We start from the raw sequence: 72,089 nt of genomic DNA on the forward strand, positions 1-72,089 counted from the left end.
GAGGCTGAGTCCCACGTGTTAGCACATGTTCATTCTAATGAGATGGCCAGGTGGGAAGGGCTCCATGGCAAAACTCAGGTCATACACAGACTTGAGGGATGGTGAATGAGGGGGTTTTATCGAGTGGTGGAGGTGACTCTCACTGGGATGGATGGGGAGCTGGATGGGAGATGGAATGGGAAGATGATCTTTTCCTGGAGTTTGGCTGTCCAGTGGCTGATCTCTCCAACTGTCCCCAGTCGAACTCCCCTCGACGTTCAGATGCTCCTTCTCTTCTCTCCTCCTCTGCCGCTCTTCTGCTCTTCTGTTTATCAGCTCATGGAGCCTGGGGTTTGGAGTTTACATGGGTATGGGACAGGGGTACATGGTGGGCCAAAATGCAACTTTTGGGTGCAAAAATCGGAATGCCTGTTCCCATTTAGGACCGCAGGTTTCCAGCCTTGAGGGTGGGACCTTTGCTAGGGCACCGCCTTCTTCTACCCAGTATTTCCCTGTCTCCTGTCTGTATCAACATGTTACTCTACTGCTTAAGTCTATTCCTGCTCCATATTCTGAAGGCTCCAATAGCTCCTAGCATTTCTCCTTCACAGTGATTATCATCATTATAGTTTAAAAATCACTCCTTCACAAGCCTATAAACTTCCTGAGGGTAAGGACTGGATTGTCTTAACACATCCCTGTATCTGCAATGCCTAGAACAGGGCCTGCCGTGCTCCACTTGCTGAATTAATATTTGTGAAATAAATACATAAATTTTGACACTGTTCTGCCCCCCTCTGGATAGAGCAGATTGCTGTTTCAGGGCAGCCTCATCTGCAAATTCCTAAAAATAAAAATGAAATGCAAACAGAATGTTCCTTGTCAGAATGAAGCTGCTGAGAAAGAGCAGTTTAAAAAGCTGCTCCTGAGCAAAAGAACATGGAAACCTAATACTCCTTAAATAGCTTCTTAAATACAGTCATCAATCAAAAGTCATGTCTTCGTGGATCTTCATTACATGGGAAACCACAGGAAAATGCACAGCCCCTCATTGCAAAACACACAGAGCAGTCCCTTGTAAAGAATTTCCAGAAATTGATGATTTAAACAGACACAACTGAGCTCAAGAAGTTACAATCCTGTTGTCAATGAGAGGCAATCATCGAAGCCACCCAACTAAATACCATTTTCGATAACATCTTGGCAATCTAAAAATATTAGCAGAAAGCCATGGTGGAAAAGCTGCTAAGCCAGCAATTTGCAGCACAAGGAGAAGCAACAATCTACCTCCTGGGCAGCCAGTCAGTGACGTGTGTAGAAAAGCCATTAGTCACTGAGGCTATGCAATGTCCTGTAGGGAACTCTAAAAGAAAAGAAGACCCAGGTCATGACCACAAAATCCCCAAACTGAGACCAAAAATTAAATATTAATTTAGATCAAGCCACCTCACTGTTTTAAATGCTGAATTTAAATGAGTTTACTGTTTGTTTTTTTGAGGTTGTCTAACCAGACGGGATTTTGTCAAAGCAGATGTGTCTAAGATGCTAGAAATGAATGTATACCAAAGGACACAACTGATTAATACTGGACAGAGAATTCTGCAAGACAATCTGCCTAGCCAGAGTAGCAAGGGAAGGCACTGAGTCAGCTACTGAGACTGAATTTTGAAAAAGAGACTTGTCAAAAACATCGAAAACTTGCAAAGGTGGCAACAACATTTATGGTAATTACATAGGATCCACAGAGCACTTTCACATCTGCTATCTCATTTAACCCTCAAGGTGCCTCAGATATGAGAGGAAGCATGGACATGCATTGAGTCACTTGACTTGGCCAAGATGTATTGGCAAGTTGAAGTATATTTTGAGCTGGGAATGACCATTCTCCTCCATTCATATGGACATCTTAAAATCCTTTCTTAATACACCTTTACTGTAGAGCCTTCACTGCATCCCCACTTCTCAAAATTTCTGTGTCTTGACTTCAAAGTAATTCATTACTGCCCACACACCATCTGGCTGAGCTTCTTTCCCACTGTTTCTTGGTACTTCCCCACCACTTTTCTAGGCACCATACCAAAGTGCCACAGGCACGCCACAGTCATTCACACATGCGTCGTCACCACTCCAACTCCCTAGCCTACCACTCTCTCACCTCTGTTCACCCAAGACTTCGCTCAAATACCATTTCTTCCAGAAAGGTTGTCTGACTGCTTCATCCTTACCAGTCATCTTTGTTTTCTGAACAAGTAGAACACTAACATTTTAAGCATATAACCAGAACACATTCCTAGATATTGTTTTAAATGGCTTGATATATTCCTGTGTGTTTGCTTTTGCTTTTTAAACTAGACAACTGCAGGGCAGAGATCGCACCCTACCTCTCCTCATGATCCCCCAGGGTGCTTCATTCTGTGTCAAGCTCACAATAGTGCTGAACACACTTGTTCTTTGATTAACCCCCCTTCTTTGTATCATGGGTGTGTGTTGAGAGAAGACCTTAGGGGGACAGATTAAAATCTGCAGGGTTTGATACAATAGAATTTCAGGACTAAGTTCCAATCATTCCCTTGACAGCTGCCTGCATAATATCCCCTTCATTATTTTTTAAAGTCAGTTTATATTTTAATGCAGCAATAGAATATTGGACAGCTCCCAAAAGTAAAATTGTCATCAAAGAGAAACTCCCCACTTTAAGACTAAAAAATGTCCAAATTATGTGAGGTAGGTAAGGGGCCAGAAAATAATGAGTGATGGTTGCTCTCAAAACAGCTCTCACTGGAAAAGCCATTCACAGATTGGAAGACCTGGCCCTTGTTCTTGCTTTTCCAAATTGTCCTATGACCCTGAGAAAATCAATCGGCAGTTTTCTGAGTGTCTAATGAAATATAATATCTTGCCATCTGCATGCATACAATTGTAACTTGTTCACTCTATAGTATAATTCTCAGACACATCCTTCTATGTGGTCTCCTGACTCCAACCTTGCCCCTTTAATCCATTTTCCTTCCCAAAACCAGTATCATTTCTCTAAAAGGACCACATGACACATCATCTGCCTGTTGAAATCCCTCAATGACTTGTCATCACTTTAAAGTCCATACTCATTAGCATAGTTTAAAAGGTTTGTTATGATCTGTTCCCTACTTACTTCTTCCACCTCTTCCTTCTTCTGTCCCCCCAATCTCAACATCTTTTATTTATTGCAACTTACATTGCACTGTCTCTTCTCCAAGCTTCCACACATGATATCTCTAGCAAGAACACTCCACTCATCTCCAAATCTTCAGCGTAACTTCTTATTTTTTGGACCTCAACTTAGACATTCTTTCCTCCCTGAAGCTGTCCTGACTCCAGTTTCATGTTAGCTTCCCAGTTTTTGTTCTCCAATATGCACTCTTTATTTCCCCTACTGTGGCACAGATCACACTGGATTATAATTTCCCAGTTACTTTTCTGTGACCCTTCAAGACTAAACTTCTTTGGGTTAGAGTCTGTGTGTGTCTTTTTAATGGTGTTATTTCCAGAATCTATCAGAGTTCTTAGCCCATGGCATAGATAATTAGTAAGTCGTTGTGAAGGAAAGCAAGGGAGAAAGAGAGGAGAGAAGGAAAGGGGGAGTCAGAAAAAAAAGTTAAAAAAAAAAAAAGAAGGAAAGGAGGGAAGAGAGAAAGGGAAATTATCATTTCTGGGGCAAACACATCAATGCCATTGCTTTTCCAAAAGATAAAAGGAGCCATTTCCTGGGTGACAAGAGAGTGAACTCACCAGATCCTCTTGCTGAAAACTCTAAAATTTCCTCCATGAATGAAGTACAGCTATGAAGTTAGTGGATTTAAAGCAGATGTTATTTTTAGCAAAGGATATACAAATGGATAATATGTTAGTAATAAGCTCTGTAGGTGTGAACATGGAATACTAATGCTGTCCAAAAATGGGGGGGGGGGTTATTTTGATATCTGAAACCCCTGAGCTATAGGCATGTGACTTATTTACTTCCCAAGCATGAAATGTTGTTTGTATTAGAAAGACAGAACCTCAAAATCATATGGCAAATATTTTGCCACATAAAAAAATTATGTTGCAGTATGGCCTCAAGAGATTCATGACATATGTTAATTAGAAGTCCAGGAGGAAGCTGTTGGCAGAATGGGTAGGCAAGCCCTGATTAGATGAGACTATTGAGTCAAAACTCACATTCATCAGACTTTATAAAATGTTTTCAAGTGCATTAGAGCATCTGTTTCTCTCAAAAGCAGTTCACTCTACTCTCCTGCTTAGAACCACCAATGGTTTCCCATTGCCCATTTTTATTTTATTTCATTTATTTATATTTTTATTCTACTTTGAGTTCTGGGATACATGTGCAGAACGTGCAGGTTTGTTACACAGGTATACAGTGCCATGGTGGTTTGCCGCACCCATCAACCCATCATCTACATTAAATATTTCTCCTAATGCTATCCCACCCCTAGACCCCCACCTGTGACAGGCCCCAGTGTGTGATATTCCCCTCCCTGTGACCATATGTTCTCATTGTTCCACTCCCACTTATGAGTGAGAACATGTGGTGTTTGGTTTTCTGTTCCTGTGTTAGTTTGCTGAGAATGGTTTCCAGCTTCATCCATGCCCCCGCAAAAGACATGAACTCATCCGTTTTATGGCTGCATAGTATTCCATGTTGTATATATGCCACATTTTCTTTATCCAGCGTATCATTGATGGGCATTTGGGTTGGTTCCAAGTCTTTGCTATTGTGAATCGTGCTTCAATAAACATACTTGTGCATGTGTCTTTACAGTAGAATGATTTATAATCCTTTGGGTATATACCCAGTAATGGGATTCCTGGGTCAAATGATATTTCTCATTCTAGATCCTTGAGGAACCACCACATTATTTTCCACAATGGTTGAACTAATGTACACTCCAACCAACAGTGTAAAGGCATTCCTATTTCTCCACATCCTCTCCAGCATCTGTTGTTTCCTGACTTTTCAATGATCCCCATTCTAACTGGTGTGAGATGGTATCTCACTATGGTTTGGATTTGCATTTCTCTAATGACCAGTGATTATGAGCTTTTTTTTTCATGTTTGTTGGTCACATAAATGTCTTCTTTTGAGAAGTGTCTGTTCATATCCTTTTCCCACTTTTTGATGGGATTGGTTTATTTCTTGTAAATTTGTTTAAGTTCCTTGTAGATTCTGGATATTAGCCCTTTGTCAGATGGACAGATTGCAAAACTTTTCTCCCATTTTGTAGGTTGCCTGTTCACTCTGATGATAGTTTCTTTTGCTGTGCAGAAGCTCTTTAGTTTAATTAGATCCCATTTGTCAATTTTGGCTTTTGTTGCCATTGCTCTTGCTATTTTAGTCATGAGGACTTTGCCCATGACTATGTCCTGAATGGTATTGCCTAGGTTTTCTTCTAGGGTTTTTATGGTTTTAGGTCTTATGTTTAAGTCTTTAATCCATCTTGAGGTAATTTTTGTATAAGGTGTAAGAAAGGGGTCCAGTTTCAGTTTTCCAACACTATTTATTAAATAGGGAATCCTTTCCCCATTGCATGTTTTTGTCGGGTTTGTCAAAGATCAGATGGTTGTAGATGTGTGGTATTATTTCTGAGACCTCTGTTCTGTTCCATTGGTCTACGTATCTGTTTTGGTACTGGTACCATGCTGTTTTGGTTACTGTAGCCTCATAGTATAGTCTGAAGTCAGGTAGCATGATGTCTCCAGCTTTGTTCTTTTTGCTTAGGATTGTCTTGGCTATATGAGCTCTTTCTTTGTTCCATATGAAATTTAAAATAGTTATTTCTAACTCTGTGAAGAAAGTCAATGGTAGGTTGGTGTGGATAGCATTAAATCTATAAATTACTTTGGGCAGTATGGCCATTTTCATGATACTGATTCTTCCTGTCCATGAGCATGAAATGTTTCTCCATTTGTTTGTGTTCTCTCTTATTTCATTGAGCAGTGGTTTGTAGTTCTTTGAAAAGGTCCTTCACATCCCTTTTAAGTTGTATTCCTAGGTATTTTATTCTGTTTGTAGCAATTGTGAACGGGAGTTCACTCATGATTTGGTTCTCTGTCTGTTATTATTATATAGGAATGCTTGTGATTTTGGCTAGGGGAGGGAACTCCCTGAACCCTTGCACTTCCTGGGCAAGGTGACACCCCTCCCTGCTTTGGCTCACCCTCCGTGGGCTGCACCCACTGTCTAACCAGTCCCAGTGAGATGAACCAGGTACCTCAGTTGGAAATGCAGAAATTACTCACCTTCTGTGTTGATCTCACTGGGAGCTGCAGACTGAAGTCACTCCTATTCGGCCATCTTGCCGGCCACCTCTCTTATTGCACTTAAGATAAAACTCAGACAGCTTACTTGGTCTCAAGGTTCTTCAGGGCCTGACCCCTGCGTTCTCTAACTTTGGCTTACAAATGCTACTAAAGGTGGCTAGTCTGCAAGTTGTTACTGAGATATAAGGAGTTACGGACATCAGACTGAACACCAACTATATAACTAGGCATACTGCTTAATTCAGCTGACTTTTGTTTTTCTAGCAAGACTTTCTTAATGACAGGGGCATTGCATTGATTTACATTTCTGTTCAGGCTTCTAGTATTGTCGCAGACCGGTAACAAAGAATGTGAAGATGACCACTGGTCTGCAGACTGTATTTTGGGTAGCGACCCTTATAGTCTTCTTGCTCTTTTTCATTATCTTTTAGTAACCCTGGTTTTCACACCCTAGATCCTCTAGATAGCACTTGCCCACCCATTTTTGGTGCCTTCTCATCCTTTAGCTTTCAAGTCTCCATCATGTCCTTAGAGAGGCTTCCCCTGACTGCCCTTGCACCCTTAATCTCCAATCCTTGTACCCTCAACCTGCTACCCAAAATGCTTGTTTATTTTTTTCACAGTACTTATCACAATGGGCAACTATCAAATTTGCTTTTTCTACTTGTTTATCACATGTCTACCACCACCACCTCTCCCCTAATAAGTGTATAATGCTAATAGATACACAGTAAATATTTGTTGAATGAACAATTTAACAACCCTGTGAAACAGGAGCTATAATTTCAAATTTATAAATGTGGAAATTAAAGCTGAGGGAATTTAAATGTCTTTTAAAGTAACAATCTTTTACAGTTTTCTTTTACTTCGAGTTATGAGCTCTTAATATTATGCATCAAGTAGTGTAGCAGCTGTGGTGAGAAGAAAACTGACATTCAAAGAGAATTACTGACTTGCCCATCATCAATCAAAAGCAAATGATAAAGGGCTAGAAAACAAAGTTGAGTCTTCTAAATGCAAGATTAGTGTCTAATAAAGTAGATAATATAATAACCTAAGAATGCCTCAGAAGGCCTTCCAAAAAGTGTCATACTTTGTTTTTAAGGGGATAGAGTGTGCCAGGGCAAAGATTTATTGGAGATGGCGGTAGTGGTGTGCTGAGGGAAGGTGGGGGAAAATCTTGATTCTGTTCCTCTTGAGTAACACAGTGTAATAAAAAGAGCATGAGCTTACTCCAGGTTTACATGTGACTTACTCTCCACGTGACACTAAGGCACTGGCTTAACCCATCTGAATTATTTTCCGTAAAATGATCATATCAGTCATCTCACAGAGTCGTCGTGAGGACTAAACAAAAGTATGGAAGCAAAGATCCTTAAACCGTCTTTGGCAAGGTAGTAGTTGCTTCATCTTGGTAAATGCTATTCAACTTCCCTCTTTCTCCCCCACGCTCTATGTTGGAAAGTAATGATTGCGGCCATAGTCATTGCATTATAATTCATTCCAGGGAACATTTTTCAAAGACATAATTATGTATCAGTCTACACGGGGGAGTAAATTATACTCAGCCTCGTGATGAGGACAGGTAAGTGCTTTCTGAAGCCTAGTGCTTGGTATTGTTTTTATCTTCATGAGATACTGCTGGTGACCTGATAGGCCAGTCAAATTCAGGAAACCAGGACCCCACTAGACTAATACTGCCACAGGTCTAAAGGACCAGAAGAGTGTCTCACATTTCTACCTCCAAAGCTTTTCTGTAATATGATTCATATTGGACATTTGTAAATTCATAAAGGCTCAGTGGACACCAGGCTTCTAGTTCTGTCATGGACATGCCCCTTAACTTTGGTTTGCTTAGCTCTCTATTGGGGTTACATATTTGTAAAAGTTGCAATAGAAACCAGAGGTCTTTATAGCAGGTCTCCTTAAGGCCTATGGCTCTTAACAGATCCACAAACCTCAACCTTCCAAAACTGTATATGGAATTGTGTGTGTGTGTAATAGTGTTATTCAGTCCTTAGCTTTCATTAGATTCTCAGCCCTTTGAAACATTATTCAAAAGAGGTTCAGAGCATATTTAGAGATTTTAGCCACCAGCTTGTTTTGGGTGAAAGACGTCTATCACTCTACTAACATCCCCAAAGTTCTGAACAATTATACACTAGTTCAAAGACACTTTGCTACTTTGAAAATAAGTTTATGACTTTAGGAAGACACAAAAAATTTCTAATCAGCGATAGGGTCAAACGCTTATGTATAAGGATATTCCTTAAACTTTTATTTATTTAAAAATATATGAACAACGTAACTGGTCAACAATGAGAAAATAGTTAATTATATTTGATCTTTACATTGGAATTCAGCTAGTAAAAACCATCATTTCAATGCTGTTTAATAAAATGGGAAAATTTCCACTATGTAATGTTAGTTTAAGAAGCATATAAATAGCTTAAAAAGAATGTAAAATTGTACAGAGAGTAAAATTCCAATTCATTATAATACTTAGTAGTGGTTTTCAACTGGGTGCAATTTTGCTCACAAGGGAATATTTGGCAATGTCTGGAGACTTTTTTGTGACGATTGGGTGCTGAGGAAGGGAGGCTCTATTCTGCCAGTATCTAGTGAGTAGAAACCAGGGATGCTATATATGTTCTAGAATTCGTAGGACATCCTCCAGAAACAAAGAATTATTCTATCTAAAATGTCACTTGTGCTGAGGTTGAGTAGAAACCCTGATAGGTAGAGAAAATACTGGAAGAAATTATACTCCAATTATAACAGGGTTATCAATGATTTGATTTATTGATTTCATGCATTTGGGTACATATTTTACAAATGTTCTACAATGAGCATTTGTTTCTTTTATTATCTGAAAAAATTCAATTAAAGAAAAAAATTCGATTTTTTTTATTCCTTTTTGAAATAAGTCAATAATTAATGAGGTCAGCTTAGAAGCGGGTTGAGAAATTGGTCAGAGCATCAAAAGCAGAGGGAGGATCAACAGAGCATGAATATGAATTATCATTGGAGTTTTATTTCTGCTATGAAATTCCTTGGGGAATAAAAGGGGAAATGCCATCAGCCACCTAGGGTGCTGGGAATAAAAAGCAGCATGCTATTATGTGATTCTGACTGATCTTCATCTTGAGTCAAGCAGAGGCAATCACAAGTAAAAATAGGAACAAGGACTACTAGGTTGCTTTGAATGAATATCTAAAATATCCCCAGAAAATTCTGATGTCCCCTGGGAGCTGTATCCTGGATTCTTGTGTCCTGGAGTCACTACACACTCAACAATTTGAAGTACATATAATTTTCAAATTATATATTCTTTATTCATTTTTCTGTAGGTGCTGCATCATAACTGAAGCCTCTTGAGATACTAGAATTTCCCCCTTGTAACCTGAGAAATTGCCTTTTTTTAGTTTCAATTGGTTAGATTTCTTAAGCTGACCCAGAAAAACTTGCATATAGTGTACCTAGAAAAGTGAAAAAAAAGAAATGTATTATATCTTCTTTCCCCATAGAATCTAGTCTTCCACATAATCTACCATTTATATGTACATGAATTATGATTCCCAATAAACAATTTAAGGCTATTTAATTAACAATTTAAGTCACAGACACATATTATTTTAACACATTTACTTTATTTTTTAATATTATAAAACTTCCTCTACTACATATATTTCCAGATTTAAAATATCTTCATTCTGAAATGTACAATGATTGAAACAAAAAGAAAAGGCACAATCATGTCCCCCCCAAAATGCCTCAATTATATCTTCTTACTTTTTCTTTATTATCTATAATTTCCTAAATAGAATTTATAGAAAACATTTGAATCATTACAATTTAACTTTTTTTTTTTTTTTTGACAGAGTCTTGCTCTGTCACCCAGGCTGGAGTGCAGTGATGCGATCTTGGCTCACCACAACCTCCACCTCCCGGGTTTGAGCAATTCTCCTGCCTCAGCCTCCCAAGTAGCTAGGACTACAGGGGTGTGCCACCATACCCGGCTAGTTTTTGTATTTTTAGTAGAGACCAGGTTTCACCATATTGGCCAGGCTGGTCTCGAAACTCCTGACCTCATCATCCTCCTGCCTCAGCCTCCTAAAATGCTGGGATTACAGGCGTGAGCCACTGTGCCCGGCCTGTTAGTTCAGCAACATAAAAAATGACCAAGAGTCATCACAATTCATGTTGTTAACTAGTGAGACTGCTACAACCCAATTGCAACTATCTTTTATTTTTCATGCCACCTGGTCACATGTCTCAGGTTGGGCCAGTGATTTCAATAAAGAGTTCTTCATACACTGGCTAATCACACTACCACCATGCACACCATCTTATTACAACAGATTGCTTTTAGTTGCTAAAGTAGTAAGACATAGAACATGTAGTTTTAGTGGGTAGATTCCAAAATAAATTATCCTCTATTCTATTCGCATATAAGCCAAGGATACAAAAAAAAAAATTCATTTGGATTGAAACGCACTTAATAATTTCCATACTTGGCTTCACTTGCTGACTTTCCTTTCCTAACATACTCTACCCTGGTCCTAGATCCAACTTCACAATCATTTACTAACTTCTCTGTATCAAGACTTGCTTAGTGTATTCTGGACATCATTTATTCATTCACTTCACAAATACTTGGGGCACCTACACTGTGCTATAGTTCTTTAATCTTCACAAAAAATATAAGCTAGGCATTAAGTCATTTTACAGATGAGAAAACCAAGGTCACAGGAATTTAAATAAATTTCACACAGTCACATAGATACTAGAAGTATAACAAGGATTTAATTCACATCCTGAGCCCAAAGTCCATGTTTTCTATTGTGGTATCCTGCCTCCTAAGATCACACTGTTGGTAGCTCCATGATACAATTTTAGGGATAACAATAATAGTGTTTACTTAAATAAACTATTTCAAAGATGTTTCACATACAACTAGAAATGTATTCTTCTTAGTGGCAGGATGATCTAACTTTAATAAGTAAGTAACCCTTAAAATGGAAAACAGAAGAGATTTAGTCATTTGTACTTTAATATGAGTGACATTTTTTTGTGGGAGCAATTGATAACAGATGGAGATAATAAGAGCTTTGTGTGTATCAATACAAGAGAGAAAGTAGTATAAAGCGAAGCACAAGGAAAGAACTGCCGGGAAGGATGAAAAATCAATTTGTCCTATTTTCAATCTGGCCTTAGGTTTACCCTTTCTTTTATCCAATTTTTAGCTAAGAGATTAGATATATACATAATAAGGAGCAGTATGTATGTTTAGAATTGATTGGTTCAAATCTTTATTGCTTGTTGACTGTACACCCTTAGACAAGATATTTAACTTCTCTTCCTTTTTTTTTTTTTTTTTTTTTGAGATGGAGTCTTGCTCTGTGACCCAGACTGGAGTGCAGTAACATGATCTCTGCTCACTGCAAGCTCCACCTCCTGGGTTCATGCCATTCTCCTGCCTCAACCTCCCAAGTAGCTGGGACTACAGGCGCCCACCACCACGCCTGGCTAATTTTTTGTATATTTAGTAGAGACGGGGTTTAACCATGTTAGCCAGGATGGTCTCAATCTCCTGACCTCATGATCCGCCCCCTAGTCCTCCCAAAGTGCTGGGATTACAGGCGTGAGCCACCGCGCCTGCCTTAACTTCTAATCTTTAGTTTTCTCATCTATTTAAGGAAAATGATAATACCTATTCCATTGGATGGTCTTGGAGATTTAATTAGAGTGTATGTTTAATTATTGTTATTCTATAAAAGGCCTTCAATAAATAACAAGTCATTAAAAGACGGAGAAATATAGATAAGATTAGTATCAGGTAGATTCAAAACTGGTCAAAGGAATGCATGCAAATGATACTAAAATTTAATTATCATCAAATATTTATGTATCCTCCCACATTTTTAACTCCCTTATGGTTAGACTGAGGACATACGACTAGGTCCAGCCAGTGAACTGTGAGCAGAAATACATGGACTATGTATGCAGCATGAGTAAAAAATAAACTTTGGTATGGAAAGTCACTGAGATTTGGGAGGTTCATTTGTTACTGCAGCACAACATAGTCTAACTTGACTAATACATTATAATTTTTGCCATTGTGGAGTGTAGTCTATAATAGTATGCTTCAGGGATCTACCTATTGCCATGCCCAATGTAACACTGTTATCAAGGATTGGATGATCATTGCAGCTGATAGTATGTAAGCATGCCAAAAAGCTACGAAGAGCACTGATACAATAAAATATTAAACTCCAGAAAAATCTCAGGAGACTGAAACATAATCCAAATTGATTATCACAAAACTTAATTAATAAATGTCAAGTCTTATATACACAGCTCCAAAAAGAAAACTTCTCAAAAACAAAATTGGAGGACATGATATAGCAGCAGTGTGTATGGGGAATTCTGAAGGATATTACCTTGTCAATCATTGTTCAGTAAGGGTACTTATTGTGACTACAAAAGCTGATTTAACTTTACATTAAAATGTGTCTTAAATCAAGCAGTACAAGTCCTATTCTTTTAAGCTGTCCAAAAATTGCATGAATTCAGAAACATCTAAGTCATTTAAAGTTAATCTGTTTCAAATGGCATTCTGGAATTTGTCATTTTCTCTTACAGTTCTACTCTCCATCTTTCCCTACCCGCTCTGTGACCAAAGAAACTGATCTATTTATACTCTGGCTTCTGGTTGGCTTTGGCCACTGGGGCCACTGGCAGGAGATCAGGGGCTGAAAGAGAAGAAAGAAGAGCATTAATGCTCTGGTTTCCTCCCTGTGTAATCACTGAGAATTGGCTGTGCCCACTGTCTACCAAAGGCGACACTCTCCATACAGTTACTCTCTCTAAGTTCAAGTGACTGCTGTTTCTAGTTGGCTCCTTAATCCTAGGGGAGGTGATGGCTTTCCACTTCTACTAGCCCCAGGTTACTAGATGATCCTTTGGTAGTTCCTTAAAACTTGTCCAGGTCTTTGGAAATAGTAAACTCTCTTCAGTGACTGCTTTGACTGTACCTTCTGCTTCCTGCCAAACCCTTGAGTGATATAAATTGGACAAAATTTTATAGTAAATAGTGAAAAAGAAAAAGAAATAAATGAAAATAGTTTGATTTGAGATTTTATGTTGAAAAATGAAACTGAACATAAAATGATTGTTTAATTATGTGGAACTAAATTTATTTTATGATTTCAGCTTTGTGTCTTTTTTAAAATAAAGAATTATTTTTTATTTGCTTTGTTTAATTTTACTGACATAATTTTATGACCTTGCTACAGAAAATCCTTCATTTTTGTCTAACCTTTCTTCACAATTATAAATCTTCACAAAACATTTTTAATCTTTTTTAATTTTCAAAAGGATGTCTCCTAATCATTTTTTAACTCAAAGCATCCTTTTTGAAGCAATATTGTGCTTTAGTTTCTTTAGTTTTAATTGATATGATCCTGTCAAATCTCCTTACAATAGTTTACCATGTGATGGGAGAAGTTCTCCCCTTTCATTTTTAATTAATTTTATTGAATTCTATATCTTTTGCATAATTTTCAGTTTAACTTTGCAATTAATTTGGATTGAGCAAGTAGTCACATTAACAATACCTAATCATGTTATGACCATTGTGTTCCCCTATGCAACTTCATAACAGGAAGGACTCTGATATGGGTCCCGGACAAATGAAAATCACTGTCTACTGGTGACCCATTCTGAGCACGAAACTGTCATAGATACAATAACAAACAGAATACAGCCTGAAGCCCACAGGCAGCTGAAGGTATTGCCAGTATTAAGGCTCTACATCTTAGCAGTTAAGATCCCACAGAGACCCAAAGATAAACCAAAAGAAAACAGAGTCCAGCTAAGAGAACACTACTGCCACATGGCAGTAACTTAGTATGTATGGAAGTCCAGTGATTATGTAATACTCTAAGCCTGATTCAGAGATAAAAGTTACCAAAGGTTTTATACACACTAATATTACAACAGTTTCCCAAATTCCAACCCGTTCTGATCAACAGGACAACCTATATTACAAGAGGATTATGGGTAGAATTCTACCTTTTTGAGGGGCTTTACTTTAAGCTCTGTGGTCTAAAGAGGGTAAAGTCAAGTACCCCAATGACCTCCAAAGGCCTGTGTCAAATATTAAAGATATTAAATCCACAGGTCTCATAAATCAGATAGGAAACCACGCCCCTTCTGTACCTCTTCTAAAATACATGCTGAATTAAAGAGGGGCTTTAATTACCCCAAGCATGATGCTTCCAGATAGAGTTGAGAAAAGCCTAAGAGGCAATGTAGCAATTGAGCATCCCTTATGCAAATGTATAGTTATCTAAGGCCCTTGCACACTGAGGAAATAATATTAGAATAAGGGAAAAGTGGAACAACTATATACCTTTCTTAGTGCCAATTTTGTTATGACAATAGAAAATTAATTATTGATATTAGGACTCTGATACCACATTATTAGGCCTTGACAAGCTTAATGTTTAAATATTTCTCAACACCAGGAAACAGAGATATTTGCCTTAGAAAAAGGCAAGAAGTCTGTCTTCAAATATCTGCAGGTTTATCCTGTAGGAGGGAATTTGAATGAAACTCATTTCTTGTAGGGGATAGTTAGCAAATGGTCCTTAATACTGTGTATTCATCTTCTACAGACCTTTTAATATGTCATCTCTTTAAGACAGCGATATATGGATGTATTTGGACATGTGAAAGATGTAAGGAATATCTTTTTAGATGTTACTTATCTGTTTTTCTCATTCATTTTATTAAACACTGTCAATTGATGTATCAATTTGGCAATTGGTGCCATCTTGTTTGAGGTAATTAAAGCCTCTCTATGAATCAGCATGTGTATTAGAAGAGGTACAGAAGGTATGGTTTCCTATCTGATGTATGAAATCCATGGATTTAATATTTTTAATATTTGACACAGGCCATCGGGGGACACTGGGGTACCTGACTTTGCCCTCTTTGGACCAAAGAACCTAAAGTAAAGCCCCTCAAAAATGTAAAATTCTGCCCAAAATCCTTTTGTAATGTATGTTGTCCTATTGATCAGAATGGGTTAGAATTGGGGAAGCTATTGTAATAACAGTATATATAAATACATCACTGTATGTGCTTCTCATATTAATGCCTTCCACCTGTTCCCCCATAGTACTTTTCATGGCTTTCTAGAGTCTTGGTCTCAGTCTACTTTATACTGAAATTAATAGTGTGGTTTTCCACTTTCTGATATTAGATGGCTAGCAGCATGTACATCAGAATCAGCAGAGAAGCTACTTAAACCACAGATGCTCAGGCCCCACCCATCAAAGATTCTGATTTAGTTAGTCCAGACTGGAGACAAATTTTTATGTGTGTGGTCATTAGAGAGTAGTCACTCAGAAAGTCAATAATGATACAAATTAGGTATTCAAATTAAATGAGTAAGAGTTGAGAACCAGGCAATGAATTCCACTGTGTGATATTATCCTAGTAAACCCAGATCTTTCTCTCTGGTCATAGGCATGCTGAAGATGAGCAGCAGGAAGATACAGTAATTGAAAGCATGAACTCAGGAGTTAAGCTGCCTGGGTTAACTCTGACTCTACACTTACTACTGATGTGACCCCAGGGCTAGCTACTTAACTTCTCCGTGTCTCCATTTCTTCATTGGTAAAATAACCATCCTAACAGTGACTACCTCATAGACTTGTTGGAAGAACTCTATGAGTTAATGATAGATCTAAAGTGCATAGAACAGTGCCAAACAGTGAGTGAGTGCAGTGCTAGTTAGCATAATAGTAAATATTGTCTGAGGAAACTTTTGTTAGTGGCTGAATTAAATTTTAGCATTCAAAAGCTCCACAAGTGATTCTAACACAAAATTAGATCCCAGAGCCAGAGATGGAGGCAAACCCAGGCAGCCTTGAAGGTTTCAAACTTTTCCTTTTCCAAAGAAAGATAGATTCCCCTCCAGTATTATGATAGCATTCATAAATAAGATTTCTGACAATCTGACCATCATGAATTCAGCTTTAGTGACATCTATAATTATCCTTTGGAAATTTGCCCTGAGCTGAGACGTGTCAGAATGTGTGTGAGCAGATTCTGCCTCAGAGATTTTTCTTTCTGCTGCTGTTCCAAATAAGTTAGTCATTAAACATGGAGGGGAAAAAAAGTCCTTGGAAGCTGAACAGTTTAACAGTTGGCAATGATTAATAAAATGAATGAGAAAAACAGATAAGTAACATCTAAAAAGATACTCTCCATAGGAAATTCACTTTACTATAGAAACCAAAAGTATGAATACAAACATAAGCATACCAATTTGGCAAGATTAATACCTTGATGTAAATGATAATAATTAATACCATTTTTCATTATGATTAATAAAAGATTTTGAAAAATAGGCGGCTTTGTGACAATTTTAAATGAACAATTATGAATTTAGTTTACTACTTGGAAATAGTGATCAAACTAACATGAATTTAAATCATGTGCTGGTAATTAAAGTCAAATTAGAATATATATTACATGATATATAATGTATGTTTTTGTATGTATATCTATTTATCTACCTATCATATATCTATGACTATGTAAAACGCTTGGATAAGGCAATAGATAAATAGTTTATCCACTAAGAAAGAATGTAAAATTTCCATTTTATTTTGATATTGGCTGGTAATTAAACCACTGAGTAGAAAATCCAAGAACACATTGTCCCTTGACAAGCTGGGACAAACATTTTGGTAACAAACAGATATAGGGCTTTTTTCAGGAAATGACAGTTTTCTGGCTAAGCAGGCCACTAAAATAATGAAGCCCAATACTTATATCACGGTAGATATGTAAAATTGCCTACTAGGCCTTCTTAACCCCAACTCACTCCCATTTAGCAAGTCACACTCAACCTAGGGCAAGCATTTATGCCTCACCATTACAACTTCACTCCTACCACCCACCCTGAATACACCTGACTATAAAAATGAAAAAATTAGTCAGTACCAAATCTAAAGAAATATATGTTACTAGCACTAGATCAACATTCTCGTTAGTCTCAACCTCCCAGGGTCACTAGTAAATTTGAAAGTCTCCAATGACCCTTTGATGATCTTACAATGCCCACCAGCATCTCCCAGGAGTATCTTCCCAGAAGTTTGTAAAACCCAAAAAGACCCTTTCCATATTAAAACATACTTCACAGTCCTTCTGGTTCAGTCCACTACCCCAGTGGTTATCATGACAATCCATAACTTATAATAATCTGCAGAAGCACTGTTATAATCAAGTGTATTTGTCCTTAGGGACAGAACACAGCAGTAGCCCACCAGCACTGGAGGCCTCCATCAGCATCATGGAATTCCCAGTGCTCTGGCACCTGATACACCACACAGAGTTTTCTGGGCCCTTCACAAGTCCAGTCATAAAGTGACAACACTGAAGGATTTCACAGTGGCTCTCCAGGAAATAGGGATATGGCAAACCATTCCAAGTCTACATATATGCTAATCCTTAAAAAAGAATGAAAGGATTCTAGACCTAAAGTATATTTCATATTTTAAAAATAAAATGTAGGTCCATTTTACATTTTATGTTATATTAGCTTATATATATTTAGCACCTACCATGTATTAGGGACCGTGTAAAGTACTTTACATACATTTTCTCATTTAGTCCTCAAGAAGGAAACAGAAATTACCCTGCCGACAGGTCTGTCTGATGACAAAACCCTGTTTCTTAAGGGGAATTCCTAGTGACTCATGGCCTTAATTGTGAGCATCTCATCCTGAGCCATTTCTATTCTCAATCATTCTGCCTTCTGAATTTACAGTTTTTTTGGGGGGGCGGGGGCTTACAGGTGGTATCAAACCAGCAGATATATTTCAGCTTTCATGCCATGTATGCTTTTTTATTTTTAAGTTATTTATTTTTAAGCTAATTTTATTTTTAAGTTAAATTACTTTTAGTTGCAGACTTCTAAATCTTGGGACAGTTTTACCTACAGACGTGTATGTCCACCTTCTTTTAGAAAAGTAAGGTGTGGCAGCAATTGGCTGGGACTAAGTAGCAGCCCCTCTCTTCAAATGAAAAATGAGCTCTCAAGTTCACCATTAATATTATCTCCTTGGCCCCTTAGACTTTTGCGTTTTAGGTGCCCTGATTCAATAAAACAATTTGTTCTCTGAAAATACTATCTAGATATAGTCAGCTAATCTCCACAATCTACTAACCAATATATCATAATTTTGTATACTAGTAGTAAATCCTGAGCCATGTCTTTGCAGGTGCAACAATTTGAGGCATGTGAAAAGTAAAAAACAGAAGGGTCCTTTACCTAAGGATAAAATGTTTGTTTCCACCATCAGATCTTCTGATTGAGGCATGTTTCACAAAGGAGTGGTCTTAGAAATAATATCACCTTGTATGAAAGAATAATGTAACTGCTCCCTTACTCAGAGTGCAGAAACCTTTTTAAGGTTAACAGATGCCATGATCCAGATGGAGACTTCCATTAAGCTTGATGACTCTATCCACACAATCTATTCCAAAGCAAAAAGGCAGCGACTTCAAACTGATAGATGGAAGCAATGACCAGCTGTAAGATTACTTGTGATGGGTAGGAATCTTGATAGTTAACTTCATCTGACAAGTAGTCAATTTCTTGAGATTCAGTGTTGTGTTTTTTTCTTTAGGGACTGCAACCTCTGGCTCGATCAAAGAAGCTAATTACTGATAAACTCTGTTATAGGGAATTAGAACTGACAGCTTAATTCTGTACTCAGTTCTGACAACTTTGGTGTTGAGAAATTTCACAATGTCCCATCAGTAAATCTGCAAGCACATCAACTGAGGTGTCCCAAATAATTACTCCTAAGTATTTCACATGTAGGAATCTATTCTACAGATATATTCACATATATACTCTGTCATTTATTGTGGAATTATTTGTGAATGAAAAAAATGAAAACCTGCTAAATGTCTATTAATCATCTGAAGGGGAAAAGTTAAGTAAATTACAACACATCCAATCTATTACTAAGTGTAAATTACATGAAGGGTGGGACATTTGTCTGTTTTCTTGATGATCACCAAAGATTGGCTGACTTTTCCTATAAAGGGCCAGGTAGTATATATTTTAGGATCTCTGTTTTAACTACTTGACTCTCCTTCTGTAGCAAAAAAGAAGCCATAGACAATATATAAACAAGAGAGCATGGTTGTGGTCCAATAAGACTTTCTCTACAAAAATATGTGACAGGCTAGATTTGACTCAGGGCTGTAGTTTGTCAAACTCATGTTAACAGGAATCATAAAACATCTACATTGCACCCATCGACAAATATCTTGATGCCCATCTACTAAGTAATGGTAGCTAACATTTACTGAATACTTACTCTGTAACCTGCTAAGCCTGTCAGACACTAGTTAGAGTAATTTTTATAACAAAATGATGATGAGGCAGGTTATTATTATTTTCATTTTCCAAATGAGGAAATGAGACTTAAAGAGTTGCATAACTGTCTTTGCTTATGGAGCTAGAAAGTGATAGAGCAGGGATACGCCACCTCATTAAATCTACAGCCCATCTGTGATAAGCTGGGTCATGTGAAGATGCAGCCCTAAATCACTTAGCATGATACAAATGGTAGTCAAATTATGAATAATTGTTCTTGCTTTGTAGATAGGGAGACAGAAATACAAATGGAATTGCAAGATCTGCACAAGTCAGTTTTGAGTGACTAATAGACCCTCTCCTCTTGATCCTGCTGTATTTCATTATCACAACATCTTCCAATGAAGTCACTGCCACTGTCAAGTCAAAACAGCAGCTTGGAAAATTGTTTCTTGAGGGCATGTCTTTGTCTTCATTTAAACAGCCCAAATCCTCATACCTTCTGTGGCTGCTTGAGTGTCACCCTCACCTAATCCTAACCCCGGAAGTAAATTTATAGTTCTTCTAGGGACACAATGACAATTACATTGTAGGGAGCAGTGATCATTAATCTGTGAATCAAGGCTGCCAGCTCAGAATTACATGCCTTAGTAATAAATGGATGAAACACCTTAGAATTAACTGCTTAACAAAGGTGAGTTTGATAAGAAGCCAAATTGACAGGCTCCTCCCCCAACATCCAGGCTAATTTTTCACCAGCTATGTGGAGGAAGCTATAAAAATCTCTCTCAAAGATAACTGCCCATTAGCTGTACATTCAGAACAACTTCAGAGAGCTTCTCCTTACTGCTGCACTGCTATTTTCTTACAAACCTCCCACTCACAATAAACCATAACTGCCTTCGACTTCTGGAAATTAGCTGGCAGTCAAAACCAGATATTTCTTATACCAAAAAGGGAATAAACTGAGAAGTTCTCAGAGAAGCAATGAAGAAAATTTTAGAATCGACTCCTTTGGCCTACTTCCCTCACTCCTTGTGGGTTCTAGGTCCATAAAATACTCAGTTGTCATAACTATTATTCTAATATAATTTATTAATAATGATAATATGAGTACCATAATTCCTCAATTCTAACACACACTTTTTTTTATATACTCTACTTCTCATGTCTCACATTTCTCAAACCAGTATGCCTCTTGCCTATCGGTGTATATATTGAATATAGTGTGACTGCTTCTTCCTTTTTCCCTGAAAAACTTAATGATGCATATTAAATTTGTGGCATTTTAAAGTCAAGGAAATGCGTTAAAAACTTACATATGTAATACAGTTCTGTGATTGCAATCAACATAATTCAACTCAGGCTATCTGAAGAGAGAAATCACTGCGGAACGATTCCCGTAGAATTGCAGGGAAAGCTGGAGGAGCCAGCTCCACAATGGGACAACAAAGAAGGTAAAGGAACTGCTTCCCTGTCTCATGAAGGAGCTGATGTGGAATCAAAGGATCAATTCATTTGAGTCATCTTTGTTTAGTCTTTGTCATCCTGCTAAGGATTCAGTTCCAGAAGAAAGAGCCCGTCTGACTGGCTTAGATCCGGTGTCTGCCCTGTGACTATGCCAGAGGGTGAGGAGGGATCTGGAGGGAGAAGCTTGCAATGGCCTCCAGAATATTTTTTGACGACTGTAGTAGGAAGGCAGAATGACCCTGATTCACAGCCCCTCTGAGATCATACATAATGGAAGATAAGCAGTTCTTCAAAAGAAAATTACGGTATGCTTAAGAAAGAAGAGGGTATGCTGGGTGGCTAGAGCTTGTCCACGACTTGAATACTGAGACAACTTTCTTACCACCTATAGTCTCTGGTTAGATGCTCTCCACAGCCCCATAGGACAAGAATGATAAGCACTATTATATTCGTTTTTCACAAGAGGAAACACAGCCCCAGATAGGCTAAGTGACCTAGTTTATCAGTTGGTATGTGACAGAGCAGAACTGAAACCCAGCCTACTGACTCACAGTTTATACTCATTACATTAAAGATGAATACAGGGGGAGAAAGCTTTCCTATTATAATCCTAAGGCCTAGGAGAAAAATAAATCTTTATCCACAAATTAGCCTGAGGGATAGCCCCCAATCCTTTGTGCCTAGTACCTTAAGGTCACAGCAGAAAATTGTCTGGAGGTAGAAACAAGTTCCCTTGGTTATGTGATCTTCAGCAGAAAATATAACTCCTCTAGACTCAGTTTCCTCAGTGGTGAAATGGTACAGAACACTTTCCTTGTCTTCCTGCTAGATTTACAGAGGAGACACGATATAAGAACACAGGTATATAAATATTGCAAAAACACTCAAGGCTCTGTAGTTACAAGCCTGAATCATCGTTCTCTGGTCTGATATGTACAGAGTCACAATTCTGTGAGCCACAACTTAGATTTTCATTAAATTATTATTTTCTAGAACACAGTTTCTTTGGAAACTGACCCACCTTTCTTTAAGGAACCTAGGATAACACACATGAACTCATTAGCATAAAAAGAAACATTTTCATTCACAGCAACCAACCACCTGTGATAAATTGTGAAATACAAATTTCTTTTACTGTGTGTACCCCAAGTACACTAAACTATACCATGAGTATAACATGGACTTGGTATTCATGGGAGGTCAAAGGTTTGAAGAAATTAATTGATTTTGGATGAAGAAGGCTTCCATCTTTTTCAAAGAATGCTTTGCAACAACTTAACACAGTAAAGAACATGGGTTTTGGATCCATGCCAGATGTTAACACAGGCTCTTGATGACTTTGATGTTGACCAAATCACATACATTTTTCTAGTCTTTGTTTCCCCATTTATAAGCTGGGAATTAAAATGCATATTTTATAATAAGGCTTATAGGTAATACATATAAAATATCTAGCATTTAGTAAACACATAGGATTCCAAAACAGTAGTCATCATCATCATCATCTTATTATTCTATGGATGGCGTCATTAATCCTCACAATATTAAGAGATGCTTACTGTTTTCACAGACATGTAGAGTGAATCTTAGAGAGAATTTAACTCGCCGGGCGCGGTGGCTCAAGCCTGTAATCCCAGCACTTTGGGAGGCCAAGACGGGCGGATCACGAGGTCAGGAGATCGAGACCATCCTGGCTAACACGGTGAAACCCCGTCTCTACTAAAAAAATACAAAAAACTAGCCGGGCGAGGTGGCGGGCGCCTGTAGTCCCAGCTACTCGGGAGGCTGAGGCAGGAGAATGGCGTAAACCCGGGAGGCGGAGCTTGCAGTGAGCTGAGATCCGGCCACTGCACTCCAGCCTGGGCGACAGAGCGAGACTCCGTCTAAAAAAAAAAAAAAAAAAAGAGAGAGAGAGAATTTAACTCACTTATTAAGGTTAGAGCAACACTGTTAACACCAAATTATGCTATTATTATTACTATTACTATTGCATTTTACTCTCTTTATTATTATATGTCTTCAAAGACAGTGCAGAGTGAAATTTGGAGGGCACATGATACAACAGCCATCTCTGTGAATGGCATTCAGAGCCATGGGAAAGGAACAGGATCTTAAATTAAGAGGAACTAGTTCTTTAGTTCTATTTAGGTCAACATCTTCCAGGTCATGTGACCTTAAGTCTTCAGATGAGCTTTAATTTTCTTATCTGTAAAATAAGTTTAATAACAATCACCCCTTGGGATGGCTTCAAAGATTGAATATAAAAATATACATAACAACAGTTTACATAGTGTAAAATATTCAGTGAGCATATTTATGTTAATTTTGTTGATGCTATTGCAATTACCAGGAGCTAAGTTACTGTTAAGTATATGGAAGCCGCCTTAGTTTGTAACAGATGCAAGAACAGTGAAGAAAAGTGTCTTTGGCTCCACTAAAGGAAAAACCAATATCAACTTCAACCCAATGTTGATAGCAAAGAAAAGTACTCAATCCAAAGTGTTATGCCCACATGGGCAGGATGTGATTCCAATACCCATGAGAATACTAATAAGTGACAACAATAAACGACTGAATAAATCTATCTCCCAAGATCAGAGGATCCAGAAAGAACAATGTAGAATGTAGACGTGATCAGTTTTGTATTATTTTATTAAAACATTCGTTACATGCAACTCCTTACAGTGTTCTCTTGGCCTTAACATTACCATCAATTATCTCTTGCCATAATCATTTTATAAAACTAGAAAAGACAAAGAGAACTCTCCTAGGCACTAATCCCTGAAACTGCATCTTCTTTTCCATGGAAATCTTACTACATAGAAATCTGGGTATTAAGGGAGATTTATCAGGCCTTGGTTAGCCATGATGACAATCATTCTTTGCAAGTCATTGAAGAGTTGTGTGTTAGCACTCACACCTTCAGAACCCATGCTCTGGAGTGGCAGGCAATTACTCACACCTGTCTGGCCTGGTCCAATTCTCCTCCTAAGCAGTCCTGATCATAATTGCTACATTGGCTGACAGAACCCAACAAATGGGTTCAAGTCACAGCTGGCCCCTCAAGACAGATTTCTTGATTATATAGTTATTCGGGGGGTCAGTGTGAATGTTACACTTCTTTCTAAAGAAGTAAGTTGAGATGTGCATGCTACAGATTGTAGTAGTAACTTAGCAAAAATACAATCATCTTGTACTCTATCTGTGGCAGGATCATTGGCAAAAAAATAGTCTAGTGGTGATAATTAATAGATTCACTCATTGATTCCTCATGGAGTACATTGGACTGAGATGGGCAGGACTATAATGTATAAAACAATATATCACCATGCATATTAAATGAACTGTCTACTAAGCTAATAGGTCTGTTATTTACGGAAACTAAAACAAAGTTCTTCTGAAAATTATGAAAGACTATTCTCTGGGTTCCTCCACATAGGACAAGACACACAGATAAGTAGAGTCATCAGATGATAAGATACATGAGGGCAGGGTTATGTGCATGTTATTCCATCCCAAATGCTTAGGAGAGTGGCTGGTATATAGCAGGCACTTTACAAACACTTGTTGAATGAATGAATGAATGAATGAATGAATGAACTTAATAAAATTAAGTTAGCTAGACAGAATTAGAGGCCAACATTCAAGTGATCTAACATTTCTTGAAATAGAAACTCTTCCCAGTTCCTTTATTCAGTTTTAATATTTTATCCAAGTATAAACTATGTGGGAATGTTACCAGGGCCCAGAAAGTATTGTGGGCATGATAAGACTTCCACTTAGCTTATGAAACTGAAAAAATTAGTATCCTAAACATCCACTGTGATCTGAGCTTCTCTTTCAGTCTCCTCTCTCAATCTCAATTTCAGGCGGCTATTTCTAATTTGCAAGATCTCATTCTCATACCCAGTTCTTACTACATTCATGCATTGTACCAACCATTTTTGCAAGGCAATACAAAATTTAAAATAAACGTCCAAACTCACAACACAGGCTAATTTAAAAAAAAATGACCAAGACGTTTTAAGAGTTTGTATAAAATATATAAGAATAGAGTTTAGGAACAAGATTTATTTCTTGTTTGAAAAGAATAGTATTAGCCCAGCTTTTCCAGCTTAAGTTAATACTGGTCAGTTAAACCCTCATTAGAGAGAGTTCACATGCTTTAACTAAATTTAATAAATAGTCTCTATCATCTATAGTATTTACCTGTGACTAATAAAATTCTGTTCATATGTTAATAGGTGAATAATATTTATAAAATATTTTCTCATGTGAAATGTTTATAATCATTAAAAATAATTATTTGCTGTCAGGTGGACTAAAGTAGATAAATAATATTTAATGCTAATGATCTAAGTCTCAAAGCCAATCCATGCCTTCACTCTATCCTGCAGTGCTTCACTCTATGCTGATTGTTTTCCTAAGCAACTAAGTAATTCTAAAACTTAACTGTGCATGTGATTCTCTAAAGCATCTGGTTAAAATATAAATTAAGGACTCTACCAAAAAGACTCCAATTTAGTATCTCTGAACAAAAGGAGCCCAGGAATTTTCATTTCAAATAATCATCCCAAGTGATTCTGATGCACTGGGGGTAAGGTCTAGATGTGGATTTATTTTTGAACTGCCCATTTATTCTAGTCACAATTTTGGGAGACAATCAATTCTAAAGTTCTCCAAAATTATAGTTAGAAAATTATGCAGAAAATTATGTGACATATGTAAAGTAGAAGGAGATAAATTTGAAAGAATTAATTGTTCCTGGCCAGGAGTGGTGGCTCACACCTGTAATCCCAGCACCTTGGGAGGCCGAGGCTAGTGGATCACCTGAGTTCAGGAGCTCAAGACCAGCCCGGCCAACAGGGTGAAACTCTGTCTCTACTAAACGTACAAAAATTAGCCAGGCATGGTGGCATGCACCTGTAATCCCAGCTACTCAGGCGGCTGAGGCAGGAGAATCGCTTGAACCCAGGAAGTGGAGGTTATAGTGAGCTGAGATTGCGCCACTGCACTGCACTCCAGCCTGGGCAACAAGAGCAAAAAAAAAAAAAAAAAAAAAAGAATTAATTGTTCCTTCTCAAAGAGAATCAGACTTGCAATTTTAAAAAAGAATGAAACACCTTTCACATACGTAGATCTTACTTCTATTTTTATTTATAAATTATTCTTTTTATGTGGTGTTGGGCAGGAGTATTCCATCCCCAAAAGCTCACGGAGGAATGAGAAAAACAATCAGGTAAATAATTGGCACAATATAACACATAATGCAGAACACAGTGGCGGAAAAATCATATATTTGTAATAAATGTTGAATAAAATGAGCAAATTCCTTAATTAGTTAATAATTAATAGTAGCTCATAGAAAGAAATACATTTTTCAGGCATTAGAATTTTCTATTTAATGATGTTTTCCTATAATATAATTCTGTAGCCCATTCTGTAAAACTGTTTCAGTTGACAATAATCCTACTGAAGATTTATCCAGTAATCTTTTTGTGGCAAGTGGTAGAAACTCCAGCCCAAAGAGGCTTTATCCGAATAAGAGAGAGAGAGGATACAGAGATTTATAAAACTGGAAAGACCAAGATTGGATCTTTGGACTTCAGGTACAGCTGGATCCAGGAGCACAAAAGACTTTTTCTCAAAGCTCTGCTTCTCCCATCTCACTGCTCCACATTTCTCTGTGTTTGCTCATTCTCAAGCAAGCTCTCTCCTCATAGAGACAAGATGGCTGCCATCCACTCCAATCCACATTCTATCCTATCCTACCAATAATTTTACCAATAGAAAGAATGGAATATACTTATATCCCAATAGTTCAAGAAAAATTCCCCAAATGAGCTCTGGTTGGCCCTGATTCATATGATTTATGCAACAGGCCCATCAGTGACCAGTCGCTATGGCCAAGAATGCATGCGTAGGCCTTAGACACACCTCTCCCTGGACTTGGAGCATGGACAACACTGACTTAAAATGGAAGAATGAATCACAGTTCCCAAAGAAAACTGAAAGTGCTATCACCAGAAGGTAAAATCTACTATATAAAAGTCTGCTATACATACTGTCAAATGGAAGCCCTACCAAATGAACCAAGAGAAATTAGCTTTAAATAAAATTTTATGTGAGAACAAGTGTATGCATTGCAGCATTCCTGGGTCAGTGGCATGTATAAATACCTTTTTAGTCAGAAGAATAAAAAGAATAAGAAGGAGAAGGAGGAGGAGAAAGGGAAGGAGAAGAGGAGGAAGAGGAATAGGAGGGAAAGGGGGAAGAGGGGAGGAGGAGAAATTTGAGATGTTAAGGCGAGAACAATCAGTTTGGGCTATTTCTTCCCACTCCTACATTGAGATAGGCTAGTGGTTCACTGAATTTTAGGGCTAGAAGAACCTTAAAGATCACTTTGTCTAATTAAATGGGTTGCAAATAAAGAAATAAATTTCAAGATTTGGTTCCTTTCTACTTGTCCATTTCCGTCTCTCACCACTTGAGCCCTTGTTCTGCTGTCTAGGCCCTATATTGTCCAGTGCAGTAGCCATGTGGCTTTGGGCACTTGGATGTGGCTAGTTCAAATTGAGTTGTGCTCATGTGAAAAAAACACAGAATTTCAAAGACTTAGTATGAAAGATAATATAGGCCAAGTGCGGTGGCTCACACCTGTAATCCCAGTGATTTGGGAGGCCGAAGCGGGCAAATCACGAGGTCAGGAGTTCGAGACCAGCCTGGCCAACATGATGAAACCCCGTCTCTACTAAAAGTACAAAAAGTTAGCCAGGTGTGGTGGTGCGCACCTGTAATCCCAGCTACTGGGGGATTTTCCTGAAGCAGGAGAATCACTTGAAACCAGCAGGCAGAGGTTGCAGTGAGCCAAGATTGCGTCACTACTCTCCAGCCTGGGCAACAGAGCAAGACTCCATTTCAAAAAAATAAAGAAAAAGAAAAAAAATAATATAAAGTGTCTTCTTAATATTTTATACTGATTACACATTGAAATGACAGTTTCTGGGACATTTGCGACTGAATAAAATATATTATTGAAATTAATTTTCTCTGCCTCTTCTTACTTTTTTAATGTGACTGCTATAAAGTTTAGAATTACAAATGTCATATTTACTTGTATGACTCACATTTGTAGCTCATGTTAGGTTTCATTCAACAACTATTCTACCCACACTGTCTTTCGGTGGCTGGAACATGTGTAACTGCGGGACCAGCCCAAACTGGACCTACTCTGTTGATAACAAAATGTCAGGTTACCTTTTAGCTATAACAGAGCCAAAAACTGCAAGTCATATAGCCTGGGCATGTGCAACAGAAAAAGTTTTGACCTCTAACAATACCCAGAACTCACAATTCTTCCCCTCTGCCTTTGGAACCAAGAAGATTGAGATTTGACCAGAACCTGAATGTCAGAACTCTTTAAGAAGTGAGGACTCTATTGGCCAGGAATATCCAAGGCTAAAATCTGCCTCAACATACTTTACTGTAAATGCTCAAATCTGAAGCCCTCCAATCAGACCCTGCCAAGCCAATGTTCCTAAATCCTTTCCCTTGCTCTCTGATCCCTTTTGTTGCCCCAGATCCCAAATCAGAGAGACAGATTTGAGCCCACTTCTGTCTCTTTGCTGAAAGACAGCTTTCTTTTCTCAAAAACTGGTGCCATAGTTATTGGCTTCTGTGTGCATCAGGCAGTAAGCCCATTTGCTAGACAACGCATGCCATACTCTTTTTAATTTCCTGGCCATTGTTTTCGTTGTTTTCATGGCCTGGAACACTCCTACCTCCTGTTCATCCTGTAGGGCTCAGCATAAATCAATCCATCGGGAAGATAGTCCCTAAACTTATGGTCCCTGTGTATGTGTGCTCACAGCTTCCTGTCATTACATTCCTTACATTGTGTTATTACCATTCACTTAATTTTCTGCCTTAAGTACCCTGAGTTCAGACACAGTGTTTTCTTATTCATTACTGCATCCTGAGCACTGTGCCTGGTATATAGTAAGTGCACAGTAAATATTTGTTGGACTAATGTTGAATAATTATGGTTAAGTTACTCTCTTATAGTTCCCCAGAAACTCAGGTCTTTTGCCTTCCAGAAACAGAAATTTTGTCCTGTATTCACATTTCTGGCCTTCCAATTTTTTGGAACTTATGATCCTTTCCTTAGCTGCTACATGGCAAGAAAGGTTCATTGTCATTTTCTTTCTCACAGATGACAAAAAATGGGGGGTAAGTTATCCCCAGAGAACTGAAAGAGGATCCTCTGAAAAAATCCACAGGAGCATGCTTCATAGCTAATGGATATCTATAACTAAAAGGCTTGTGATTTAAGTATCAAGATAAACAACTATCACAACATTTAAAACACTCACTATATTTCCTTTCCAGCTTTTTAACTATAAAATCAATGGCGTGTTAATGACTCAAGCATTAGCTTGCTCACTAGGAATTCCAGAACTTCTATTTTTGAAGCATAAATTTCTAAGTTGCTCAATTTACCCAATTTGTCAGAACAATTTCCATTAGTAAATATAAATATTTAATGAAAATGAAAACTGTCATAAGCCACTTCTCTTAAGCATCTAATAACTTACTGGAAGAAATAAAAAATATTAGTGAATTATGTCATTTACTATTTTCCATCATATAGCAATCATCTGCAGATGTCTTTGCTTATTGTACCTTGCTGTGTTTTGGAGTGGGTTTTTGCTGTAATATATTTATTGGGTTGTGGGTTTTTGCTTGTTTATTGGGTAGCAAAGGAATATCAATGATGTACAGGGTGTTTCCTAGATATTAACCATATGCAAAATTTTTTTCAGTTTTCTCAAAACCTTCATTGTGCTATTTGTTCCTGCCAGAATCCACTGTAAATAAAAGAATTAGATATGTGTATGTAAGTGTAAAATTACATTTACCCTACATTTTGTGGCTTGAAAAATGCCTTCACATATTTTATTTCATTGATCTTCAATGGAGGATATCATTATTTCCAGTTTACAGATGAATAAAAAGGACTGTTTGATCAAGTGCCAGAACCAAGACTCCACCTAAGACTTTGTTAAGTGATTTTTCCCTCTACTCAAAGCCTCCCTGAGATCTGCTACACTTCAAAAAAAAAAGAGGAAAATTTGCTTTCATAAAATTTCTGATTTCAACTTGATTTTATTATTTGCCTCTTTCTAGTTCAACTCAGAGTGCTTGGCAAATAGTAAGTATTCATTAAATGTCAACTGTATTATTTTTCTTTCAAAGTGAGGTTACTGAATAGAAATGGAAATGTTTTAAAAGTTAAGTTCTATTTCACTGAGATTTCATTGTGTGCTAATTGTTTTCCTCCTAAGGGATGTAACTAGACCTCTTACTCCATGGCTCTAAATTTATATAGTCAGCCTCTATGATTCTTTTGTTCTGTAAGGCAGAAGGTACATTCTTTGAGTGGGGTCAACAGCAGAGGTTTCAGATAATTATCATAAAATAAAAGCCCTACTTTTCACACTAGAGCTTCTATAACGGTACCAATTAGTATGAATTCCCCTTTCTGGGCCAATGGGAATGTAGTGTACATTTTTTGCTCATTGGTTTCAAATAGGGCTGGATTACTTTTGATTTATTTGGATTGTTTTCAGTAGTTTTTTTCTACCTTTCTGGTTTTTTTTTTTTTTTTTTTTTTTTTTTTTTACTTTTAATTCTTAACACTTCTCCTCCCACTAAAGAGTGCTTAAAACCTACTTTCAATCCTCTTAGAATCTCCCTTACTCCAATTGTCCTCAGAATTTAACATAGAGACCCTAAAACAAATATTTTCAATCTATAGAAAAGGTCTTCAATTATTTTTATAATTTTGCCTAAAAATATTATTTGATCTTTTTTATGCAGATAAAATGGATTGTAATAATGGTACTCTAGAGAATTGGATCTTCTGGTCCAAGTTAACTGTCCATCAACCTGGTAAGTCCACTTTGACCAAAAAGGAACAAGTTTCTCTGAGTGTTAAGAAAGCAAGGAAATCATAGGCAAAAAGGAAGTACAAATGGAATTAAATGACTAGAAAGCTTATGTTTGGCTCTGGAATCCTCTCATTTCAACAAACGTCAGAATGCCTCATATATACAAAATACTGTCTAGGAAACGTTTAACTATTCTAAATTGTATAGCATAGTATTTTAGAAATTAAATTATGTATCGGTTAGTTTGTAATAGCTAGTAAAAACTAACAGCAATTAATGAATTTGTTACAGCTAGAATTAGTTTGTTACAGCTAATCTGTATCAGTTAGTTATTGATGCAACAAACTCCAACACTTCATTGGATATTCACAATAAAACTTAACTTCTGGCTCACTAAAATCCAAAATCAGAATTCCAATTCTGCAGGGATTTCTCTTCCACATGGAGATTCAGGGACCTGGACTCCTTTCATTCTGTGGCCCTCTCATCTTTATCACATAACTTCTAAGATTCATGTAGCTGTTGTGCTATGCGCTTCTAGCCGTGAAAGGGGAAAGAACATGTAAGATCCCACACAGAAGCATTTTATGAGTCAGCAGGGAAGCGCCTCATAGTAATCTGTTCCCTGTTTAGAATCCTATCACATAGTCACACCTAACAGCAAGGGAGAATGGAAAATGTCTGCTCGTGTGTTCAAAAAGAAAAAACAAAACAAAACAGAAAAGAAGTCTGTGCTACAAGCTTTAAGGTGAAACAAACTGTTGTTTGAATCCTGGCTCCACAATCTTCCTTTGTAAGATGAGGATTATAATAATATCTCTAGATGGTTGGCTGTGAAGATACATGATATAATAATAACAAACTTCCAACATTTACAGTTAATCTTAAGTGCCAGGTAACAATCCAGCCTTTTCCATATTACCTCACACAGCAGCAGTCCCCAAACTTTTTGGCACCACAAAACATGTGGATGACAATTTTTCCATGAACTGGGTTGTTGGGAAGGGGATGGTTTTGGTATGATTCAAGTGTATTACATTTATGGTATGGTTTATTTCTAATTATTATTACATCATAATCTATTATGAAATAATTATACAACTCACCATAATGTAGAATCAGTAGGAGTCCTGAGCTTGTTTTCCTACAACTAGATAGCCCCATTTGGGGGTGATGGGAGACAGTGACAGATCATCAGGCATTAGATTCTCATAAGGCTTATGCAACCTAGATCCCTCACAGGCACAGTTCACAATAGGGTTCATGCTCCTATGAGAATCTAACGTGCTGCTGATCTGACAGGAGGTGGAGCTCAGGCGGTAATGCATGAAATGAGGAGCAGCTGTAAATATAGATGAAGTTTTGCTGGTTCACCTGCCACTCACCTCCTGCTATGTGGCCTGGGGGTTGAGGACACCGGTCATACAGTTTTCACAATTCACCTATAAAATGGGGACTATTACTATCATCTCTGTTTTACAGACTGAAGTTGTAGTAGATTAAGTCCAAAAATCACCCACAATTGTTGATGTCCCCTTGTGTTCACACTCTGTACAATGTGACTTTGCAGCAATGCCCATCAATATATAGAGTTTTTTCCCACCTCATGAATCTGGGCTGGCCCTGGGACTGGCTCAAGCAATAGAATTAGACAAAAGTGACACTGTGACAATTCTGAGCCTACATTACAAACAGCATGTTTCTACTAGCTGTTTTAGATCCCCAGAGCCACCATGTGTAGAAGTCCAGGCTTGCTATGCAGAGGATGAAGCTATTCTAGACTGCACCATTGTCCTGGCTGACTCATTAGCTCATCATAGACAGACACATGAACTAGCAACAATAAGACCAGCCTAGCCTAGACCAGACCAGAAGAGACATCCAATCAACCCACAGACTCATGAGCCTAATAAATTCTGTTTTTATCTGTTTTGGTTTGGTTTGTTATACAGCATTATTTATGGTAATAACTGAGGCAGAAACTCCAAGAAGTTGTATTACCAACTTAAGAGCATACATCTAACAAGTGATAGAGCTAGGAACTAAATCATAATCTATGGAGTTGAAAACCTGTGTCCTTACCTATCACAATATCCTAAGATAATTCTCTTAAATTGACCGAAGTGCTCAACATATAAAAGTCATTAATACTATTCTCTATTATTAAACCCTGTAATACAGGGCAAGTGAGAGTTTGCCTTGTCTGTGTCAGTTGCTCACAACTGTTTCTCCAAAATGAGCACTGTACCTGGCATGTAATAAGTCTTCAGTAAAGATTTATTGAATAAATTACTGAAGGTTGGCTACTCAGATAAATCAGCAACAAAGCCTGCCCTTGAAGAGCTGAGAGTCTAAAAGAGAAAATCAAATGCAGACATAAATAATGGTAATTTAACACGGGAAGGTTAAATGCCACAGGCAAGGAATCAGTAGAGCATTCTTGGAATTCAGAGGAAGGGGAAATTACTTACTGCAAGGGAGGCAATATGATATTTCACTGAAGTGATGATGTTTAATTTTATTCTTAGCACCTGGACTTTGAACATATGGAGACTATGAGGACGGGGCATTCCAGGCACAGGGACACCATGAGCATCCCATGGGGTAAGAAACAATGCTATGAACACAAGGACACAGTGACTTCCACTGGGTGAAAAAATCAATGTAGCCTGTTTCATTAGTCAAAGACTTCATGTAAGCAGATCTTCCAAATCTGACTCATAGACTGACTCATAGAAAAATTGGCTGTGTTTTGTTCCCTTAGCTCTTTTATTTCTTATTGGTTCATTGATTCTTTATTCATTGATTCATTGATTCATTCTTTCAACAAATACCATTGTGTCTAAGAACACAGATAGGCACCATCTACAAATATGAGAAAGGAGAAAGCATTTCATTGGCTCATTTTAAAACAGAGTATAAGATCTTCAAAGGCAAGGACACTTTTACCTTCCTTCACTTCCAAAAGCACCTGTCACATAATTGTACTCAAGTGGATACACTAAACACAAATACACAAAAATATATGCTGATTTTAAATTAACTTAAAAGTTAAGAAAAAACTAGCTCTTTTAGCCAACAAGTTCAGTTAATGTTCATTATCTGTTACTTCTGTAAGGTTTTATTGTATTTCCCATTAAAGAAATCTAAATATTAATGAGCATCTTTATATTCACTGACTGTGCTGGACATAAAGTTCAGGACCTTGTCTGAGATACAATTCTTGCCCTCAAGCAACAGAGAGGAGATAGTACCAGGGGCTCTTCTAGCTTCTGAGGGTACAGAGGTGAATGAGATAGAGAAATTCCTCATTGTCATAGAGCTTCCAGATCAGAAGGAAGAATACCTGAAACACAGCTATATCCAAACATGCCTATAATAAATAGTCAATTATAAAATCTTTAAGATAACTTCAAACAATCATACATGCTACAAGATAATAGAACTAAAATATAACAGAAAGCTCTGGTTTGTCTTTTTAAAATGGATTCACGAAATAATTCTGGAAGAACTAATATTCACACTGAGAAGAGATTGACAAAATAAGTGTTAGCCACAGGACAATCTGAGGACAGGGTTCTAGACAGTGCAAGTGACGACTGCCAAGGACTTAAGTCTGGAATAAATCTGGCTGTCACATATGTATAGCTCACAATTTAAAGTGAGGTAAGTACTTCCAAAGAACATACAAAGAGATATTGGCAGTGATTCCAGTTCAAAGCTAGCCACAAAACTCGAGATAATCTCACCTAGAGCACATTCAGAATGAGCACATGTATGTAGAGCGTGTTTGCCTGCTCTGTTAACCACAAGTTACTCTTGGCTGTCAACCATGAATTGGAGGTCATCCTTAACTGGCTTGGCTTCCTCGCTCACTATCTGTCATGTTGTCAAGTTCTTGGCACTTCTGCACACCTGTGCTAAAATGGCAGTCTTAACTGCTGCAACCCACCCATCCATTCCACTCCCACCAATGTCTGTCCCTGACCAGAGACTCCTCAGCACCTGAGCCACCAGGTAGCAAGAACCCTTTTATCCATAAACATAAGGTGCATGCTCATTCTCCTGCCAAATTAAGCTGTCTGTGGTTATCACCGAGGGGAATAATTTGTTGATCAAGACAATGCAAAGAACTTCATTTAGGAGTTATGTATTAAATGCCTACCAAGATCTTAATTGAAGCTTTTATGTTATCCATGAAAAATTATTTATATAGGTCTATCTATCTTTACCTATAACAAGAACACAGGGATGCATGCTTTCATTGTCAGACACATTTCGAACTTTCATACACACACCCTATTAACACAGATATAAAGTTTAAAATGGAAATAGGAGGACCTATGTTCTTCTGTGAGTTCTCTCATTATTTTCACCTAGAAATTAGTTTAGGTGCCTATTAAAGCACTGCGCCAAAAAGCCAATGACTTCACTATAGGGGAATGGAGTCAAGTCAAAAGCCAGATTATAACGTCTTCCCAGAACCCTAAAATTAGATGTTCATTCTCCTCATTTCCATAAACGTCTGTCGTTTTTCTATCACAGCATTTATCACACTTAATTGTTATAGTTTGTGTGGGAGTCTATATTTTTTTCATTAGAGCCAGTAAGGATAAGAATTTTACCTATCTTGTTCATCATGTTATCCCCAGTGTCTAGCCAGTGTCTGGCATATTTATAATCATAATTTGTTAAATTAATGAATAAATGAAGCCATTCCTCAGAAACACTTTTTCAACGTAAAACAAAAATTAGGCAATGAGTCCAGTGCTCTTAAACTCTTCCTGCCAATCATAACTCTGGCCACCACACCCCACAATCTTCATATAAGAACACCAGCTGTATCTTGGTGCATTTTTCTGTAAAATCGCTCTTGGGGAAAATCCAGTCCAGGCACATGTACAGTGTAAGCTGGCATGTGCTGTCAGTACACATTTCATAAAATTAAGGAAATAAAGGATTAAAAAGCAAAGAAAATTATATGTATCAATAGAATGCATCTTCTACTACCTTAGTCATAGCGGTAGTTTCTACCAGTTGTGGTCAAGACTAAGTTGTCAGGGGGCCACAGTCTTTCTTCAGGCCACAGTCCCCAAACAGAGCATATGGGATTCCCATTGCATTCAGGAGAGTTATGAAGTATCTAGAACTCTGTAAAGTTGTAAAGGTGGAAACTATCTGATCCCAGGGGGCACTACTCACTTTGTAGATGTCACAGATTTCTTTATCCATTAGGACAATTTTAATACTGATGTGAGTAGTGTCTTCATCCAATAAAATCAGCATCAAATGTCAATTTTCCAGTAGATGGAAATGAATAACTTGAAGAAGGGTTGGCTGGAGGGGTTCCTACCAGAACAGCTGATCTCAGATGATGAACTGGACAGGGTCATGTCTATGCTTCAGGACAGTCCATCTTTTAACTTCCTTTCACATCACATCCTAGAACATGAAACTCCCTTTGTCCTTCCAGCTTTGAAGATTTTTCATTCCATTTTTCTGCCTTCCCCATTTTTTAGAGATGGAGGAAGGAAGGGTATCAGGTTTAGTATGCTAACAGAAATAGGATTTTAAAACTATTTTTCTTTTTTTGTCTTTTCCAACAGCAGACATAAAAATCAAGAAATTGAATTGGAGGCTGGGCGTGGTGGCTCACGCCTGTAAACCCAGCACTTTGGGGGGCTGAGGTGGGTGTATCACGAGGTCAGGAAATCGAGACCATCCTGGCTAACAGGGTGAAAATCGAGACCATCCTGTCTACTAAAAACACAAAAAATTAGCCGGGCGTGGTGGCGCATACCTGTAGTCCCAGCTACTTGAGAGACTGAGGCAGGAGAATCACTTGAACCTGGGAAGTAGAGATTGCAGTGAGCCGAGATCACACCACTGCACTCCAGCCTGGGGGACAGAGTAAGACTCTGTCTCAAAAAAAAAAAAAAAGGGATTGGAAAAACAAAACCAAACCCACCTTTCCATCCTTTCTGTTCTGATTTGGAGATGGGGTGCTGGGAAGACTGGAAAGATGCTAGTGACTATTTCTCCACCATATGGAGAAGATCTGTCTGCAGTAGGAGAGAATTAAGATTATCAGATAGAAGCAAAGGGAGAGTCTGATGGAGAGAGAGATTGACCTGGCAGTGTTGACCTCGTTCCTGCAGCAACTCTATGTAATTTGAGGGCCACTCCCATGTTTTTCCCACTGGCATAAACTAGTCAATTTATGGTTTTTGCTTAGTTCAGTTAGAGTTGGGTTTCTGTCACTTATAAACCTAAAGACTCCTGATTAATTCAATAATCATAACAACTTCCTATTATGAGGATTAAGATAGAAAAAAAGAAAGCCACAATTATTCATAAAAATCAAATAAAAACAAGACCCTAATTCAATAAATTTATAATTTGTCCATTATCTGGCAGTCAGTATTATATAAGTAATATATTTATGCACATTGTGTAATCTGCTTGGTGGGTTTAGCACAAGTCCTAGCACATAGTAAACACTGAATAAATACTAGGTAGTGATAGTTTTTAAGTGTCTATACAATTGAGTTCATGGCCTCTTATGACTATGACCTAGTAGTTTTTTTATTCACACACTTGTGACAGTTGGTATAAAGGACATTTTTTGTTGTTTTTATTTTGGGAATTAGGAAACCTGTTTGTTTTCAGAATTTTTTAGGCTATGAGAGTCCATTTACCATTTCGAATAGAGTCTTGATTTCCTTTTGGTAACAACATTGTTAAAAGAGGGAGCATGTGACCCAGGGGAGACTAGTTTGACACGCATTCATACCAGGAATTTGAATCTCAAAATAAATAGGAAACAGAGTTCGAAAAAGATGGAGCCTAGCAATTCAGCTGCAGTACCCTATCTATAAGTGATGGCGTCATTCTCCCAGACTATCCTGGTTTCTTCCAATTCCCAAGACTGGCTCACCGCCATCCATTAAATATGTATACCATGAAAATCCTTCCTATAAATTCCTTTTGGCTTTAATTGGCCAGAGTCACTTTATCTTAATTTCAACTAAAGGATTCCACCGGATAAACAAAGCATCATCATTAGCTATTTGATTCAACTTTCAATAACAAATAACTTCAGTGTTTCCAATTAGCCTACAATAATAGCAAACTTTATCCATTTTAGTGATAGTAATACTGTTAATATTAAAAATAGTTGTATTTGTTGTATTTTACATACATGATCTTATGTAAGATTCCTGACAAACAGTTGGGCACTAAGTTTATCTCCATTATACAGATGAGGGAACTGAGGCTGTCTGAATTCAAGGAACTTTCCAAGAGCCACAATCAGTGCCTGGTAGAAGCAAAATTATCATCTTATATCCAGCATTCTTTCCCTGTAACAACAAAGCCCTTTCTCTTGGAACTGAGAGCCACCCATTATTGCCTACTCAGCTTAAAAGCGAGCAGGGATCATAATACAAAATCACCTGTACCCTCAGTGTTGGTATGCCGTGATTATTCCTCATAATCACCAGGTTACCAGGCAACAAGCTGTAAGATGAATAGCACATTGGGAAGATAAAATGATTGGAGGGAGAACTAACTGATCTCTTTTATCTTCAGAATTATGCTCAGACTTTGCTGTCTGTCATTAGCTTTCTTTCAGCAATGAAATACATACATTTACTTTTTCCAAAACCTTAATAGATTGTATTTCCACCAAAAAATTATCCATTATTTCAATGGCATCAAAACTTGCTATATAAAGGACAATTTTACATAAATTTGATGTGAATTATTATATTGAAAGATTAGTTTGAATTTTTGCAGATGATGTATCTATGCTATCTTACACCAATTTCTTTCTCAGTATTTCTTAAAAGATGTTGCTTAAAATCAACTGAGCTATCATCATCCCTCCACATAGAAGATATAGAAATTTTGTGTTATTTGATTGATAAATCAGCTTGTCAATATTCATTTAAAAGTTCTTTTACCTGGATCTTATTTCTTTCTCTCTGCTCTTACCTAGACTTTTTAAAATTTCCTTTTTTGTACTCTTGCATTTTAAGTCCCAGAAGCTCAGTCTACTTAAAAATGCTTTGTCCACACTTTCTCTTGTACCTGGAACTAAACAAAACACACAAACACACCTGTGCACACACATATTCCCCTGTCTACAACCTCATCTGCTTATTTTAGAATTTATATTATGGATGTATTGATTACTTCTTCTCAAACTTGCTTGAAACTAATATATGTTGTAGAAGAAACTATTGAGGAAAAGAGCACAAAAGGAAAAGAAGAAAAGAACCACTTACTTGGAATATGTAGTAATAGCAATCAGTTAAGTATGAATCATATCCATTCTAAGGCAGTTGAAAAAATTCGTGTAAATGCTAAATGGAAACATAAACAGTACTTTAAGCAAATGTATAGGTGAAAATATCAGGCAATTATAACAAAATTATAAATGTATTATAAGTTTTAAATTCTCATCTCTTGTGCTGTTTCACCTATACAGTGTTTAAAAATAATTAAATCTAAAGGAAATAAAATAGGATAAATTGCTTTAAATTCTGAAAATTCAGTTTCTCTTGAAAACAGAAAGATCTGGTACTATTTGACATGAATTCTCCATGACAATGACTAACTAAAGCTGAATAGATGCTTCCTTTGGTATACAGGACAGTTTCCACAGTCCCAACCTCTCCGTATCAAACCCCTAATCTAGCCTACTTCATTCATTCCCCTTTCTTGCCTGGTCCTTATAGGCATGAGATTTTTCTGCTCCTACCAACAACTGTCTTCAAAACTTCTTCTGTATCTCCTACATTTTGAAATCTTGCTGACAACTTTTTTTTAACAATTACAATTTTATTTATTAAACTGATAAGATTTAGGTTAAAATGAGTCTATAACCAAAGAAACCATGCACAATAAATTGTCAATATTTTATTTTTAAAAATTTCTTAACATATTAAAAACAAGAATTTATTTCTTATAGTTCTGGAGGCTGGGAAGTCTGAGATCAAGGTGCAAAAAGATTTGGTGCCTACCTGGTAAGGGTATGCTTTCTCACAGATGGCGTGTTCTGTCTCTACTCTCATATGGTGGAAGGGCCAAGGAGCTCCCGTGGGCCTCTTATATCTTCTTATGTCAGGGCTCTAATCCCAATCAGGAGGGCTCTGCCTTCATGACTAATCACTTCCCAAAGGCTCTGCCCCTTTTTTCCCTTAATGTATATGTTTTAATTGACAGATAAAATTGCATTTACTGTATACAAATATTTTGAAGTATATACACATTGCAGAATGACTAAATCTAGCTGATTAACATATGCATTAACTTACAGAGTTATCATTTTTCTGGTAACTGTTAACATACACTTTCTTAGTGCTTTTCAAGGGTATAATATATACAATATATTATTAACTACAATTATCATATTGTACAATAGATCTCTTAAACATATTTCTTCTATCTAACTGAAATTTTGTATCATTTGACAAATATCTCTGTAACCCCCCAACATCCCTGGTAACTACTATTCTACCTCCTACTTCTACAAGATCAACTTTTTTGGATTCTCATATAATGAGATGCGGTATTTGTCTTTCTGTGTTTGGCTTATTTCACTTAATGTAATGTTCTCCAGTTTCATCCATGTTGTCGCAATGACAGGCTTTCCTTCTTTTTAAGGCTGAATAGTACTCCATTTTGAAAATACACCACATTCCTTTATCCATTCATTTGCTGATGGACCCTCAGGTTGATTCCATGTTTGGCTATTGTGAATGGTGCTGCAATGAACGTGGGAGTGCAGATATCATTTGACATACTGATTTCACTTCCTTTGGATCCCAGTAGTGGAACTGCTGGATCTTAGAGTAGTTCTATTTTTAATTTTTTGAGAAACCGCCATACTATTTCTATAATGACTGGACTAATTCATATTGCCACCAACAGTGTGCAAGGGTTGCCTTTTCTCCACATTCTCTCCAACACTTGTTATCTTTTGTCCCTTTGATAAAAGATGTGAGGTGGTATCTCATTATGGTTTTGATTTGCAATTCCCTGATGATTAGTCATGTTGAGAATTTTTTCATATATCTGTTGGCCATTTCTATGTCTTCTTTTGCAAAATAGCTATTCAGGTCCTTTGCAAATTTTTTAATCAAGTCATTTTGTTTTCTTACTAATAAGTTACTTATATATTTTAGATATTGACCCCTTATCAGATGTATAGTTTGCAAATATTTTCTCCATTCTCTAGGTTATCTCTTCATTATGTTGGTTGTTTCTTTTGTTTTATAGAATCTTTTTAGTATGACATAATCCCATTTGTCTATTTTTGTCTTTATTACCTGTGCTTTTGAGGTTATATTCAAAAATTCATTGCCTAGGTCAACATCGTGGAGCTTTTTCATTATGTTTTCTTCTAAGATTTCACAGTTTTGAGCCTTTTTTTTTTTGAAATGGAGTCTTGCTCTGTCGCCCAGGTTGGAGTGCAGTGGTATGGTTTCGGCTCACTGCAAGTTCTGCCCCCTGGGTTCACGCCATTCTCCTGCCTCAGCCTCCCAAGTAGCTGGGACTACAGGTGCCCACCACCACGCCCAGCTGATTTTTTGTATTTTTCGTAGAGATGGGGTTTCACGGTGTTAGCCAGGATGGTCTCGATCTCCTGACCTCGTGATCCACCCACCTCAGGCTCCCAAAGTGCTGGGATTACAGGAGTGAGCCACTGCACCCGGTCCAGTTTTGAGTCTTACATTTAGGTCTTTAATCCATTTTGAGTCGATTTCTGAATTTAGTGTGAGATAGGGTTCAGAAGTCTGGGCTGCTTGAGGGCTGCCTATAGCTAAGGGCTGTCCAGAACCCAGGGCTGCTGATGTTAGCCCAGAAGTAGTGCAGACCAGAGATTGAGTCCACCACACAAGGCCAAGCCTAGGGCTATGTGGTCCCACCCAGCACCACGGTCAGTCTAGAGGCTCAATCCATGGATACTGGTCTTGGACTGTGGGGATCTGCCTGGTGCTGGGTGGTAAGCCCAGTGTTGGAGTAAAAGTCGATGTCCTGTGCTCACCTCCCTCTCTTTGCCCCAAGCTGATGGTATCTCTCTCAGTCATTGTGCTGCCTAGGGTTGGGGAGGGGTGTCTTGGGTAATATAAAATTGTTCTTCCTACCCTCTTCAATGTGCCTTTCACTGGGCTACAGCCACGTTTCCATAGCTCCTGTGAAGGTATTTTCATATGTGGGTAGTTGTTCAAATTGATATTTCTATGGTGGGATAAGCACTGGAGAGTTCTCCTCCACCATCTTGCTCCCAGGTTGTCCCTGAAGTCAGCTTTAATACTTCCTTCTCCCTCACTGCCTATGTCCAGATGATCATCAGATCATTTCAGGCCCAGCTCTAAAACAAATCTCTATTTCTGTCCTTCCTTTATCTCCAAAGACCCCATCCAGTTTTTTCACTTTGCTCATCTGAATGGCTTTCACAGACTGCCAGCCAAACGTGATTTTCAGGTTTCCCTGCAACCTCTGATCTGTCGCTTCAGTGTCCTGATTGAGTGGTTCTCTTGTCTAAAATAGTGCTTCCACCATTGCTTATGATAAACACTGTAGCATGGCTTTAAAATCTTACATGGTCTTCCTACCTCTACCCCCAATTCACCTGTCAGCTCTCACCTCCCAATTCTCTGCACCCATCACTCTGCTCCAGCTGTGCGAATGAGTCATCCCTCCTTGCTCAGCTACTCTACCTGCTCTCTCTACCTGAAAGTCTATCTTTTTCTTCCCTTATCCACCTTCTCCACTTCCTCTTTTCCTTTTCCTTCCCCACCAGACAGAATCTTGACTGCTTCCTAGAATATCATATCCATGATGAAGCTTTTCCTAATATCCCAAGTTGGAAGTATTTCTTCTTTTGTACTCCCACAGTTCTTAGCTTTTATATTTCTAAATGACTCTTAAGAATTTCCTTGCACTTAAACTGTATGTCAGATGCTTTTGTTGGAGTATAAATTCCTTGAGACTAGGCACCATATCATAACATTTTTTAATTCTTTTAAAACTTCGTAAGTTGCTTGTTCACAGTGATAATAGATTCCTGAACATTTACTTAGTTTCACACACTGTACATAACATTTTACAAGCATATCTCATTTGTACTTCACAAAGCTCAGGGTCTCTTATTTTACAGAAAAGGAAAATGAGGCTTTGAGATATCTATTAACTAACAAAATGTCCTAACATTAGCAGATGGCAGAACAAAGATTGAAAATCAGATTTTCCTAATCCAAAGACTATGACCACCAAACTTTATTCTGTGCTACGCTGAAAAAGAAGTAGTTCATTTAAATATAAATATAACTTTGACCAAAGTGTCAAATAACTGTGCACACTAAACAAGTGTGAAAATAGGCACAAATCAGTATTCAGTCTTGAAAAAAGAGTTCTTTGAAATATTTTCCATATGTTGGACAATTTTCTAACTGAAAACAATATAGGATTAATAAAATGTTTCAATTTTAAGGTCAACATTTATGTCATAGTTAGTTAATGGTAGCTTAAATGAAAATTCATCCTATAGATGCAAATCTTGACAAGATCACACATTTAATAGTAACTGACATGTCATATCCAAGTAACAAGGGAGTTCGCTCATCAAGTCTCTAGAGGTCATTAAAGAAAAGATCTTGTAACAGGTTAAGAAAAACTAAAAGAGAGAGAATAGAACATTTTAAGTATATATTCTTATTAAAGATATTGGCAACAAATGAATATGTATTATGTACCATGAGAAGAAAAGAATATTAGATCTTACTTGAGATAATTCAAATTAATTTCCTTGGGGAAATAATGAAATCTAAAGTTACAAATCTCATTGAATAGATAAGAGAATGAGAAAATGGGAGGTAACTTGCTTAGGGCCAAAAATCTAGTCACATTTTAAGCTCAGCCTAAAATGCAAGTTTTACGATTCCTAATTCAGATGTCTTGCTGCTGTTCCTCTCTGATATTCTTATATGTTAAGTGTGTCGATGACAATATGTCTTCAGCAGTAGAAAAAGATGTGATGTAAGCTGTTTGTATTTTTTTAAGTGGTGATGGCAGCCATCAAATAATTCATAGAAGTGGTTTATGTTCACTGTTTCTTGTTTCCTTCCTCCCACTAGCTCCTTAACTCATTTCAATCAAATTTTTGCCTCCACCATGCTACCAAAGCCATGTTGCTCAATCCAGTAGTCATTTCTCACTTCTCAACTAACCTGGCCTCTCTACACTTATGGACAAAGTCTCTCAGCATCATCATTATCAGGCACTCTGCCCCTGCCTCTTCTGGCAGGCTAGACATTGAAGATCAGGCTGGTATGCAAGAGAATGATGCAGGGATATAACACAGTACGAATTGAGCATCAGCAGAATCTGCTAGAACTATTTTTGGATGAAATCATTTAGGCAAAAGGCAACTGAATTTTGCATTTAGTCCATCCAAGCTTTCTTCCAACACAAAATTGTTCCAAGACTGACATCTCTAACTTGGTCTCATCTCAGCGTTAAATAACCTAAGTGCTAAACCCCTTTTCTTTTTGGCTTCCCTCAAGGAAACAATTCCATCATGAATACACCCAGCCTGACTTTCAGAATTTAAAAATGTTTCATATTAGTCTCCTAGATTTTCACTTACATCTTAAAAGATTCTTTAGAAATTCTCACAGCCCCCATTTCCTCAGCTAGAAAACAGGATAATGTTAGCATGTCTTTCATATAACTGTTGTGAAGATTATATACGATGATTTATGTAAAGCATTTATCTTAATGCATTAATATTGCTAGATTTAACTGTGCTCATTAGACTTTGCTGGGATGATAGGTTAATTATCTCTTTTAAGGTAGTACATGTTCTTTAAAGCTCTAAACTCTTCACTTCCCCTGGGTTTTGCACCAGTTCTTTGCTCTACCTCATTGAATAAAAATTGTCTGTGTCCATTAGCTTTGCTCAGAGTGTGAGTCACCAGAGAATGAGTCAGGTGTTCCATTACCATGTGCCCTTTACATAATGCTAAGTTCCTTCACAGCTTTAGCTCAGATACTGGTCAATCTCACAAAAGTTTGTCTGTCTCAAGGGCTGAGAAATATTCTTTGTTATATACTATAGTAATACTATGTACTATTCTTAGAAATTAAAAGCATGAAAAAAAGACAGACAAAAATCTATCTTTATGTTTTTATAGGAGCTTACATGTATATAGAGAAGAAAGACAACTAAAAACATAAATAAGGACAATATACCAATTTGACTCGTGTTTGGGCTCTATTTCAGACTTGTTAAATTTGAGGTGCCCACTAGACATTTAATAGGCAGTTAGATATCTGAACTGATGAGCAGAAGTGGCTGAAGAGCTCAGAGGCAAAGTCTGGACAAGAGATATAAACTTGTAGGTCACAAATATATACATAACATTTAAAGCTACGACACTAGTAGGAAACTTAGGAGGTAAGTATGTATAGAAAAAAAGAGATAATGTGGGAAATCCAATACTTGGAGATCTGAAAGTAAAAGATAAACCTGCAAAAGGAACCAAGAGGGATTGGCCAGCAAGTTAGGAGGAAAAACATGTTGCCAGTCAAGGACAAGCTTTGCCTGGACTGCACCCAGCCAATGATTGGGCATGGTCAAGGCTCCACTTGTGACCACCAATCATCCTTCCTGAATAGCCTACTCTTGCTTGAAGACTCTCCATTGGTCTAGCTGAGATTTTCTCTGAACTGTGCTATGGCCTGAGGTTTCTCCTTCCTTTCTCTCTCCTTTCACAAGTGCCAAACCTACCTTGTGGTCTGAAAGTTCTTTCTTCCTACTCCAGTTCACTCCCCCTTGATCCTTCATAGGTGTTGGCCTGTCTTGGTGTCTGCTTTTCATAACAGACCCAATAATTTTGTTTTGTTCATTTTTTTATAGCTGGGGCCTCGCTCTGTTGCCTGAGCTGGAGTACAGTGGTGTGACCATGGCTAACTGTAACCTCAAATTCTTGGCCTCAAGTGATCCTCCCACCTCAACCTCCCAAAACTCTGGGATTACAGGCATGAGCCACTATACCCAGCTCAATCTAAAATAATTTGAAGGCTTGTGTTTTGCATTATATTTTAGAGATTTCCCAGGGGATTCCATTTCAGTCATCCATTGTGCTATTGTACTAATAATATAGTCTTTATTAATCATCTCTTCCCTTTTCTGTATCACTTCCCCCTTAACTACCCACTTCCTTTGTGCCTTCCAATAAACTTCTTGCATTTAAAACTTTGTCTCTGGGGAAATTTCTACTAAGATATTACAGGCGGAATAATGATCAAAATGTTTACAGTATTTTTCAGCAGTAACTTAGGAGTGTTATTGTTTTCAGGGTTCCAGGTAAGTTGAAATGCCTACATACTAGCCATTAGACAAGTAAGTGGAAATTTCTAATGGCCACTGATCCACATGGCCATAAAGTTACCTGTGCTCACTCAAGTAGTTTCGGGGATTTCCATGTTTCCAATCCCAGGAGCCACTGGAACAACAGATGTCTAAAACATTTTGAGGTTTATTTACATGCAGAGACTGTGCAGTTAATGAGAAAAAGGTTAGCAAGTGAACCTAATGCTGGAGTGCACATCTGGATGGAAGCTTTGGACAGCTGGGCATAGATCAAGAGGGTTATTACTGTTGTCAAAGAATTGAGGATTGTTGTAACTTTCCCACAAAGCATCTATGGAAGTCCCCTGTTTCTAAAAGTTTTGGCCTTAGCCTTAGATCCTGTGCTCCTGTTTGTCAACACTTGCCCTTCACTAATATTCTCAATCCACTGTTAGGTTAAATTAGGATTCAAAAGCCTCCCTCTGTGGGCACCACTGATAACTCTCTAAGACCCTGAGTTTTATTCAGCTCTTCATAATCCAACCATGCATTCTCTAGAGAGAGAAACTTTCTTATACCACCCATCTCCATCTTGGGTTCCCTGTTAAACTATAAAATAATTTAAAACAAGGTCAAAAAAAAAAAAAAAACTAAATTAGGAAGCTAAATCTTAGGAACCCAGCAATTCTACTTCTAAGAATTTATGTAAAGAAAATAGAATCAAGGAAGGTCAATATTATTTGTATAGCAAGAAATGGCAACCTAAATACTTAAAAATATGATATATATTAACAGAATTATTATATAACCAAATGATTAAACTTCTACACAGTCAAGCATGATGGCGTACATCTGTAGTCCCAACAACTCTGGAGGCTGCAGTGAAAGGATCACTTGATTCCAGGAGTTTGAATCCAGTTTGGGCAATGCAGTGAGAACCTGTTTCTCTCTCTCTCCCTCTATTTGTTTGTTTGTTTTGTTTTGCTTTGTTTTGCTTGAGACAGAGTCTCGCTCTGTTGCCTAGGCTGGAGTGCAGTGGCGTGATCTCAGCTCACTGCAACCTCCGCCTCCTGGGTTCAAGTGATTCTCCTGCCTCAGCCTCCTGAGTAGCTGGGACTAGAGGCACGCACCACCATGCCCAGCTATGGCTTTGTTTTGTTTTGTTTTGTATTTTTATGAGAGACAAGGTTTCACCATGTTGGCCAGGCTCGTCTCAAACTCCTGACTTCAAGTGATCGGCCTCCCAAAGTGCTGAGATTACAGGTATGAGCCACCGCACCCAGCCTGAGAACTTGTCTCTTAAAAAAACAAAAATAAGAAAAAAATACAAACCATTATTGAAAATCATGAAATAATATTCATGATATACTACTGAGGAAAAAAAGACAAAATATAAATAGAATTCTAACGAAAATATCTCTTAAAGTATATTATATAGAGACCAGGAGTTCGAGACCAGCCTGGGCAACATAGCAAGACTCTATCACTAGAAAAAGCTAAAAATTTAGCCAGGTATGGTGGTGTTACCCTGTAGTTCTAGCTACTTGGGAGGCTAAGGTGGAAGGATCGCTTGAGCCCAGGAGGTGGAGGTTACAGTGACCTATGATCATGCTACTGCACTCCAGCCTAGACAACAGAGTGAGACTCCATGTCTCAAAAAAAATTAAATGTTAAAAGTATATTATATAGTTATATATCTGCATGTTTATTTCTGTGTATGCAGAAAAAAAAAGACTAGAAGGATATCACAAATGGTTATTTCTAAGTTGTAGAACTCTTAGTGATTTTCCTCTCTATGCTTTTCTGAAGTTCTCAAATTTTGACGATGAATATGATTCTTTCAACATGAGGAAGTAAAAATGGATAAATACTAGTTTAAGATAAGAGAAAGAAATTCTCAGTGTGCTCCAAAGACAACTGACATGACTTTGATCAGGATGGGGTGGGGTGAGGCCTGGAGCCAGAGGTCAGGCACCTACGCCAGAGAAGTCAAAGGAGAGAGGTTTTATTAGCATTTCCTTTCTGTGTACTGAGGTCTGCAGGGCCTGAGAGAAGCTGTGGTTACTCTGCCCAGCAATAGAAGAATTTGTGACAGATGTAAGGGATCATCAGGTACCTTCTGTGTTCTCGGAAAAATAAAGCTGCTAAAGGGAGCTTATGTAAACTCCTGACCCCGAAATGAAAGGACAGCAGAGAAAGATTCCAATCAACTCCCCTGCCACTTTCTTCAGAATGAATGAGATTAATTCTTTTAAAGTCATATAAACAAAAGCTTTGTGCTGTTACTCCACAAACAAATGTGAAATTCCAGAAGCTGAACTTTGTGCACACCTACCTGTAAACCGCACACTCGACTTTAATCTTGGATTAAGAACTGTCAGATTCAGTGCTTTGGGCTAGTCATTTAACCTCCTGGTGCTTTCCAGTGTGATGTTTGGAAAAGTCCGGCAATTATTCTGCCCTTGCTCTTGGAGAAGTTGTGTCTCAAGGTGGAAACATAGCTGCAAAATGTAGAACTGTCTGATATGGTCTGGATCTGTATTCCTGCCAAAATCTCATATGGAATTATAATCCCCAGTGTTGGAGGAGGGGCCTGGTGGGAGGTGATTGGATCATGGGGATGAATTTCTCCTTGCTATTCTCACGATAGTGAGTGTATTCTCATTAGACCTGTTTTTTTAAAAATGTGTAGCACCTCCCTCTTCACTCTCTTCCTTCTTCTCTGGCCATGTAAGAAGTGCCTCCTTTGCCTTTGCCTTCCACCATGATTATAAGTTTCCTGAGGCCTCCCCAGAAGCAGAAGCCTGTATAGCCTGCAGAACAGTGAGCCAATTAAGCCTCTTTATCACCCAGTTTCAAGTATTTCTTTACAGCAGTGTGAGCATTGTCTCAGGCCTAGTCAACTTTCTGAGCTCTGTAAGAAAGGGCTTTCTCCTGAAAAAAACATCTGAGCTGAAATTCATCAGCCCACAGAATGATAGAGAGCTTTTGGCCCAAGGGTCAGTTAAGGTTTTTGGTTGCAAGTAACAGAAATTGATTTTGGTTAATTTAAGATAAGTATGATGTGATGGAAAATTACCAGTGTAGGAAAGAGAGGGAAGAGTAGCTTGGGCACGAGGCATCAAAAGAAGTATGGATTGTGTTAAGTTTAGAGTCCAAGAAGGATGACAACTGCCTTGTAGCTAGGACAGCTATCAGGCGATACTAATTTCACTGCTGCTGCTGATGCCACCACCACTGCTGCTGCAATAAATCATCTTTAACATTCCCTCTTGTCCTCGGGTCATTTGCTCAAGTTACAATGCTCCGGGTGGCCAAACATAGATCATGTGCCTGACTGATGAGTTTATAACTGCAAGCAGAGGGAGGACCTCGCCTCCTAGAAGCTGCAGTGCAAAGCAGCTTCCCGAAATTACCCTTCCAACAGGCCCAATTATGGTGACAGAAAGGTAATTCCCCTTAATCTGGGCATGTCTCTTTCTCACAATATAGAAAGCCAAACTCATAGTCCAGGCCAGCCCACCATCAATTCAATTGAAGAAGGAAATATTGTGACAAAAATCAATGTTGTGTTAAGATCTGGTTCACTGAATTCTGACCTCAACTAGCTTTTCTGGTCTTATTTCATTACTGCCCTATAAAACCCAGATTACTTGCAACAGTATGTCCTAAAGACAATAGTTTCACTCTGCTACCTGATTTAAAAGGTGACCCTTACCCAGAACACAACACCTCTACTAACTCTTTTACTGTATATCAAAATCTGTCTATTCCGTAGGGGCTTGATATGGTTTGACTGTGTCCCCACCCAAATCCCATCTTGAATTGTAGCTCCCATAATTCTTATGTGTTATGGGAGAGACCTGGTGGGAGGTAATTGAATCATGTGGACAGTTTCCCCTATTCTGTTCTTGTGGTGTGAATAAGTCTCATGAGAGTTGATGGCTTTATAAGGGGAATCCCATTTCACTTGGTTCTCATTCTCTCTTGCTGCCACCAAGTATGAAATACCTTTTGCCTTCCACCATGACTGTGAGTCCTCCCAGCCACGGGAACAGTGAATCCATTAAACCTCTTTTTCTTTATAAATTACCCAGTCTCAGGTATGTAACAGCAGCATGAAAACAGACTAATATAGACCTAATTCATAAGTGTCACCTCTGTGACTTTTCCCTTGGCCATCCCTGTTGGAGCAGCTCTCTCTGCCTCTTCTGAACTCCCATGAGATCCATATCCATAACCCTCTGAAGGCCATGAATCTGGTTCAGCCCCAGAGTGATGCTACTTTGGAAAAATATTCCTTCTGTCCTCTATATATTGCCGATTCTGTGTCTGTATTAATCTCTCTCACTCTCTCTTTCTTTCTCTCTCACACACACCCCCAGAAACTGTCTAGCAGAGGCCGACTTTCCAGGGGATGTTTATTAGTGCATTCCTCACACTGCTATACCTGAGACTGAGTAATTTATAAAGAAAGGAGGTTTAATTGGCTCACAGTTCTGCAGGCTCTACAAGAAGCATAATGGCATCTGCATCTGGGGAGGCCTCAGGGAACATACAATCATAGTGGAAGACAAAGGGGAAATGGCACTTCATATGGCTAGAGCAGGAGGAAGAAAGAGAGAGGAGAGGTGCTACCTACTTTTGAACAACCGGATCTCATGAGAACTCACTCACTATCATGAGAACAGCACTGAGGGAACTGTGCTAACCCATTCACAATAAACCACCCTCATAATCTAATCACCTTCTACCAGGCCCCACCTGCAACACTAGGGATTACAATTGAACATGAGATTTGAGTGGGAACACAGATCCAAACTGTATCAAGATGAAAGGACAGAAATTAAGCTAGAGATAACAGAAGCTATATGAAAGGGGAGGAGGTGTTATAACTATGGCCAGGTTAATAAATTTTGTCTGCCACATATGCATTACTCATATGGAAAATTACTTTGAATTAAAATTATTTGTATACACGCATTTTCTTCCCAACTGGATGTTGAGATCTTTGAAGGCAGAGACCACATCTCATTTATCTCTCTTGCCCTCGGAGCTTAGCGCAGTACCCGATACATAGCAACCACTCGATATGCATATAATGAATTAATTAGCACATTAATTAATTAATTACAGGCCTCCAGTAGCCATGGCTATGCTGCCCAATAGTTATGCAAGAAAGCAAATTAATGATTTCCTAGCTCTTGATCCCCAGAATTTTTATTTTTTTCTGCTATGTCTGTATAGGTATCACTAATAAGGACTTCAAATAAATGAGGGCTATCTGAAAGACAGGCTGACTACTAGGATCCCAAAACCCATTTTGATCTTTCACTGAAAGAAGGGCAGCTATGACTCACACATCACACACTTTTTAAAAATGAGATTTAATTTCCTTGCCTCTGGCAGTAGCTTTTAGAAGTAATGGAGTGGATAGCTGGGAGAGGATTCACAGGGGGTGGAGGCCAGGGGTCGTCAAAGCTGGGAGATTAGTGATAGCAGGGCCCTTGTCAGAAGACGTACCACAGAACCCAACTTTCCCATCCCCTAGGGTCTGAAAGCTCCATTAGGAGTGATCATAACTATTTCATCGCTGTGGTTCTGTCTACTTTGCAAAGTTCATGAGTATTCTAATCCTCTGAGCAACTGAAAGACTCTATTTCCTACCCCATGTCTCCACACCTCATCCACTTAATTCCACAGTTTAAAGCCACATAGAGTAAAAGAGTACGCACTAAAACAATGGTGATAAAATTAAGAGAAAAACAAACATTTGGACCACAGAAAAATATACATAACATGATATCAGTGTTCAGACATTTAAAACAATAGTCACGATAATATGAGCTCACATTTATTAAACTCCTACTAGATATCAGTCATTTTCTATGCATTTCATCCTCCAAACTGTCCTATGAAAAAAGCACTATTGTTATTTTCATTTTACAGGTGAGAAAACTAAGGTATAGGGCGATTAAGAGGCTTGATGAAGATAGAAGCACAGTGGGCTACTGTGTGACCCCAGGAGTTTGCTGGTCCTCTGCATTGAATCACCATATTAATTGTTTCTATGATCAAATTAATTTAGGAAATCATTATCTAAACAACAGTTCTTTAGTACAGGACTTTGCAGCTTTTAACATGCTGGTTTACATTGGGATTCTGTACGAGTTGTTTTCTAAACTCATTTGATCATGAAACATTTGTGGTACTTTGGGAAACATGACATAGGTTTACCCTCTATCTTGAATTCAAAGTCTCTGGAAAGCGATTTGATGTTTCTAAGGAAGGAACTGGGAGCCTCACAGCACATCGTGAAAAATAAGAAAAAAATCCTTCCATTTACACTGGACCAGGCTCTGTAGTAAGTTGTTATTCCCATATTTAAAATGAAGAAACTGAGGCTCAAAGAGGCTTGCCCAATTTGCCCACGTGCTGGAGTCAGAATTAAAATTCAGCCAGGTTGACCTCAGAAGCAACACTTTAAACTGCTAGACTATAAGTCTGCCACTCAGACTGGTGAGCAACCAAGAATCTCTGAGCAGCAGCACATGACCATGGAACAGCACAAGCTCACAGAGCAGTGCCTGGCTGTGACCTTGGGCTGGATCAACTTAACCTCATCAAACCACAGTTTTTACATCTGTAAAATGAATGTATTCCAGAGGTGGATATGAAGATTGAAGTAGATAAGGCACATAAAGGACTTCTATTAGAGTAACTGGCCCATAGTAAATGCTTAATACAGAGAAGTTACTAATTTCCTTAACTCCAAACAGAGCACATAACATTTTCATTTGATCTTGGCCAAAAGGCTGAGAAGTGATATACATAACATTTTGTAGAAGCATTTTGTCTTTCATGCTCTAGATCCTGTTGTTTTCCTTGAAATTTCTTTCAGTGCACAGATGACAACAGGCAGAACAGGTAAGGCAACGTGGGGTCATGAACACTTGATTTATCTATTTGGTTGGGATAATTGCCACAGGGATATTTACCTGAAGGTAAATATCCTTCAGGATAATTACCTGAAGTCATCAGCTAAATACCTCCCTTTTATTTAGTAACTGAACCCTTCCTCATCTGATCTCATTTGTTGTCTTCTAATCACCTTTTCAAAATTCCATTTAGATTTTCCCTCAAAGAAAAGGCGGCTCTCTTCATGCATACTTCATTCTACTCCTGATTATTGTCTACTTAATTTGCATACAGCTTGTCTAATTATATTGTTACCTAGTAGGTCCCTGTAACCTAGTTTCCTGGGAGTGGTGCCTACCCAGCTGAGAACCGCACAGACTTTCTCCAAATGGTTGAGCACCAATATGTTCTTGTTCACTTCACATTTTGGACACAGGACTATAAATACTCCGCAGACTCTCTGGCTCTAACTGACCTCTGTCTTCATATACTCAAGCAAGCACATCCTATTCTCCATAATCCACTAATCTGATATATTCTCATTCAATAACACAGCATACAGAATGTTTCCAAGCATACATGACTGCAGAAGTATACCTTTGCAAGCACACTAGCTCTATACATACTGTATATATGTATACTTAATCTTATACATTTTCTTCTCTGATTCAATAGATTTCCATTCTGATCAATACTATTCATCCAGTAGTCAGGAAAGAGAAAAAACACATTTACTACCATCCAAGTACAAGCCATCATCAATGCCGAGGCCACCACTAGTCCATATGGTGGTTTCTTACAAATTAGAATAATACACTCCCTCCGAGTAGCTATGGCCTTGTGACAAAATTCACAACAGGGAACGTCTGAGTTGAACTGCAGCTCTCATTTTCCCACTTTTCTGGACACTCTCAGCAGCACAAATCCCAAATAACTATACATGGTAGCCCTGAACTTCTTTTTCTTGATTGCTATAATAACCTCTTATCTGATCTTCCTGCTTTTTTGTTCTTGACAACCTATGATTTTGTTCTCAACATTTTGATCTTTTCAAAACATAAATCAGATCATATGACTCTCCAGCTCGAAATCCTCATACTTGGAATAAAATGCAAGAACTGCCACATGACCCAGCAATACCACTCCTGGATGTTTATCCAAAAAAACTGAAATCAGGATCTCAGAGAGATATTTGCATTCCCATGTTCACTGTTGCATTATTCACAATAGCCAAGATGTGGAAAAAGCATAAATTCACATCAACAGAATAAAGGATAAAGAAAATGTGGTATATACATCCAATGGAATATTATTCAGCCTTAAAAAGAAAATCCTGCAATATGTGACAATACGGATGAACCTTGAGAATACTATGCTACGCAAAATAAGCCAGTCACAGAAGGACAAATACTGTATGATTCCATTTACATGAAATATCTAAAAAGTCAAACTCATAGAAATGGAAAATAGAATGGTGATTTCTAGGGGTTGGAAGGAGAGAAAATGTGGAGTTACCAAGGGGATTCTAGAGGTCTGATGTACAACATTGTGACGATAGTTAACAATGCTGTGTTGCATTTTTAAAATTTAAGAGAGTAGATCTCATGCTAAATGTTCTTGCTACAATTAGAGAAATTAAATTTAAAAGAAAATTCTTGACCCACAAGAGACTATATGATTTGGCCCCTCTCTTCATTACTTCTAATCCTACCCCTTTTGCTCACTCTGTTCCCATCAGAATGGCTTTATTTCTGTTTCTGGGACATTCCAAGTTTATTCCCAGTTCAGAGATTTTGATCCCTCTCTTATCTGTAGCTTGCTACAATAAGCCTTTTGTGTGTATTTGTGCATGGGTCTGCTGGTCAGTTCTAGCTTTGCAAGGACCAGTTCTGCTTCAGGCCATAGGTCAGCTGAGCTTGGCTTCAAACTATGAGTTAAGTTCATATCTGCCTTGTGTGTGCCCAATTCTGCTTAACCAGTGCCACCCAGGCCATGTTCCTTTCACTGTGAGTAGTAGGAGTACAAGAGACCAAGCTGAACTGTGAAAGCACTGAATTTAAAACCTTGAAGAACTTGGAGAGAGTAGCATGTAGTAAGATGGGAAAGGTAGACACAAACCAGTTAGTGGAGCCAACATAGAGTCTGTTAATGGATGATTCAGAAGGGACACATGTTTTCACGACTTTCAGACAGATTTCCCCTGTGTTTTTTCTAGAATAGTGGATCCACAGATTGTCAGTCCCCATTGTCACACAGGTCATTCTGTTGGGGCTGCGGGTGGCTGCATTCCCCCATGGCCCTCTAGTGTTTGCAAGTGCTGAGGGACTCTTGGTGGCCTTTTTCACTGGTTTCCACAAGAATTGCTTCAAGCCGACAAGACTGTCTCCAAATTAATCCTAAATGATATGGCCCCACCTTTCTATCAGACTCTAATAAAATTCTGTTTTGGAGACGTGGAGCCAGATTGAATCCTTTTATTGCTCATCATTTCTGAGCATTCTCCTTCCTTGAAAAACTGTATTAATCAATTAATTTTCCCATGAGGTAGGTAAGAAATTAACTTGAAAAATTAGCATTTTATTAGAAGGGTAAATTAAGGGAAAGAGTAACAACTCACCCTAATGTTAGTTCTCCTAGTTGAGCTAATATGTACTTAATTCTCTTATTTTAGCATTAACTTTCCATTAGTATCGTCCTCCTATGTAGTCAAGCCTCCCATGTTCATAAAGATTACCAAAATTTAGTAGTTTAATAATGCTATTGTGGCAATAGTATAAGAAAACAATCACTCTTGTTTAGTGATAGTGCGAATCTATAATCTTTCCCAAGAGAAATTTGGCATTTCTATCTATTCCATATTTAAAATGTACATTCCTTTGGCTGAAAAAATCAATTTCAAGGATTTAGGCTGCAGTTACTTTTGCATAGATAGATAGATAGATAGATAGATAGATAGATAGATAGATAGATAGATAAAAATATATATAAAGATTATCTATTAATAAATCTTTTTTCTCAGCATTGTTGAAGTTGAAATAAGCAGGCATATAGTTGTATATGCTTAGAAAAGTTTTAGAAGGCTGCACAAAAAACTACTCAGAATGGTTAATGGAGGTAAAAAAGCCAAAGTGACAGAGAGTGAATAAACACCAAGTACAAAGAAAAAACTTTTATTTCCCCATTTAATGGGATGGCAGTTGAATTCATTAAAGATTAGTATATTTTATTTTTATTTTTAAATATTTAATTAATAAAATTAAAAAGAAAGAAAGCATTGTGTCTGTTCCTGCAGGATTGTGGGATCTAGATATTTTAGGGCACCTATCTTCCCCTCTTGCTCATGTTGCTGACTCACTTGCTCCTAAATCAGAGACAGGATACACATTCTTACTAAAATAAGAGAACTGTCTCATATCTCAAGAGTTCACCCTCAAATGATGCAAGGCAAAGGAGAAAACAGACATGCAGGAAGTCGCTGGCTTGAGGGGTAGGAACAAAATGGTGGGCCAAAAATAACTGGCTTGGCATAACCAGCAAGCATCATCATCCTGTGAGAGGGAATCAGGGATGCCCTTTGGATCTTTTCTGAACTGAGGCTTGACTCTCCATGTTGAAAGTAGTATGGCAGAATTGAAATACTGGTCTCATGAGTCCAAATTCATAATCGTGGTCTGTAAAGAAGCTGAAATGAGAGTCACTTTGTCAAAGTCAAACACTGGAATTCAGTGGTTTTAATTGAGAGGGTTCATGCAAGAGATAAGAGAGAGAGTAGGCATTTGCATCCTGGGCTGAAAAAATTAACTGCATGTCATAGGAAAATTGGCTGTGAGCATCCATGATATGGGTTAACAACTACAACAGCAATGACAACTGCTATGTGTTGAATATGTACTCTGAGTCAGCCATTATGCTAAGCATGCTATATACACTTTCTCATCAAAACCTGCAAGAGATTTATCGGGTTAGTTTACAGATTAAATACTTAGTCCTACCGTTTATAAGTGGTAGAGCCAGGAATAAAACTACATTGGTCTGATTTTCCAAACCCATGCTCTCAACTACTCTATGACAAGATGCTTTTTATTTAGAATTGCCCTAGAATTCTAAATGGCTTTTTGGAGAGGCAAGGTCACCCAGGCTGCCCTGCACAACAGCAGAAAAGTTCACATGTCTGAGCACCCATTATCCAGGCTGCCTGGGCCAAGACTCAGGGCAAGGGCCACCTGCCTTTCCTTTTGCTGTCTCTGAAAGAGGAGTTCTGCCAGAACCATAAGTAATAATGATTCACAAAGTGCACAGTCATTACTGTGTTGATAATTTCCCAAGCTACTTTGGTTTTCCCAAGCTCTTAGGATAGAAACGAAATTTTGCTTTTCTTCATCCTCCTTCATTTTGTTCTTTAAAACAATGTAACACTATAAAGCAAATGCCGTTTTCTTCCTTTTATTATTGAGGAAATGGACGCTCTGACACATCAAGTATCTTGCCCAAAATTAGTTAACAAATTACCTAACCTCTCAGCATCTGTTTTTTCACTGGTAAGTTGGAGATAATATCTAACCCTTAGAGTGGCTGAGATCATATTTCCAAAGTTCAGAGCACAAAGTAGGCAATTGATGAACTGCACCTGCTCTCGTTGTTAAGTAATTATATTACTTAATGAGGTACCATTGTGTGAAGCTGCATATAACATGCATGACCTTGAGCAAGTTACATAACTTCTCGGAACATCTTTTTGTCCAAGGGGAATATTATCATTCAACTTGCTTGGCTATTTTGAGGATTGAATGAAATAAATGCTCTACATAAAATAGCTACACTAGCGACTGGTTCACACTCAAACCTCAATAAATAATCATCTCCATAAGAAAGAATGCTGTTGACATGTGTTCACCTATGTAACTCCATGAACTTGATCTATCAAGTTTGAAAGCAATATCTTTCCTTTCTTTGCTCCTCCCTCACCACACTTTTTCCCAGACTCTTTAGAAATATATAGAATATTAAACGGGATTTTTTTCTCTCCCTTGACATTGTTTTTAATGGGACTAGACAGCCTTACAACAGGCTCCAGCTTTTTTTTCTCATCCTTCAAGTCACGGAGGGCTCTTACTAGTGACCTGCAGTAAGAGGACTCAGAGGAGGGGACATTCTGGCCTGGATCTTATTCAGAAACACTGATGATGCAATTCTTGGCTCTGGCCACATGCTTGATTGCTTTCCAGTATATAGCATATGATGTGAAGGGGAGGAAGAAAGAATCCCTCTCACCCATGGCTAGAAATAATTTCAGAAGGCTGGAGGCAAAGCAGAGGTGATGCCAGCTATCTCCTGGAACTGTTGATAAACCAGCAGTTTCCTGCAAGCCAATTTTATGCATTTGCTTTTCTATCTTTTTGCTCCCCCTACCTATGTCCTCTTACTGGGCATGCCAGGAAAAGCCTCACAAATTTAACTAAGGAAACTCTTGGTGTCCTGTCATCTAATCTTCAGCCTGAGGTTGTAGTTGCCTTTTGCAGTGCCTTCTCTCCAAATCAGTATACCTGATTAGAAGACCTGTTTCCTCATGCTCAGCCTTCAGGAGCCCAGTTTTGGAATTCAGCATCTCTACATGAAATATGCCAGATCTGTCAAGAGGCCAGATGGTTCACAGATGCCCAGAAGCAGGGCTAAGTAAGATGACTGAGGTATGCGGTATAAGATGCAGACAAACAATATCACCAGGAGGCTGGAAACTCAAAGGTGATGTCAGTCATGTCACCTCTTGATTCAGAAGGGTAATGATGTCAATCTCTAACTGCTGTTCTGAAATCCAGTTCAGTGAAAGTTATCACTAACCACAGTGCCTGTCTTCATGGGAACACAGGAAGCTATTTTTTCTTATAAGTGCCGCGCGCTAACCGATTGCGCCACTGGAGCCACAAAGCTATTTTTTCATCTGCTGTTTGTGATGTGATCATCTTCATGAAATGCACATGCATAGCTTTAATTGGGACCTACAAAGGCCAAAGAGTTCAAAGGTTTTAATTAAAAAATAGTACCATTACATATTTGTTATGTTTATGGCATTATCTCCTTTAAATCTCACACTATTATATCAGCCCAGTCATTACAAAGTTATCCTCATTATACAAATGGAAAAATCAAGGAATGGAGAGCACTCTTAAACACCTTCTTCAAAACTGAAAAGCTAGTGTACTCACTAGGAAAATATCTGAAGGGAACAGAATACCCAACAGACAGTGAATTCCACAAGTGGGGATTGTGCTGTTCTTACGTGACAGTATGATGAGGGATAGGCAGCTATGGCCATTCATTTAGTGGTTCAAAACTGTGCAGCCAGAATCTCTGTGGATTTCAGTGGCCTTTCCTTCATGGTTACAGAACGACTATTTCAACTCTGGGCATGAAGTCTTCATTCAAAGGGGCTGAAAGATATCAAGGGACAATGCCAGCATCTCTGTGCATTCTATTAGGAAAAAAATATCTTCCAGGAACTTTCTGAAGACTCCCTGGTAACAACTCAACGGTCAGAAATAAATCACATGAATATCCTCTATCTGCAAGAGAAACTGGAAAATAAGTATTTTGCCTTTCTAGCCTCTACAGTGGAAGCTGACAAGAGAGAGATTATGTTAGCTTGCACTGGGGCTGCAGTGGTGGTAAAATTAGTGAGAAGTAGATGGCCTCAAGAGATATTCTGTTGTAAAAAATCATAAGGCAAATCTTGCAGACTGATTGCATGTGGAAGATGAGCGAGAAGAGGGAATCAGCAACGAATCCTAGGTATCTAACTTGGTACATTCACTGAGATCAGGCATCATGAAGAAGGAATAAATTTTGTAGATGAAAACTCATGAGAAGAAGCTGGTGGCTGGTGAGATGGCTGAATAGGAAGAGCTCCGGTCTGCGGCTCCCAGCGAGATCAATGCAGAAGGCGGGTGATTTCTACATTTCCAACTGAGGTACCCGGTTAATCTAACTGGGACTGGTTAGACAGTGGGTGCAGCCCACAGAGGGCAAGCCAAAGCAGGGTGGGGAGTCGCCTCACCTGGGAAGTGCAAGGGGTCAGGGAACTTCCACCCCTAGTCAAGGGAAGCCCTGAGGGGACCGTGCCATGAGGAATGGTGCTATCTGTCCCAGATACTATGCTTTTCCCACGATCTTTGCAACCCACAGACCAGGTGATTCCCTCAGATGACTACACCACCAGGGCCCTGCGTTTCAAGCACCAAACTGGGCAGCCACTTGGGCAAACACCAAACTAGCTGCAGGAGGTTTTTCCATACCCCCATGGAGCCTGGAACGCCAGTGAGACAGAACCATTCACTCCCCTGGAAAGGGGGCTGAAGCCAGGGAGCCAAGTGGTCTAGCTCAGCGGATCTCACCCCCACAGAGCTCAGCAAGCTAAGATCCACTGGCTTGAAATTCTCACTGCCAGCACAGCAGTCTGAAGTCGACCTGTGATGCCTGAGAATGGAAGGCGGAGGGGCGTCAGCCATTACTGAGGCTTGAGTAGGTGGCTTTCCCCTCACAGTGTAAACAAAGCCACCCGAAAGTTCAAACTGGACAGAGCCCACCACAGCTTGGCAAAGCTGCTGTAGCCAGACTGCCTCTCTAGATTCCTCCTCTCTGGGCAGGGCATCTCTGAAAGAAAGGCAGCAGCCCCACTAAGGGGCTTATAGATCAAACTCCCATCTCCCTGGGACAAAGCACCCGGGGGAGGGGGTGCAGCTTCAGCAGACTTAAATGTTCCTGCCTGCCAGCTCGGAAGGGAGCAGTGGATGTTCCAGCACAGCACTCAAACTCTGCTAAGAGACAGACTGCCTCCTCAAGTGGGTCCCTGACTCCACACCTCCTGACTGAGAGACATTTCCCAGCAGGGGTCAACAGACACCTCATGCAGGAGAGCTCTGGCTGGCATTTGGTGGGTGCCCCTCTGGGATGAAGCTTCCAAAGGAAGGAACAGGCAGCAATCTTTGCTGTTCTACAGCCTCTGCTGGTGATACCCAGGCAAACAGGGTCTGGAGTGGACCTTTAGCAAACTCTAGCAGACCTGCAGTAGAGAGGACTGACTTTTAGAAGGAAAACCAACAAACAGAAAGGAATAGCATCAACATTAACAAAAAGGACGTCCACACAAAAACGCATCCGAAGGTCACCATCATCAAAGACCAAAGGAACCTAAGGAAGCTAAGAACTTTGAAAAAACAGTTAGAGGAATTGCTAACTAGAATAATCAGTTTAGAAAAAAAAAGCATAAATGACCTGACGGAGCTGAAAAACACAGCACAAGAACTTTGTGAAGCATACACAAGTATCAATAGCCGAACAGATCAAGCAGAAGAAAGGATATCAGAGATTGAAGATCAACTTAATGAAATAAAGTGTGAAGACAAGATTAGAGAAAAAAGAATGAAAATGAACGAACAAAGCCTCCAAGAAATATGGGACTGTGTCAAAAGACCGAATCTACATTTGATTGGTATACTGAAAGTGACGGAGAGAATGGAACCCAGTGGGAAAATGCTCTTCAGGATGATATCCAGAAGAACTTCCCCAACCTAGCAAGACAGGCCAACATTCAAATTCAAGAAACGCAGAGAACACCATGAAGATACTCTTCAAAAAGAGCAACTCCAAGACACATAATTTTCAGATCTACCAAGCTTGGAATGAAGGAAAAAATGTTAAGGACAGCCACAGAGGAAGGTCGGGTTACTCACAAAGGGAAGCCCTTCAGATTAACAGTGGATCTCTCCACCAAAACCCTACAAGCCAGGAGAGAGTGGGAGCCAATATACAACATTCTTAGAGAAAAGAATTTTCAACCCAGAATTTCATATCCAGCCAAACTAAGCTTCATAAGTGAAGAAAAAATAAAATCCTTTACAGACAAGCAAATGCTGAGAGATTTTGTCATCACCAGACCTGTCTTATAAGAACTCCTGAAGGAAGCACTAAATATGGAAAGGAAAAACCAGTACCAGCCACTGAAAACACATACCAAATTGTAGAAACCACCGACACTATGAAGAAACTACATGAACTAACGTGCAAAATAACCAGCTAGCATCATAATGACAGAATCAAATTCACACATAACAATATTTACTTTAAATATAAATGGGTTAAATGCCCCAATTGAAAGACACAGACTGTCAAATTGGATAGTCAAGATCCATCAGTGTGCTGTATTCGGGAGACCCATTTCATGTGCACAACACACACAGGCTCAAAACAAAGGGATGGAGGAATATTTACCAAGCAAATGGAAAGCAAGAAAAAAGCATGGGTTGCAATCCTAGTCTCTCATGAAACAGACTTTAAACCAGCAAAGATCAAAAAAGACAAGGAAGGGCATTACATAATGGTAAAGGGATCAGTGCAACAAAAAGAGCTAACTATCCTAAATATAAATGTACCCAATAAAGGTGCACCCAGATTCATAAAGCAAGTTCATAAGACCTACAAAGAGACCTAGACTCCTAGACAATAATAGTGGGAGACTTTAACACCTCACTGTCAATATTAGACAGATGAACAAGACAGAAAATTAACAAGGATATTCAAGACTTGAACTCAGCTCTGGACCAAGTGGACCCTAATAGACATCTACAGAACTCTCCATCCCAAATCAATAGCATATTCATTCTTCTCAGCATAACATCACACTTATTCTAAAATTGACCATATAATTGGAAGTAAAACACTCCTCAGCAAATGCAAAAAAAAAAAAAAAAAACCTGGAAATCATAACGAACAGTCTCTCAGACCACAGTGCAATCAAATTAGAACTCAGGATTAAGAATCTCACTGAAAACTACCTAACTACATGGAAACTGAACAATCTGCTCCTGAATGACTACTGGGTAAATAACGAAATTAAGGCAGAAATAAATAAGTTATTTGAAACCAATGAGAACAAAGACACAATGTACCAGAATCTCTGGGACACAGCTGAAGCAGTGTTTAGAGGGAAATTTATAGTACTAAATGGCCACAGGAGAAAGCAAGAAAGATCTAAAGTCAACACTCTAACATCAAAATTAAAAGAACTAGAGAAGCAAAAGCAAACAAATTCAAAAGCTAGTAGAGACAAGAAATAACTAAGATCAGAACAGAACTGAAGGAGATGGAGACACAAAAAAACCCTTCAAAAAATTAATGAATCCAGGAGCCAGTTTTTGAAAAGATTAAAATAGACCACTAGCTAGACTAATAAATAATAAAAGAGAGAAGAATCAAATAGACACAATAAAAAAAGATAAAGGGGATATCACCACTGATCCTACAGAAATACAAACTGCCATCAGAGAATACTATAAAAACATCTATGTAAATTATCTAGAAAATCTAGAAAATAAATTCCTGGATGCATACACCCTCCTGAGACTAAACCAGGAAAAAAGTCAAATCCCTGAATAAAACAATGACAAGTTCTGAAATTGAGGTATTAATAGCCTACTAAACAGCCCAGGCTATTAATGTCCAGCCCTGGTCCTGGGCTAGACATTAAAAGCCCAGGACCAGACAGATTCACAGCTGAATTCTATCAGAGGTACAAAGAAGAGCTAGTACCATTCCTTCTGAAACTATTCCAAACAATAGAAAAAGAGGTTACTTCTCCCTAACTCATCTTATGAGGCCAGCATCATCCTGATACCAAACTTGGCAGAGACACAACAAAAAAAGAAAATTTCAGGCCAATATACCTGATGAACATCGATGCAAGTATCCTCAATAAAATACTGGCAAACCGAATGCAGCAGCACATCAAGAAGCTTATCCACCACAATCAAGTCGCCTTCATCCCTGGGACGCAAGCCTGGTCCAGCATACATAAAACAATAAACGTAATCTATCACATAAACAGAACCAATGACAAAAAAACATGATTATCTCAATAGATGTAGAAAAGGCCTTAGATAAAATTCAACAACTCTTTAGGCTAAAAACTCAATAAACTAGGTATCGATGGAGCGTATCTCAAAATAATAAGAGCTATTTAGGACAAAGCCACAGCCAATATCATACTGAATGGGCAAAAACTGGAAGTATTCCCTTTGAAAACTGGCACAAAACAAGCATGCCCTCTCTCACCACTCCTATCCAACATAGTATTGGAAGTTCTGTCAAGGGCAATCAATCAGGCAAGAGAAAGAAATAAAGGGTATTCAAATAGGAAGAGAGGAAGTCAAATTGTCTCTGCTTGCAGATGACATGATTGTATATTTAGAAAACCCCATCAACTCAGCCCAAAATCTCCTCAAGCTGATAAGCAACTTCAGCGAAGTCTCAGGATACAAAATCAATGTGCAAAAATCACAAACATTTCTATACACCAATAAAAGACAGAGAGCCAAATCATTAGTGAACCCCCATTCACAATTACTACAAAGGGAATAAAATGCCTAGCAAGACAACTTACAAGGGATGTGAAGGACCTCTTCAAAGAGTACTACAAACCACTGCACAAGGAAATAAGAGAGGATAAAAACAAATGGAGAAACATTCCATGCTCATGGATAGGAAGAATCAATATCGTGAAAATGGCCATATTGCCCAAAGTAATTTATAGATTCAATGCTATCCCCAACAAGCTACAACTGACTTTCTTTACAGAGTAGAAAAAAACTACTTTAAATTTCATATGGAACCAAAAAAGATCTCATATAGTGAAGACAATCCTAAGCAATAAGAATAAAGCTGGAGGCACCACGTGACCTGATGTTAAACTATATTACAAGGTTACAGTAACCAAAACAGCATGGTACTGGTACCAAAACAGATATACAGACCAATGGAACAGAACAGAGCCCTCAGAAGTAATGCCACACATCTACACCCATCTGATCTTTGACGAATCTGAAAAAAACATGCAATGGGGAAAGGATTCCCTATTTAATAAATGGTGTTGAGAAAACTGGCTAGACATATGCAGAAAACTGAAACTGGACCCTTTCCTTACACCTTATACAAAAATTAACCCAAGATGAATTAAAGACTTAAACATAAGACCTAAAACCATAAAAACCCTAGAAGAAAACCTAGGCAATACTATTTAGGACATAGGCATGAGCAAAGACTTCATGACTAAAACACCAAAAGCAGTGGCAACAAAAGCCAAAATTGACAAATGGGATCTAATTAAACTAAAGAGCTTCTGCACAGCAAGAGAAATTATCATCAGAGTGAACAGGCAACCTGCAGAATAGAAAATTTTTACAATCTATCCATCTGACAAAGGGCTAATATCCAGAATCTACAAGGAAATAAAACAAATTTACAAGAAAAAAAAAACCCATCAAAATATGGGTGAAAGATATGAACAGACACTTCTCAAAAGAAGACATTTATGTGGACAACAAACATGAAAAAAAGCTCATCATCACTGTCCATTACAGCAATGCAAATCAAAACCACAATGGGACACCATCTCCTGCCAGTTAAAATGGTGATGATTAAAAGTCAGGAAACAACAGATTCTGGAGAAGATGTGGAGATAGCAGAACGATTTTACACTGTTGGTGGGAGTGTAAATTAGTTCAACCATTGTGGAAGACAGTGTGGCAATTCCTCGAGGATCTAGAACCAGAAATACTATTTGACCCAGCCATCCCATTACTGGATATATATCCAAATGATTATAAATTATTCTACTATAATTCTACATGCACACCTATGTTTATTGTAGCACTGTTCACAATAGCAAAGACTTGAAATTAACCCAAATGCCCATCAGTGATAGACTGGATAAAGAAAATGTGGCACATATACACCATGGAATACTACGCAGCCATAAAAAAGGATGAGTTCATGTCCTTTGTAGGGAGATGGATGAAGTTGGAAACCATCATTCTCAGCAAACTAACACAGGAAAAGAAAAACAAACACTGCATGTTCTCACTCATAAGTGGGTATTGAACAATGAGAACACAAGGACACAGGGTTGGGAACATCACACACTGGGGCCGGTCAGTGAGTGGTTGGCTAGGGGACTGATAGCATTAGGAGAAATACCTAATGTAGATGGTGGGTTAACGGGTGCAGCAAACCACCATGGCACGTGTATCCCTATGTAACAAACCTGCACATTTTGCAAATGTATCCCAGAACTTGAAGTATAATAGTAATAATAATAAAGCCATGAGTGCCCTCTTGGTTTTGTTTGTTTGTTTGTATGTTTGAGACAGAGTCTCTCTCTATCACCGAGGTTGGAGTGCAGTGGCACGATCTCAGCTCACTGCAACCTCCGCCTCCCGGGTTCAAGCGATTCTTCTGCCTCACCCTCCCAAGTAGCTGGGACTATAGGTGTGCGCCACCACGCCCAGCTAATTTTTGTATTTTTAGTAGAGACAGGGTTTCACCATATTGGCCAGGCTGGTCTCTAACTCCTGACCTCGTGAACTGCCCGTCCTGGCCTCCCAAAGGGCTGGGATTACAGGTGTGAACCACCGCGCCCGGCCATGAGTGCACTTTTGTACCTATTGAGAATAAAGTGTCTTTCAGACATCTAAATACAGATGTTGCTAGTTAAATACAAAGATTGAAAGTAAGAGAAGTTGTCTAGGCTAACAATATAGAGGATTAACATTTGTGGTTATCAGTCATTTGCATCAATCAATCCTTTAGTGGTATCTCAGCTGTGTGGAATTTCCTATACCAGTTGTTCTCAAGCAGGTGCAATTTTTTCCACAACGAGATACCTGGCAATAAAGACATTTTTGGTGTCACAACTCAGGGAAGGGGTTGCTATTGGCATCTAGCAAATAGAGGCCAGGTATGCTGCTAAACGTTTTAAAGTACACGGAACAATTCCTTACAACAAAGGTTTATCCAGTCCAAACTGTCAATAGTTCTGAGGTTGAGAAACCTTGCTCTATGGTAAACTCAATTTTGACCTTAATATTTCCCTGATCCACAGGGTTCCTAACTGTTCCATTTTTGTGTCCCATAACTTCCCACAATTCTGATGTTGCCACTGTCTTTAACTTGCCATGACATCATTTTACGATGACTTTTCATATCATAACTTGCCCTCAGCACCAAGACTTCTCTGGTGGAGCTGCATGGACACAGATACTATTGTTGACTTGACGAAAGTTATGTTTAAAGTTATCTCTAGCACCAGGAGCCTGACTTATTTTATAATTCACAATTTAAGAGTCTCCCAAACACTGAGATAAAGAAAAATTTGTTCTTATAAATAAATTCAATCACTACTCATAAGACAGTGAATTTAAGAGGTATCTTGAATGTGCTAAAGGTAACCTTTAGGATGTGTATACATAATTGCTGTGTTTTATCCCAAGCAGTAACCTAGGCTAAAAGCATAGAGAAAATTACTTAAAATGGAAATCTGAAGCTATTTGAGATACATCCCTAAGTTTTTGAGGTTGATGTCGATAACAGCCACATACCCTGTAAACCATTACTTGGTTTTCCTCTGATAGTTACTTTCTTACACTTTCATGATCATCCACTTGAAAAACAGTAACTTGCTTTACCTATGAAAGCCATACAGTTGCTTCCAAAGAGGCTTTGTTAGCCATATTAATTTTAGAGATTCACTATCACGATAAACCAATTGAGTAGGCGCTCTTTTAATTTTAGCAAGAATCTAATACAGGCAATGTACAATTCGTAAGGACCTATTAAAAAGCTCAACAACATGTCTGAATACATAGGCTCTGATCCAATGACGTGGAGACCAGCAGACCATTAAAATTAATTGAAAGTGCTGAACCACTTCAAGATTGATTTATTTTGTATTACAAAAAATTAAATAAAACGGGAGGTGCTAGGTTAGCCTCTGCCCTAAAGAATTAGTCTAAAATTACAATTGAAATGTCTCAAATGGAATTATTGTAAAACTCATTAAGATATATATTAGGTTTCCAAATCATACTTACGCTCTTTGTAATTTAAATACTGAGCTACCCTCATTTAGAAATAACTTGGCTCTCAATGGTGAGCAAGTAGTCAGGACTCCGATCAATTTGAGCACCTAGTGAGAACCTACAATATCTTACCTGTGCAAAGCCACCTATTTAGGTGAGCTTTTTCCTTCTTTGGGGTGTAAAAAAAATGTCTGTAAAGGAACATTTTCCCCCTAAACCAAGACTATGTTATTTTGTTGAATTCTGCATTCTTCTTTACTATTCCTGGCATACAGGACATAACATTTGAATGCATTTCCCCTGAAGTGTCTAAAGTTATTTCAATAGCAGCCATTCCTGCATCTTCTGAACTGGTGGTAAAGGCAGGGAAAAGCAGGAAATCCTGTCTATAAATAAAAACATCTGCAACAGAGAGGTAAAAATGACAAGCTTAAATCCTTGCACTTGCCAAGCTTCCCTCAAAGTATCCGTCAGGCCTCATCTTGTACCTCTCTCCCCTTCCCATACGGAACCACAGCACACACAAGCCTTCTTCAGTTTCCCAACATACAGTGCCGTGCCTCACCTGTTCACCTGCAGTTCTCATCCCCTGAATGTGCTTCCCCCTCTCTCTCTTCAGGCAGCCAGCTTCCCATACACCCATCACATGCCTTTCTCAGGAACCTGCCCAGCCACCTGGCACGGGGCTGATTCCCAATATTATACAATGTGTATTCATACACATTGTATAAATACAATGTGTTGTAATTAATTAATTATTAACTGTATACATATGTTTTAGTATCCTTCTCCTACTAGAATTTAAACCTCAAGCAGACAAGGATTGCCTGTTTTATATTATCATCTCATCCCTAGAAACTAGCACAATGCCAGGAATATAGTACTCAGTATATGTTGAATGAATACATAAAAATAAACTTTCTATTAACCTGGACCACATTCTTATTTTACTCATTTGTTTCTTTTCTGAGCATATATAATTGAGCACAATTTGCATTAAACACGCTCCCATTTGACAGGCAAGAGTCCCCCTCCCCACCCCGCTATATCCCAAGGGACATAATTAGCTAATGTGTATATAGATTCTAAGTTGACAGGGAGTTAACAAATCTATGGCTTTCATGGATAAGGACAGTGTTTAATTCATAGAAATTAAAGATGAGGAATGTCAGTTAGTTAATCTTAGGCTGGAGAGAAAGAAGAATTGCCAGTTCATGAGATACGAGTCATTCTTTTGTGGCATATTTAAATGTTCCGACCATTTATTTATAATGAGGCACAGTGGGGAGCTAAAATGAACTCTCATGTATAATGGTTTGCCAGCATTTCTGTGAAAGATTGGCACCATCTATTCCAGAGTCTTAGCTATTGCGTGTCACATGGTTACTCTACATGGAGCAGCATGCTCAAATTCCTACAGGGGCCTGTTAATGCTTGAATGAAGCTGGTTGTAGAGGGGGCTCTGCGGAAAACTGGAGCAGACTCCAATTAGCTGCAATCAATTCCTGCCATGTACAACATGGGTTCCAGCGTGGTTGTAAAATATCCCCATTTTTAAATGAGTCATTTTTAAAATCACTGTGTAGACTGTATTACATGCTCACACACATAAATATTATACATACATATATAATGTATATCTGGAATGGATGCATTCCAGGACCACCAGGTTGCCAATTCTGCCTCATAATCCCTATCTTTGTTCTTCAAGGAACAGGGAGTTGGCTATGGCAAGAAATGCAGCCTGGAGCAGACCCACATACTGTGTAGGGCAGAGAAACTAGTCACAGCCAGGTATCTTCTTGGCTCAGAGTTCAAAGAATACTGCTTTACTTCCCCAGCGCCAACACTAGATCAATCCTCCTCTCTCTGAATCCTGGTTGGTGACAAACACAGTCTTAATTTACCATACAGATAGAAAGCACCAGTTCCAACTTGTATTTGACCATAGAAAGGTGCCCTGCTGGAGAAAAAAAAAAAAATTTTTTTCCAAACCAACAATTGCTTTATTTATGCCTATTATTTACTATATACAGATCTAAGTAGGATAAAATGAATGACAGGACATGATATGGTCACCCCCAATAAGCCGATAATCAAAGTGAAGAGCTGAGTTATAAACATAGGAAATTTTTAGATTGTTGTACAAGCAAAGATGTGTCAATCAATTAGATAATCAATGACAAAATAGTTGGTTACAATGCTGTCACAAAATTTAACTTGACATTATTAAGGTACTCTACTGGCAGAAACTTTCACATATCCAGCAAGAACTCATACAGTTCAATCAAAACAACTTTTAAAGATTGGTCAGAACTTGGTCTGAGCTCTGGGCTGATTGTGAACATTCTAAAACATTGACCTGTTTTGGATTTCCTTTACCACTTACGAATTTGCTCTTGTTCTCTAAGTTACCTGCTTTGGCTGAAAATTTTAACATCATTCAATTTATGTTCCTTCTAATACAGTCTGTTTCCCTACCAGTGAAAGAAAATTGCCATGCTGCTTTTCTTTTTATTTTTATTTATTTATTTATTTTTTATTATATTTTAAGTTCTAGGGTACATGTACACAACGTGCAGGTTTGTTACATATGTATACTTGTGCCATGTTGGTGTGCTGCACCCATCAACTCGTCATTTACATCAGGTATAACTCCCAATGCAATCCCTCCCCCCTCTCCTCTCCCCACAATAGGCCCCGGTGTGTGATGTTCCCCTTTCCGAGTCCAAGTGATCTCATTGTTCAGTTCCCACCTATGAGTGAGAACATGCGGTGTTTGGTTTTCTGTTCTTTTGATAGTTTGCTGAGAATGATGGTTCATTCATTTCTTGAGATATTTTTAAAATATAACCAAAAATAGACTAAAACATGCACCTCCCATCAAAAGATAAAAACTATTAAAAATGTCATATTTGCTTCAAGTTTTTTCTTTAAATAAATGAAATAAAACATTACAAATTAAGATAAAATTTCTTTGTCCCAATTGCTAGTCTCTTCATCTCTCCTTTCTTTAAGACCATTTCTTTGAACTATATCTATCCAGTCCCTTTTACATTTTTACATGCATATAAATACATCAAACAGCAGCTGTATTATATTATTTTAGGTATTTTATTTGCATAAATGTCACACTACATGTAGCTTCTGCAATGTGTTTTATTGGTTATCACTGTGTATCTGTCCATAGATATAGGGATACATATGTAAATACAGACACGAAAGAGAGAGAAAAAGAAAGAGAGAGAGAATATGAGAGAGGCACAGAGAGACAGAGAAGAGTTCATGTTTTCACTTCTGTATAGTATTTCATCATATGAATATACTTTCTTTTTCTTTTCCCAAATGATGGCATGTATGCCAGAACACGATGCAACATTGCCCCCAAAATTATCACTCAGAGAAAGAAGTACTCATACATTAGACCTCAAGAAGTCTTTCATACTACAGTGCAATCTTGCATTTACTTTATTTCAAACCACATGACATTGCTGGGGAAGATACATTACCAGAAATAACTTTAAGCAATGTTATCTTTGGAAGAAGAAGGAGGGGGAGAAGGAGGGGAAGGAGGAAGAGAAAGTAGAAGAGGAGAATGAGAGAGGGAGGAGAAGTAGGAGAAAAAGAAGGAGGAGGAGGAGAAAAAGAAGAAGAAGAAAAACAAGAAGAGAGAAAAGAAGGAAGGAAGGAAGGAATTTTACATAGACTAGGTAATCACTTATAAGTAATTGCAAGTGTTGTGTGCCATTACATATAAGCTCTTTAAAGATCACCTTAAAACAATACAGTAATTG

This window comes from Macaca mulatta, chromosome 6 (genome assembly GCF_049350105.2).
Source record: "Macaca mulatta isolate MMU2019108-1 chromosome 6, T2T-MMU8v2.0, whole genome shotgun sequence".
NCBI lineage: Eukaryota > Metazoa > Chordata > Mammalia > Primates > Cercopithecidae > Macaca > Macaca mulatta.